Here is a 71,156-nt window from a genome sequence, read left to right on the forward strand (position 1 = left end):
TAAATGGATGCTACTGCCAGCTAAGGGGGACAATAATTTCAGATTTTGTATGTTCTTCTCTCTCAGTTATAGCTAGGTGGGTTCCACACTACGCAAGGGGTTGAACCAATCTGCACTTGATGATGTTACAGAACAGTGCATAACTGTGATCTGCGTGTGATATGTGGGTTCTGGGTTTAGCATGCTATGTCCCGACCATCACGTGCAATTCACAAGAGCCATCGTTTCCTTGCTCCAAACAATTGTACTAACTCGAACCGTATAGCAGGAGCAGTGTATAGATAGGCCTACACTTCCATATGGAGCTAACACAAACACGTACCTAACGTATAGTCTGTTGCTGGCTTCTTTGTCTACGACATGATATTCCCCACTTTCTCTCTCACCCATTATTCTAAAACTAAACCCCGACATGAAAAGGATTTCTTATTACTAATATTATCTAAAAACAAAGAGTGCTCTGAAGTAGTATCAAATTTATTATAAAAATAAACAAGATCAAAGGAATGTCTTAGTACCCAATATCATGGAGGTTCTTTCTTTCAATGATAAGAGTTTTTGCATCATGATGTGGTTGACGGGGTTCTGCCGACAAATTGGACATGTTCTATAGTTGAACTCATGTTACTATTGATAGGAAGGCCACATTGTTGGACTTGGAGTTTTTGTTAAATTTATCCTAATAAGTAATAATAATGAAACGTGTTATCATTAATCAGGAAAAATATTGATAAACGTGTTATGCACATTGGTTAAACTTTTTCCCCTTTATCTCAATTTGGCCCACTTATATGTTAAACTTTTTATTTGGGTGCTTTTACATTAGGAAACGACTTAAGCACACTCAAGACGACTTGGGCATTGAGAGATTGAAAGAATAATAGTAAATTGTGATTTTAATAGGTCCAAGAGAATCCAAATCATTGGCTTTTAAGGAAAAAAAATGAATATTTTTCAACTTATATTGATCTAAAAAGTTCAGGTGATAATGTTAATAGTGATTATCCACCTCCGATTGATACTTTTAACATGTTGTTGAGACATGATCATCAAAGAACAAAGTCATGTTGCAAGAGCTGCAATGCCGGCAATGCTAACTCCAAATATGGTTAAGTCAGGGTTTTCTCTTATTATAAGAATGAAAATACCCATCATTTTAATTTCATCATCAATTCACTAATCAAACATAAGTAATTTTATAGAAGTGTAAAATTGGCTCTTGTTTAAATTATCACAAGAATGAGTCTCTTTTCAGGTAGACTTGAAACTTACTCTTTATCTTACTCCTTATTCTAATTTACTTTTAACAAAACAATGTGAAAGATATAACACTCCCTAATGGCGACATTTTACTAAGAATGATACATTCTACTTCTAAAGAAATGATTAAATCTAAGATCACCATTCTCAGCAAAAAAAAAAAAAAAAAAAAAAAAAAAAAAAAAGAAGGAAGAAGAAAAAGAAAAGAAAAAAAAGAGAAGGCTTAGGTTGGTGAGTGAGGGGGCAGAGAAGGTTAAAAGTTAAAAAACTAAAAGAGAGAACCTGGGCTAGGTGGTCTTGGCACATTGGTGCACCCTTCACCCCATGTCTATATCACTGCTAGTATTTTAGCCGACCCAACTTCCTTGCTGTCACCAACTTCCTATCTTCGAGAAGACAATGGTCATTTTCATCCCTCTCTCTTTCTCTTACACGCGCACATATAAATACTTCACAATCACAATCAGGACCTGCATTCAACTTATATAGCTTTCCTTTATATATTTTGGCTTTGAGTTTGACATTGTTTTCTCTGCTGCTATATCAAATGGAGCTCCAACTTGCCCTCGCACTTCCAGTTCACAATTCAGTAAAAGGGTTCGACCTAAATGATGGTGGTATTGAATCAAAAGAACCGGTGGCCTCGCAACTATGGAGCTATGGTGGTTCTTTGGAAAGCAAGAAATGCCTTAAAAACAAACGTAGTTCTGAGGAGGCTTTTGGAAAGATGGGTGGAGTGCCACAAATATTCCCCCTAATGGTTTGGAGTGGCCAGCCCAATGAGGAAGATGATCGGAAAGGACAAAACAGGAAAACTTCTTCCATTGTTAACAAGTAAGTTGAAGTTTATTGCATTAGATTTATACACGCACACATGAAACTCTAAGCCTACAAAAATTTTGAAATACATTCTTCATAGGTGAAAATTTGAAAGATAAAAGATATATTTAATTTAAATAGTTCAATGGCATAACATGCTCTTCTTTATTAGTCGAATCAAGATTTGAATTCTCCTCCCCCATTGTCGGAACTATTGAATTACCAAAAAAAAAAAAAAAAAAAAATCTAGCCTAGCTACTTAATGGCACCCAACAAATATAACCTATAGCCTAATTAGTTTGCTCCATCTATCAGATGATTTAGATTTAGAAAGGTCCAAATCTACAATATCAATTAATTTACATTTGTTTCAAATAACAGGAATGAAGTGGAAGAAAATCATGTTGTGGGGTGGCCACCCATCAAATCATGGATGAAGAAACAGCTCCATCAGCAGCAGCAGCAGCAGCATCAAGGTGGGCGGGTCAAGAATGATGGGGTGGCTGAGAGAAGTGGTGGACGAAACTCTTTGTATGTCAAGGTCAAGATGGAGGGGCAAGCAATAGCAAGAAAGATTGATCTAAGGCTCTTTCACTCTTATCAGGCACTTACCAACACCTTGATCAGCATGTTTGAAAAAGGTAAGCGAGAGAACTTTAAAAGTCTCAAAGCAAGGTCTAGTGGGCGTTGGGTTAGTTTGGTTCTGATTTGGGATTTGACCATGGTGCAGAGGCAAAATTTGACAAAAATGGCGTAAACTACACACTCACCTATCAAGACAAAGAAGGGGATTGGCTGCTTGCAGGAGACGTTCCTTGGCAGTATGTATTTTTCCACACCTATTGTTTTCATTCGGGGTTAATTAAATTCCTCTTCTTATCGAAACTATCTAATTAAGGAAAAAAAATTGTTCATTTACTTAAAATAGGTACAAATATAGTTATGTTTAAAAAATTCAAGTTTAGTTTTATAGTATGCGTTTGGATTAACTTTTTGCTGATTTGCTAAGGTGGATAAAAGTATAGTTTATATTAAAAAAATATTTTAAAACTATAAATAACCGAATTAACTAATAATTTAAAAAAAAATCATCCAAACACGCAATTGTTAATTAGTTTGCTCGTATTACTTTTAAAGAACCAATGCTACCACTAATTTAGTGTTTTTTTTTTTCATTTCCATTTATTTATTAAAAAAATTGACAAGGTTCAACTGAATTAAAAAAATAAATAAATAAATACCCACCGTATTAACACTAGATGTGAAAATGATGGTTTTGCAGAACCTTCATTGAGTCCGTGCAGCGTTTGGGGATACTAAGGAATGGCGGATGAGCTAGATTATAACAATATTGTTTCTATCATGAGCTTGATTTTCGTTATGTATTGGTTTAGTAAAAGCATATGGAGTTCCTGTGATAAGTAAATGTAAAAACAATTATTAAGTGTTTAGTAGAGTTTAGGCTATCCAAAGAAGAAAAGCCAAGAGAAGAACAATTGTTTAATTACTAGCCATTTGTATTGTTTGTATTTCATGTAATAGAAAGAAAACCAAGTGATATGGATATATATATATATATATATATATATTTTTTTTTTTTTAATTTTATTCTTAAGTTTCAACTATATTTTATAATCCAAAAAAGAATTAGAGTGATTATGAAGTGTGGTGGGTAAAATTTAGTTCAACAAAATAAATTTCTATATTGATAGAAATCGCATATAGGGTCCAATACTTGGAAAATTTATACATCCCTACGGGAGGAGTCCTCTCTCTTAGGAGTGAATAATTTCTCCAAAACTTGGCCTATAGGAGTATTTACAAGAGAATGAATATTGAGATTCCCAATTGTCCCAGGCCAAAATCGAATGAAGTACTCACGATACTAGCCATTTGTATTGTTTGTATTTCATGTAATAGAAAGAAAACCAAGTGATATGGATATATATATATATATATTTTTTTTAAATTTTATTCTTAAGTTTCAACTATATTTTATAATCTAAAAAAGAATTAGAGTGATTATGAAGTGTGGTGGGTAAAATTTAGTTCAACAAAATAAATTTCTATATTGATAGAAATCGCATATAGGGTCCAATACTTGGAAAAATTATACATCCCTACGGGAGGAGTCCTCTCTCTTAGGAGTGAATAATTTCTCCAAAACTTGGCCTATAGGAGTATTTACAAGAGAATGAATATTGAGATTCCCAATTGTCCCAGGCCAAAATCGAATGAAGTACTCACGATACTCTACTCTTATTGAATCAAAGTAATAGACTGAATACATTGGAATGCTCCAAAACCCGATGAGATGGGTTATTCTCCTTATGTTCTTTGTTTTTTCTATTATAAACTGCTATCTCTTTTTCTTTTTCCTTTTTGTTTTTTTCCCCCCTGGTCTGATCCCCAATCCATTTGTGATAGCTAGGGGCATTTATAGGGATCCTTGGAGCCCAACTCCCCATAAACAAGGGATGGAGTGGAGGCTTTGGTCTAATCCTTCTTGCCTTCCTTTGTCAGGCTAAAGGGGTTAGTTAGGGCTAACCCTATTTCCCTTACTATGTAGAGTAGCCATTCAACATTTATTGCATGGAGGTTGTTGGTAGGTGGTAGCAATTAATGTGAAGGTGACCATTAGCTTCTTAGGAATTGTTAGGACATATGTGGAACTTATTAGAACATATGTAATTGTAAATTGGCTAATCTTTTGATAAAATGCACTTTACTTATAATTGGATAGATCTAGGATGAGTTTAATACTTCAAGAAATATGTTATTCAAGCCAAGTATTAAAGCCATGAAGATTGGACTAAGAAACAAGTGAAGAAAAACTATTCGTTAAAGTTCGACAGAAGCTCAACAGATTCATATCTATTGAGGTTTAATGAGGAAAGCTTGACAGATTCTTGATAGAAATATCTATCGAGATCTACGAAATTAGAATTTCTAGATCTGATTTTCAGCCCATGCTGACATGTATGTGTAGGATTTTTTTTTTTTTTTTTTCACAACCCTAGACATATATAAGGCCTATTTTAAAGGCCATCACATAAGAGAATATAGGGAGAACATATGCAAAAAGTGACCAAGTGTCTTATTCTCTCTACAAGAAGTTATTGTATCTTTTGCACCTTAAGGTTTTGTAACTAAGTACTTCTTGATTTTCATTATTGATGAAGTGAAGAACTTTGTAGCCAACAACATCTTCAAGTTGCTGGAATTAGTCACGTACTGGGAGTTGTGCACCATTGGTTAGTCATGTACTGGGATCCGTACAAAAGGGTGGTGTTCATATATTGAAGAGTTCAGAGGTTCTGAAGTGGTAGAAGGTTTCTGCTGTAAGTTCATATATGAGGATTGTAGAGTCTAGGGACAAAAGTTTTGTACTAAATCTGAAACTTTTTTTTATTATAGGGGATTGCTTTTCGGGAAGGTTTTCCCCCAGGTTTTTTACTGTGAAACTAGTTTGTTTCATTGGTTTTCTTGGGTCATCATATCTTGAATTATTTACTATTCTGTTGTGCATGATATTGACATAATATTGATGTTAGTTTGTTTTAACAAGGTTTATTCATAATAAATCTAATTAACAACTTGGGTTTAAAACTTGTTAATTCTATCAACCGAGGTCTAAATTTCCTAACAGGAATGTTGATTGAGGACTAAATATAGTGACAATCACGAATACTTGCAATACCTTTTTATGTAGGAACCAACCTTCCTTCCTTGATTGATCCAATAGTGCCTCATTAACATGAAGATTGGATGATCACTTGATGTGTCATTTTCGCCCAATAATAAGGTCAAATATTATAGGCTCCTTGATTTTTCAGAATGATGATAAGCATATAAGCTTGCCCAAATGGGCCTACACTTTGCAACTAACCCCTAACTCTTTGTCTTCCATAAGGAGGAGTGGGACTTGTTTGAAAAGGAAGGCCTTTCATGCTCCATGGTTTAGGGGTTTGATGTTATTCACTTATTTAAGATCATGATGTTTTGTGATTCATGGGAGTAGCAATTGTTAGTCTCACATCTCGTCTAGATGTCATTTCATGAGATAAGAGGCCGAACTAGTCAAATTTCTTCATGACATGTGCTGCCATGATGGCTCACTTCTAGCTAGTTGATCTCCCAATTGTTAGTTTGAGATAATATTTCCTATAAATTCTCCCTCACTTTCAGTGCCCTACTTCTCGTATTCTACTCCTAAGGCTTGTTATTGCTCCCAACCAAGGTCATATGTCTCCTTGAGATCTTATTGTTATTCATCAAATTCCATAGTTCTTTCTATTTTTTTTTTAGATTGCTTTAAGTTTGGTAGGTTCTTTGAATTAGTAAACACATAGGGGTGTTTGGCTAAGTTTAGTATTTCTAATGATGTCCACCTTCAAGATTTGACCAATGCTGATCTTTTGCAGACATAGGGAGATAAGGATATCATCCCTTTAGTTGCCTTTGAGGAAGGAGGGCTTACGATCCCATTTGGTCCCCTGTTAGTTTCGTACCTTAAATTCTTTAGGTTATGCCGAATTTAGTTATGCCGATTTGTTTTTTGGGTAGTAATCGATATGGCCAAGCTGAATAAGCTATTAGGAGTGAACCTAACGATTCGTTATATTAATTGGATTTAATCTTATCAAAATTCAAGAAAAATCATCTATTATCTAAGATCTCGTAGGTAGGGTTGCAAGTTAGTAAATGCATTTGTTGAACTCCAGGGAAGGGACTGGATAATGATCAACTATTGTGTCCAACATCTAGTACTTCTACTCAAACCCCTACCCAACCTCCAAAGGGATCCCATGTATAAGAATTCCTTGTCATCTTGTGCTTTTCTTATTCTGTTAGGATGATTTAGTCAATTAGAAACTTTTTATTCTCTTCTTTGTGTAAATTATGAATTTAAAAAACTGAACCAAGAGCTAATCAATATGAAGGATCTCAAGTACGTTCCTAACATGACATGCTTTGTAGAATGAGAGGGTCACATTAGGGTTGGCCCCATTATTTTGAGCTATTCTCCTACATGCAATACTTATTTGAAATCTAGTTGGGTATGAGATTCATGCAAGGCCTAAATCAACGTTCTTCGGCCCGAATCTTCTGTAGTTCCCTCACATGTATAAGTCCATTCAAGGTTTGTTCTCATTGAACCTCACCCTAAACAAGTCATAGTCCTTTTATCCTCTAGATTTAAGGGAGAAGTAAGCTGTGAAAGCACATCACTCACCATTGCTTGACATCCACTAATTCCTCCAAATTCTTCTAGTGTGCTCCTGAAGCAATGTTGATCCATAAGAAAAAGTTTAGGGATCAAAGGTGTGATAGGCCCATAGTTGTTTTCCTATACTCAAAATCCTAGCAGGGTCGACCTAGACATTTTGGGGTTTAGGGCAGCAACTAGAATGTGGCATTTTTTATATATTTATGTATTAATTAAATTAATATTTATTTAATATTTTTATATCATAACATATTTTCATTTAAAATCTATTTTTCTTCCCTTTTGAGATGCAAATTGATTAATTTAAAGTTTTTATTCAAGTTCTTCTAACGTCTCTTTTTCAACTGCACATGTATAATGTTTTACTTCGTTTTTTCTTTTAGTATTACATTTTCCTTTTTCTTTTAGTTACACATTTTTGTTTTTGAATTGAAGTTTTTATTTATTTTTCTTTTGTCTTTTTTGCTCTAGTCTTAGTGTAGTATGTGATACTATAGTACAATAGTAACTACTAATATACAACAAAATGCATCTTATTCTACCAAAACAAAATGCATCCTATAACAAAATAATAATAAAATGCAACATTTAAAAAAAAAAGAAAAGCCAAAACTCCACGAGGCCCATAAGTAAGCCCATAACCACAAGTCTTAATAGCAAGTCCACCCACAAGAGATTTATAAGATGGGAAAAAAAAAAAAAAAATCATGCATCATTGCATTGGAGGAAGGAAAACTCAAAAAAAAAGAAAAAAAAGAAAAAAGAAGAAGAAATGATACCTTATGTTCTCTACCATGAGTGTGAGCAATAGATCTTATCAAAGGAGAAGTGGAGCCACTTGACAGAGGCAAAGAGCAGGAGTGAAAGAGATAAATGGTATGGGTAAAATTTTGGATTTTTTATGTGTTTATTTGTGATTGATTTTAGAGTAATATTTTTAGACTGGATTTGTATTTTATCTGGTTGTTAATTTTGGTTTGTCTAGAGGTTAATGATATTCTTTTTAGTACAATTGATTTTGTTTAGACCAAAGAATTTCTTCTTGTGATGTCATTTTTGGGACAATTGATTTTGTTTAGACCAAAGAATTTTCTTCTTGTTCTTGGGTCAAAAGGATGTAGTAGTTTTTTTTGGAGTTTCATCTAGAACCAATTTTTTTTTTTCTACTACCCCTTTTTTTCCAAAATTTTGGGGCCTCACTTTCATTTGGGGTCCTTAGGTAATGACCTAATTAGCCTAGTGGAAGGGCCAACCCTGAGTCCCAGCCTTGCTCAAGCTCAGCTAGCCAACGAGTGAAAGAAGAAAATGTAGTCCAAGAAGAGGCCTAGATAAGAACTTGAGGGCTCTCAAGTGGATCTACTACAGTCTACAAGGTCCACTCATTTGAGAAATCCTCAAATTTGATTTGATAACCTAAACAATGCCTTCTCTTTCTGAGCACCAATCAAAGAGGAAAATGGCTGAGGCCAATTCAAGTATGGTAGCCAAGGGTGCAAAACCTGAGGATATCATGGCTAAGGGCATCTCCTACACATATAACTTTTTGATAAGGGGAGATCCTTTATTGCCAGATGAGTAAGTGGTCTAATATCAGGAAGACTGAGTAGAACATTCATGCCAACTTGTTGGGAATGGTCCTTCTTATTCCCAAGGATATGGAAGCATTGGAGAGGATTGCCTCCAACATGTTGCAAAATGTGAAGTAGAACCTAGCATTGGTAAGTCTCAATACGTAGCCCCCATTCATTCTCTTTTCCCCCCCTCTTCTCCTTCTTAGGATTTTCTTGTGCCTACTTCACAGTAGTGATATTCTTCCCTCTAATGCAAGTCTTCCAAATCACTTATAAATGTAAACCCCATGTTTCTTCAACCAAAGGCAAGATCCTAATGACAAACCAAGCAAAATGAGGAAGCAGGGAGGCAAAACTAGGAATAGAAAGCCAAGCGTAAGAAGGTCAAAAGGAAAAGGAGAGACATTAAGTCGAGGCTATAGGTGGCAAAGCAACAGGTCCAATTGGTGTAGGAGTCACTCAAGTTCAAGTCCAAAAAGTTTAGGGTTTTTGAGGAGAGAGCCATGAAGGTTGGGCATGATCTTAAGGTGGGGATGAGACATGTGGAAAAGGAAAAGGTTAAGGCCCTTCAAAAGGCCTTTAACAAGGGATTTGAGGATGTTAAGACCTCATTACAGGGACAATTGAGAGGTACTTGCAATAAATATTACATTTAAGGATGAGAATTTGCCCTCAATCTTGCCTAAGTCCCTCTTACGCAAAGGGTCCAATGACTGGGTGTGGTGGACGTCCCATCATTGTTTTGTTGTTACTTAACAAATAGATTAGTATGTACAGAGTCGAAAGGAGATTGTTGGAAGGAATATTTTGAAAGTGGAATCAAATTTGGTGGAAAAAAATAAAATGAAAAATCTCAAACTAAAGAGACAAATGAAATCAACCCCAAACTTGGTTCAAGAATGTAAAGTAATTTTTATTTATTGTTTATATTAAAAAAAATATAGGTCATACAAGGTTAACTCGAACTGTTAAAGATTGGATAAGTACCATTGGTTTTATAACTTATTTAGGTTGACTTGTTTATGACCTGAATTCAACCAAGTCAAATCATCGAACTCAAACTTGAATAACCCGACTGATTTGCCAAGTCTAGACGTATGGCCGATGTGAGAGACATGTCCCTCAAAAAAAGAGATTCGGGTATTTTTTGGGACACCTCTCTTTTTGGGTAAATGGTATGGAGTCGCCACTTATTTTTCTTTATACAAAAAAAAAAAAATACTAATTACAAAATACATGATTGAATAGTTCCATTCATTGATTGAATAAAAATTACATATCTGGAAAATTGAAAAGTTACATAGCTTTGGGTCTTAGTTACAATCTACCAAATATTTACATGGTTTGTTGTCCTAGTTACATTCTACTCAAAACAAATGAAGACAAGGCTAGATCTACTAAACCAAAAACCTAAATCCGGAGATTAGGTTATGAAATGGGAATGTGTTAGGCACCCATTCCACCCAGACAAAGTCTGGTCTTCTAGACTCTTGTGACCAACGTACTATGCTATGCATGTCATGCATAATATGTTGAACATGTGAATGAAAAATTAAATCACACAAATTTATGTATGGATGAAATCTCTTTTTTTTGTTAAAAAAAAATTAGATATGTTTTTATTGTTTAAAAAAAAGATTTTGATTTGTCAAAATATCAGATCTGCTTTGTAGTATGTAAAAAAAATGGTTTTTGATGATAAGAATTTAGATTTGTTTTGTTATAGATTAAAAAAAAAAAAAAAAGTGATTTTTGATGACAAAAATTCAGATATGTTTTGTTATATATTTTAAAAAAGATTTTCTAAGAAGAAAACTTCACTCATAATCTAAATTTATGCAATCATAAATTAAAATAAACACACACAGTAATACACAATCTCTTTCTTTATTTCAACAATTTGCATGTATTAAGAAAATCAGATTTGAGAAAAATTTAGATCTGCATCTCATAAAGATGCAGATCTATTTTTGTTTGAAAAAAATTCAGATCTACATCTAAGGAAAATGTAGATTTATTTTTATATTGAGAAAAAATTCAAATCTACATCTTATAAAGATGTAGATCTGTTTTGTTTTAAGAAAAATTCAAATCTACATTTTATGAAGATGTAGATCTGTTTTGTTTTAAGAAATATTCAGATCTACATCTTATACAGATGCAAATCTTGTTTTGTTTTAAGAAAAATAATTGTTCACGTGCAAATTTATTGACATTCAAGAAAAAGATTATAACAATCATATAGAAAATATCATGCTTTAAACAAAAGGACAATTAACAATTCATAGATATTTGAAAAAGAAAGAGATATAATATGCATCATCACATCACAAGAGAAGGGTGAAGGAAACAACCTCTTGCATGAGCACACTTTGTTCTTTCAAAGAAATTTGTTCAATTCTCTTTGAAACCTAAAAACTCTAATTTTGTAGCAACACTCAAAGAAAGGACTAGAAAATATGTGTGGTTTGAGAGTAAAAAATGTATGCCTCTCAGAACGTAAAAAAAAAAGGTGCTGAATTATGAGGTTTAGTCTCTATTTATAGAGCTTAGATGACTCTAAAAAATAGGTACGGACGATTAGGGTTTGAATCCGGCCACATCCTTTTGCGAAAAGACTGAAAAGGGTGTGCATTATCGTCACTTGAAGGCCGTTGGGCCAAAGCCCAACCAAGGGAAATTCGGCACTCCAAAAGTGCTGAATTGGCTCTTGGAGGCCGAACAAGCTTTCGTGTTTGGGTGCTATTTAGTTTCTCCTTTTAGGTTTTTTTGGCCGATCCTTGTACCTAGACGTGTTTTCAACCTCTGTTTTTGATTTTTTGTCTCTTTTCTGGATAATTCAGGCTTTTTTAAGAGTAATTATCTTGAAGATAATTACATTAAAATAAATCTTGATAAAGTTCAGATTATCTACAGTTTTATTGTTATCCAATCATCCCTTTTATTCCCATGCATACATCCCTATTTTAAACACTAATTATCAACTAATCACAAAATTATTTAATTAATTTTAATTGTTTAACCAATCAGAATTAATTTAAATTGATCATGTGTGGTCAATTCTATCTAGACACAATGCATGCTGACTGTGCAAACTTGATCATGCGATATCTTTCAATTCGATGGTCCGATTCGAAAATCGGAAACACCATTGCGACCTTTAGAATCTCAAGATCATTTTTATGATATGCAATGAATGAATTAATGCATGTAATGCAAAGGAAAAATGATGTAGGTGATGCAAGAATAAAATGATGCATGTGATGCAAGAATGACTATTTTTTGGGTACATGGATGGTCACTCCAGTCATTTTCCTTGATTAAATCGTAGGTACAAAATCAAGTGTCTATAGTAGAATGATAGGGCCAACACGATATTACTTAAGGCCTAAGGTGATAAATTTGAGTGGGGCCTTTTATTTTTAAATATTAATCAATAATGTTATTTAATGCTAACTAATCCAAAGTTATTTTTTATTTTTTTTGAGAAAGAATCCAAAGTTAATTTGATGAATCAATACTAAGTAAACAAATGTTAATTCAATATAGAGAATTAAATATAAATAGTTTAAACATAATATTAAAATATATTATTTTTGTTTACAAAAGGAGGTTTACATTATCTAGAATATAAAACAATGCATAATTAAGTAAAGTTGTGATCTAGTTTTCAATCTTATATTTGGGTGTTAAGAGAGAGATAGAGATTGTTTGAGTGCGGCTATATGAGAGATTAGGTGGCTAATGTTGACAATTTACATTGTAAGATATTTGTTTACAAAAATTAAAATCTTAAACTCTCAGGAAAAATTAATCATCATTAATGATTTAGCACATTTACAACTTTTTTTTCCCAAACTGTCTAAGGTTTCACTTGTGTTAAGTTTGTATTAATCTAATATTTTTTTAAGGTTTCACTTGTGTTAAGTTTGTATTAATCTAGTATTTTTGGACGTCTTATTAGAGAGGAGAAAACAAAAATGATAAGCTTACAAATTGATGTGCAATGAATGTGATTGGTGAAGTTCAACAACCTCATTAATTAATGTTTAGTTACCTCTTTTTCTTAATGATTAGTGATACCTTAGTTAAATGTATTTTGGCTTTTGTTAACAAGTGTCATCACACTTTCGTTAAAATCTATTTTGTCTTGCTATGTTGAAAAATAATAAAAGCAAATAAACATGAATTCGGTTAATGGATAACCTTAGGACATTTGTTAGTTAACCATTTTAAGAAAATTTTGATACCAATTTAATAAAAAATATAAAAGGGCATCAAATATTTTTTCTTTTTTCCTATAAAAACTTTTCAAAAATGGTGCACTAATAAATGCAACTAAAACATCCGATAACTTTTCTGATAAACATATACTTCTTCAATTGTTCCGTCTTTCCACACTCGTTAACCGGACACTTATTTATGGTTGATTCTATTATTTACGACAAAATTGTTGTTCGAGACTACCTAATAATTTTCACATTTAGCATCTTTCCCTCGTACAAGAATGACGTGTATTATGATAAGCAAATTGACTTATCAGAGGAGTAGAGACCACGCATCTTCGGTAGCTGAAGAACAGTCATTGTTTATAGCGAAGAGCGAAGACCACGGTACGGCTTCTTCGCGTCCTGCTTCGCATATTCTCTTTTCATTGTTTTCGGAAACAGCAAAACCTAGTCAAGTAAATTCCCACATCCTTTGTCTTTTCTCTGTTATCTGTCTTTCATTCCATTAATGTTGTTTTCAAAAATGTGGGTTTTTATTTATTTATATTTTTTTTACATGTGTTTCCAGAATTAGATCGATCTTGAGCTAATTGATCGATCTAATTCTGGAAAACCCTAATTTGACTTTCCTCTTTTTGTCTTTGTAGTACACAGAAATGGACATAGACAAGGATTCTTATACAAAACTCATAATCTTGATACTTCAGTTCCTTGACGAAGAGAATTACAAAGAGAGCCTTCACTTGTACGGTGATGTCCTTTTCTTATGCATTTTTCTGGGCTTTGGCAATTGGAAGTACTTCTCTTGCTTTTGGAATTTAAAAAAAAAAAAAAAAAAAAATTTGCATTGATTTCAGTTTTCTGAAAGAAATATGAAAGTAATTTTGAAATATTAAGGTTAAACTAGGAGCACCCATTTGGTCTTGGACCCAATACCAAATAGTACATTATCTGTTTGAAATGTATTGTCATTTTACTTTTTTTTTTTTTTTGGGTCTTCGAGCACTGACTATTCTTCTGAGTGCATGCAGTCCCCTTGACTCACACGCTATGTAATTACTGAGAGGAATCCCTTGGGGTTCGCCCCAAGATGCTAGCTAGGTGTTGTCATTTTAATTTTGGATATAATTTGAAAGTACTTATCCTGCTTTTGTAATGAAAGGATTGGGTTTTGTTTCTAGTTGTTGAAATCCAGAAATGTGCTTCCAAATGCTAATCAAAACAGTTCCCTAATGTTATTTGTTTTGTGTAGCATATTGGGTTACATATACTGCTTTTGAAATACCAAAAAAAGAAGAAGAAAACATTGTTGTTTTTCTTGAAAGCAAGGGAAGTACTTAATCTTATATGCTAATCATTCAAGGTCCAATTTTTACTATTCCTTTTGAGCTAGAGAAAGATAAATTAAATTCTTAGTTACTTTAATGATTAGCATTTTGAAGGTTCTTTTTTTTCTTTAGAAAGTAAAATTGCATAAAATGTACGTCCTAAAAATTAGTACTGCGAAATATCAGTACGAAAATGCCTAAATTCTTTGCATTTGTTATTCTGATTTGGAAAGTTTTTTTTTTTTTTTTTTGGAAGCAAAATTACAGTGGATTAGCTTTTAAAACCAGGAAAAGTATTTCATTGATACAAATTTAATTGTTTAATATTTTTTAAAATGTTAATCAATGTATTTAAACAATTTATGAGGTAGATTGGAGCAAGAGTCAAAGATCTTCTTCAATGTGAATTATTTCGGGGAGACTATTGTCAATGGTGAATGGGAAAAAGCTGAGGAGTATCTTTCTTCATTTACAAAGCTAAATGATAATAGGTACTCAATGAAGTTGTTCTTTGAAATACGAAAGCAGAAATATTATGAAGCATCGGTCAGGTATAAGCTTCTTTACTGACAGAACTGAATGTTCAGTTTTCATCACCAAAATCTTTATTAGTATATTTTAAACTTTTCTTGCCATCTATTTGTTTGCTGAGGATTGGAGGACAATAAATGTAAAATAGAAATATATAAAAGTATGTCTTTTTTTGCTTCTGGGAAATCAAAAATCAACTTAGCTTTAGACAAGTTGGAGCATTAGACAGGTAAATTGAGGATGAAGATTATAGAACAACAACAACAAACAAACCCTTAGTCCCAAAATTTTGGGTTGGCAATCTAAGGATCATAATTGAAGATTTTTTTACAATTTGGGACTTATGTTGATAAATTTTATTAGGTCCGTTTTTGAAATTGAGGTAAAGAAAGGATAAAGAAGACAAAATTACATATTTACTTAAAATTTGCAGTGAGGCCTTAAATATTTATGCAGCTTAGATAAGTTGGCTTTGTTATTTCAGAAAATTATACGGACAATAATAGATTTCAAAGTTTTTCCTCTTCTTTTCCAATCTACTTTTGAAAATTGAAAAAGCCAATTTGTTTTATTTTCTTATTGTATTTGGGCTTGGTTATATGCAGGAATGACCAAGCTGAGGATGTGAATGTTCTTTGGCCAGATTTGAAATTCTTCTTGGATTTTCAAGATGAAAACTATGAAGAATTAGCTGACCTTATTGATTTAAAAAATTTCAGGCATGAAAAAATACTATTGCACATTTTGGTGCTCAACAAAATTTTCATGTATTGAAATTTCTCAGATTTAAATGGCAAATTTACCTGCAGGGACAATGAGCATCTATCCCGGAATGTGAACAAGGAATCTGCAAGAGCCATATCATGGGGTGATCTGAAATCATTAGTAGAGCAAAATCCTACTTTGCAAGATAAACTTATATTCCCCCGATTGAATCAATCAGGACTTTTGTCAATAATAACACTCATTTGTCCCAATCCAGGAAAGAAAACAAGTATAAAAGTAATAAACTCTCTGTTCTTTTTTTTCCCCCTTTCATTTATGTTTCATTTTGATTTGATTGCTGTGAAGATTAGTTCCATCACTTTTTTTAGAAAATTTAATTTCTTATATGAACTTTGTCTTTGTAATTGATCTACCAATATTTTTCTAACTTGTTTTTTGGTGGGTAGATTCTTAAGCTGAATACATCATTTTAGAGAGCTTCTAATTTTGATATGCACATAATTTATATGCAGGAAGAACTTATTTACTTGATACTTCAGTTTCTTGATGAAGAAAATTTGAAGGGGACATGTCACAAGTATGCTGTGTTCCCCCCCACCCCCTTTTTTTTTATCTGTTTTGAGTAATGAGCAAGCTATTGCTTAATTATTTTAAGATTAACTTAATTTTCATTTCATGAAGACTGGAGCAAGAAAGTAAGATCTTCTTCAATATGAATTATTTTGGGGAGTTTGTGATTAGTGGTGAATGGGATAAGGCAGTTAAGTACCTCTCCGCATTCACAATGCCAGATGATAACCAGCACTCAGCAAAAATTTTCTTCACGTTGGAGAAGCAGAAGTACCTAGCAAACTTAGGCAGGTGGGTTTTAGATTTCTATATATGGGTTTTTGCTTTTATTTGGCTGTAAATTTTTTAAGTTTATTCTTTAACAAATGGGATAAGGCCATCTACCAATCACCTCTCCCAAAGCCTGCAAAATTGGGAGTTTTATGCCCTCAATATGACATTTTTTTTACTTCAACTGGAAAACAAAACAATAAGGAAGAGAAACAAGATATTATCAAACGTGTTTTATTAATTATATTCATTTTAAAAAGAGGGGGGGGGGGGGGGGGGGGGAAGCAAGAATAATTGTGTAGCCAGTCTTGAATAATTATGAGAATAAAAACAAGTTGAGTTCCATTCTTGAGAATCGCAATAATAAAAGGTATGAGAAAATCAATTTTCTAACCTCATCTTTCTTTTTGATACTTATTTTGGTAACTAGAAAAAGTCTTTATTATCTTTTCCTTGAATGGGGGTGCGTGTTTGCAGGAATGATCAAGTCCAAGCCATCAAAATACTTCCGAATGATCTGTAGGTTTTCTCTGGTTTCTACAATAGGCTTTTGCTTTTGAGAACTCTAGGCATGAATGAAATTTTGCTAATCAATCATTTGTATTTCTTGGAATTTGTCGGAAATTTTTCCTGCAGACAGGATAATTTTCTATACGAGTACATGGATGCTGCATCTTTGAGGGCTAATTTGTGTGATGTTCTCAAAGAATCAGTTAAGAGCAATCCTATTTTGCAAGATAAACTCAAGTTTCCCGCTATGGATAAATCAAGACTTTTAACAATATTAAAAAAGATGTAAGCCAAAGATATGATCTTATCTGCTAGTATTTTACTGCCACATGGCTGCTGAGATTTTTTGTTCTTTGGGAATCGATATATGTATGCTGCAGTATGGACTGGTGGATTCCACATTGTGCCAACTCAACGACTGATCTTTATAAAAGGAACATTTCCCTGGTTAACATCCCAAAAGTACCTTACCTTTGTCGTGAGCCAATGATTGTTGTTAATTCACACTGTCAAGAAGCAAGTGCACTGCCTGGACCAAACGGTCTTGTGGTAAGGATATCTATTTATGATGTGATATTTACATGAACCTTGTGTTGTTGATAATTCATCTTTGTTGTTTATATCTTAAATTTATTTTAGTTTCATGATAGCAGCTGCTGCAATGATGTAAGTCTTCAAGCTGGTATGAAATCATCAGAGAAATATGGGGTAAGTGTGAAGAAACTTCTACCAATCAGGAAGCATGGCAATTATCAGTACCAAGTGGTCATGGGATTAGTTAATATTTATACATTAGTTTTTTTTTTTTTTTTCCTTTCTTGCTTAAAAGAAAATAAATAAATTCAATAACTCACACAATTAGTAACTAATGGTCTTCTTTTTCCAATTTTTTTTAGTCTAGAGATAATGCCTACTTGGCAGATGCAAATTCTGGAGTTTATGGGAAATCAACAGGGAAGCTAGCAGAGATTAATGACCCGTCTGAATGCCAGACACTGGTGCTTCCTGATACTTCCTTGACTGGAGGGGTATGGGATTATTTTGGCTCAAGCCTTCTAAAGTTTACTCAATTTTTCTTCTTCTTCTTCTTCTTTTTTTTTTGGGGGGGTGGGGGGGGGTTGGGAAAGTTTTCTCGATTTTTGAGAAAAAGGCTCTACTACTAGAATGCAGTGGAAAATAATGGAGCCCTAAATTATTAACTAATAGGATACTTATCTGTAATCTGCATCTCTTTTTTCTTTTCTTTTTTGGAGGTTTATAGAAAGAATATAATATGTTGCATATGTCTTTCAAAACATATTGTTTGTGGAAACAGAAAATCGTTCCCTAGTGTTTCATCCTCCTAAAAGTGAACTATATCCAAAGCAGTATACCATGACCATATCCTTCCAGCTCCTTTTTGTTAGCTTTTCTTCATTTGCTGATCCATCACTTCCAATGCAATCTAAATCAAGACTTTTAGCAATATCATCAATGTTTCTCTTTCTATGTATGAGTAAATTTTTATTTTTTATTTTTTATAAGTAATGAAACTTTATTGATATTAGAATATAGTCACCCAAGTATACAAGATGTATACAAATGGGGACAATACAATCAGGCACACATTTTTCTGTGTGAACATGCAGATTGGTAAAGTTGTACTTGTCAATATTCCTACTCATCCATCTCCGCTCCGCATATCAACTCTTTTTATTATAGGTAAGAATAATTTTATTGAAATGAGACTACTTCATGGAAAAGACACGAAGTAGCCTAAACGGAAAAAATATCTACATATGAATTGGCCCTATGTAAGATTGATCAAAATTACAATCTATAAGACCTGAAGCAAAGGACCACTCATAAAGAGAACTAATGAAGGATGCTAGCAATTGTGTTGATGTACACTCCTCATGTTGTACTCATCTTATTACCATTATGTATCTTGGTTCCCAAACCTTTTGCTTTAAATCCATTGCTGGATTGATCTTATTTATAGGAAGTTTTCCCTTTTTGTCTAGCAGGAATAACATGTTATATTGTTAATTCATGGACTATATCCCTATGTTAGCTATTAGGCGGATGAGTGAGCAATCTAAATAAATTTATCCTAATTTAGTTTTCTCAGTGATGGGATTTCTTTTCTATTCTCTCTCCTTTGCTCAACCCCCACCTTCCCCTCCCCCCCCCCCCCCATATGCAGGTGGCCCCATATTCCATTTCAAATGCAGCATTGCCATGGTAGTAAACTAAATATGGCTTAATCAAATTTATGTTGAGCATTTCATAATATATTTTTTTTTTTCCTTTTAATGAAGCTTGCAATTAGAGAATGGACTTGAACAGCTTTGATATACTAAGTCCATTTATTTTCTCCAATTTGAATGAAATATGTTGGAAAAGCATCATGATAAGTTGTTCTTGACGCAGTATTTGATATTTGTATTCAGTTTCCCATGCTTTTTGTATGGTCACTTTTTTCTTTGGACCTCAACCGATTCTATTAACCATATTAGGTTACTAGGTTGATGTATTCATGTTCCGGGGATTTCATATTGGCATTAACACAAAATGCTACGCATAAACTCTGGAGGTGGTATTGTGATGATCAGCACTCCTCAAGCAAGGTACTCCCATGCTATGTCATGAGTCTTTTATTTCCAGTACTTCTGGCCAATTTTCATGTGCCTTTCTCCTTCAGGCAACTGCCAATGTTGAACCGCAATTATATCAACCTTCAAGCGGACTAATAATGACCAATGAGATTGGAACACAACCAGAAAACGCTCTTTCATGCTTTTCCTTAAAAGATCCTTATCTTTTTTCAGCATCAGGAGGGAAGATCTCCATATTCAATTTGGAGACATTTGAGGTAAATGACAAAAATATATGCAATTTATGTTCCTGTGTCATTTGTGTGAAATTATTTACATTTTCTGGTGGCATCATTTCTACTTTCTTTTTCCTTTTTATTGATTGCAGAGACTTTCAACATTTGGATCCCCACCTCCTTCAACTACATATTTTACTTTCCTTATGCAGAATATCTTCGCCATTGGCTTAGATGACTCAATCTTAATTCGCTGCTTTGACTCCAAAAAGGTTATTATTTGCCAGATATTTTCTCTCTTTAATTATCTTTGTTGAAATCTAGGCTATAGTGATGCTTCATGTGTTCAGACTATAGCCCACCTCAAAGGCCATCAGAAGAGAATAACATGCCTTGCCTTTTCTCAAAATCTAAATGTGCTTGTATCATCAGGAGCTGACGCACAGGTAAGTTGTTAATATGTGTACGCTTGTCTTTGTCTTTGACAACCAAAGTTGTTATTTCTGGGTGTTTGGTTTCAATGTTTTTGCATCATTTTGTGGCCTTCCCATCCACTGCAAAGTGATATTTTGTCCTGACAGTGAAAACTTTGTGTTACTGATTTTATTTCTTGTGGGCTCTCATTGTTCTTCTCTTTTATGCTTTAAAAATGGTCTGTCTTGTGCAGATTATATCTTGCATGGAATTCACTACTTTGACCTTTAATTTGGACTGTATTTAATTGCTTTTTTTTTTTTTTTGGGCTACGTGTAATCAAACAAATGGTTTGGTTCAGTGGTTTGCACTGAGCCCCTAACAGCACAACGAAAGTGTGAGTCCATTATTAGTACACAAGTAAGGTTCAAGCTTGGTGCTAGCCATGTTACTATTTTGGGTTAACTTGGCTCCAAAATGAGCTCAGCTGGGTCATGGGAACTGTCCATGGTTCAATGACTCACTGGTTCAGTTGGTAGGTCAAGCAATCCACGGTGGGCTTTGACCAAAATGGTCAAGCGAGTTGAAGGGGATTGGAATAAAGATTGGTAAAATATTTAACATGTTTGACCAGCCATTTTGAACTGGGTTTTACTCCCTTTGTTCAAATTGTTAGTCATCTACTCCATCTTTGCAAAGTAATTATATATAATTGTGATAGATTTTCTAACTCACCAGTTCACTTTATTCAAAAAGTCAATCTCTCTGTTTCATTAAGAGTTCAAATAAAGGAGGATAGTTTTGGAACTTGCATCTTTTTTATTTGAATGACAATGCATTAAATGATATTCCCCTTAAAAAGTTGGATTTTCTTAACAGGGCCAACAATAAGGGATGGAGGGAGTAAAACATATCTTGAAATAATTTCATCTGCTTATAACCTTAAATTTATCATTAGATTGCAGAGTCTGCTATAAGCTATAGTGGCCTTATTTGAAACTTGAATGTCAGAAAGTGCTTTAGTCTCTCTCTGCAACTAGAAAAGATGTTGAAGTCTCACTCATAATCCATTACTGTGTTGGCTTCTCAAGTTTGTTTGGTCATTAAATTATCTTAACCATAAGTGATATGGTCAACTCTATTGTTTTCCAGCTGTGTGTTTGGAGCACAAATGGATGGGAAAAGCTGGCAAGTAAGTTTTTGCTGAGTAAAGGGGAAATGCTAGAGTGCCCTGTGGTAAATCACATTGAGTTTCACCAAGATCAAATTCACCTACTAGCTGTCCATGAAAGGAACATACACATATACGAAGCACCAACACTAAATCACTCTATGCAGGTGCCTTGGTTGCCCTTCTTTCTTTCTTTTTTGGTATTACTATTTTAAAGAGCTAGATGAAACTTAATTTTATTACAGTGGGTCCCACAAGAATCAGATCTTCCAATCACATATGCGACGTACTCATGCGATGGTCAGTCAATATTTGTTAGCTTCAAAAATGGGTGCATAAAAGTTCTTGTCGCAGCAACACTTTATCTAAGATGCCGGATTAATGTTACTGCATATATACCACCAGGTCTCAGGTAAATTCTCTGATAATAATATATTGATTAATTAATTTGCTTGTTACGTCTAATCTACTGATCAAATAAAATTGTTTAGCAGTTCGGAGGTCTATCCTATTGTTATTGCAGCTCACCCATTTCAACCCAATAATATTGCTCTAGGGCTTACTGATGGTAGAGTCCATGTTCTTGAGCCCCTAGAATCCGAAGGAGAATGGGGAATATCACCTCAACCGAAAGATGGTGAGGGGCTTAGTACTGCCTCTTGTTCAGCAGTTTTGTAGTAACTATCAAACAACAAAATTTTTGGTTGTTTTTGATTGTTTGCATATCTAACACTTAGCCTATCCTCACTAAATAGGAATCCCCTAGGCTTTAGAAACTGACATATGTGATTCATAGAATGCCAAAATGGCATTTTCATTGTTTCATTGCAAAGAGATGGCAAACCCATTCGACCATGCCAACCATATTCCTTTGGGGTATAAGCATCTTTTGATTTTTATTCGTTGTAGTTGTAATTCCTCAAAGATGTATATAAAACATGCAAATAGGAGAGGGAGATGGGTGAGGATTTGCAGCTCATGTATATCATTATTGAGTTGGATACTCTATTTTATTCCAAATTGTTATTGGTCAACTGGTGATTAGTGCATTATCTTTTGCTCCTAATTTAACAATGTACATTATCTCTTCTCTGTATATAATTGGAATAGGACTCTTGGTGTCCACATTTCACTATTTCCAAAATTATCCCTACTATTAATTCAAATTGATTTTCTCAAAAACACAAACTAATGATAAATAAAAAAAGTATTTTGACAAATGGTTAAAAGACAAATTCGAATTAAATAAAAAGATAAGAGATAAAATATTTAAACTGAAAAAATACTTAAAAGTTATCCTTTGAATAATATGCAGTGTAGATCATTCAAATGTTCTCCAGTTGATTTCTTTGTTTGCTCTTTGAATGGGGATTTTCCCTTGTATACACTCTGTATTGGGATTTTCACGAAATTCAAGTACTAATTTAATTTGGTAACACCATGATGCTACTAGGGCCTGTGTGTTGGAGCTTCTTTTTCTCATTTAATTTATTAAGTTAATTTATAATGTTTTATACCTCTACCCTTTTTTTGTAAGGTGCCGTTGGATTCAAATTATTTTTTAAGCCCTGTAAATCAACAAAAATAAGCTCTTCCAACTAAGAAAAATGAAACTTCTAAGAATTGCACATAAATATGTATGTTTTGACATTAACCTTTTTTTTAGAAACATTAACGTTTAAAAAAAAAAAAGAATTGCTTTTCAAAAGGTATTTTTTATAAAATTATCTCATTTTCTTGTATTTGGTAGCAACTTAGAAAATGAGTTTGAAAACGTAATTCTTTACCCTTTTGTTTCATGTGGTGTGAGATGGAGTTTTTTTTCCAAAATTTTTTAATGAAAAAAATCTCTAACCAATAAGTCATGAGCTTTCCATTGACCAAAGATAGTTTTCTTTTTACCAATTTTTTTAATGCTACCAAATACAATCAAATGCTGAAAATTACCTTCACATAAGGTTTTTCATCGAAACATATGGAGTGTAAATTAAAAATGATTCCTAATAAAATATTCCTATACATTTATACAAACCTTAAAAGGGGTAAGTGTCATTCATCCATAAACCTATGGGAGTGTCATTTCATCAAAAGTCTTAGACTCTTACGATGTGTTTGGATACTGTTTATTTTGCTGAACTTGTAAACTTATTGCTAAAAGTACTGTAAATAAAGGTAAAAATTTGTTGAAATAATACAGTGTGACTCACGAATAGTAGCAAAAATAAACTAAATAATAAAATAATTTTAATTTTTTATCTCAATCCAAACTCACACTTAGTAGAAATATTTAGTTAAGTAACAATTTAAAAGGGTATAAACTTATGTTATATTTATAGAAACGGTAAGAGGTGGAGTGTCTTTTTTGAAATGTTTTGGAGAGGAGTGTCATTTAGTGAAAGCTCAAGAGAGGTTGGTGTAATTTGCTATTTGCTATATATATATATATATATATATATATATACACACATTTCTGCATGATCTTTTTTATTCTAATGTTTAGAGGACCCAATCACCCAACCCAACCTTAAAAGACTTTTTCACAAGGCGGCCCATTTTTCTCACGGACCTCGTCCCCTTGTTGACCCATAAACCAGTCAACTTCTTGATAAAATGAATCCGACTTTTCTTATTTGGGACTGGATCTTGTACGACCCAGGTAATTCTAGTTCCATAAACCAAGTTAGCACAATCCACTTTCATGATAGGGACAAATCCATTTTTGAAAAAGTTTTATTGGAAATTGAAAAGGTTGTCAAAACTTTTTCAATTTCCGATAAAATTTTTTCCAAAATTGGTTTATTAATGTGTGCCCTTAGGGTACACATTAGCAAAATCCTTGATTAATGAATTCCATAACTTATAAGGTCACTCGGCTAATGACAAGAAAGTATCACACTACCTCAAATTTATTTTTGAGTTATAGCGTAGAACAAGCTAATGCGAAATGATCTCAATCACCATTGTTCTCTAGGTATGGGGGTTAAAGTTATATTCCCTTAAAGTGAAAAATCAAATAATAAACCCCTTTGATTGATAGGTAATAACTAAATTGCTATTTGCAATTGCCAGCATCTGTCAAATTCAAAAATTTCTATTCTGTAACAAGTCTACTGTATCATACTGATCTTTGCAACCTAAAAGACGGCTTGCTAAGAAAGGGAAACCTCAATTTGGGCCTAACCAACTTGGGGTTTGGCCTAGAAGGCTCCAATGGTTAAGACAATAAACTAGTGGGAGGATGAAATATAAAAATGGTATAGTAGCAGTGCCAAAGGTTGCATACCTTGCTCCACAAAATGGAGAATCATTATAGGTGTGTGAGGCATTAGTTTTGGTGGAAAAATCCTTCCCTTAATATTTGCCAGCTGGTTATCCCCTCAATTTGGTTGAGGTGACATGTTAGGATAGTAACTTCCCGTTTAGAGGCAAGATGGGATATTGCTTAGTGACAATAAATGTGATTTTTCTGTTGTGGGGTATAATAAATACTGATTTGAAGGGAATTAGGGGAAACTGCTTTTGAGGATGACCGCTATGATTGATTGAGATGATAACATAACTTAGTTTTTGGTCTAAGGCTTAAACCTACCCCCACAAGGGTATTTATAGGACATGTGGAAGGTGAGAGGTGATAGGTTTGTTAATAAATTATTCTTTCAAGTTAGTTCAAAAAATGTGTGCCAAGTCTACATGTAAAAGAAATAGGTTCAATTGCATTTAATGTGATCGATGATTGGTGGAGCGTTATAAATTTTGATGTGAGAGAAAGGTGATGATGTTCGATAAACACTACTATCGAGGTAATTAATCCCCATGGTCTCATGAATACATCATTACTAAGGTAGCCGACCAATGTAGTCATGGGATTTGTACATAGAGGAGGCCATCAGTGCTTTCTTTACAAACCAGACCAGTACGGTCCTCAGGCCATGATCCCTTGTTGGGTCGATCACGTTGATCCTTAGGGAAGTTTGTTTAGTGGCCCGAGTGGCATGACGGGCTTAGAAGCTATTCCTGTACTTGGGCCTGTAGGGCCCACCCCTTCCACTATTGAATATTTCTCCAGATATTTCGGAATTATATGATTTGGCTTGTAGCTAGGTTGAAACTGATACCTCTCCAACTTGTTTGTCATTATTATAGTCTAATTCGTTATTGTCTTTTTGCAACTTTTCAGTTCCACGAGTAATAGCTGTTATTGTAGAATAACAGTATAATTGGTCAACTCATTTGTTTTTCAGCTGTGTTTGGAATGAAAATGGATGGAGTATAACTGCCAGGCCCTCTAGGATCAGATTCAGTCACTTGCTATTAGCAAAGGGCAGATTTACATTTGAAGCACTCAGATTACCTTTATGCAGATGCTGTTTAAGGAACACATTTTGGTTTGTTTTAGTACTTGTTATTCTGTGAAATCAAATGAAATTTGACAGTATGACAGTGTGTTCCACTAGAATCAGATTCTCTAGTCCACATGTGCCACATATTCTTGCAATATCAAGATAGATTCACGAACTTACCAATCATGTTCTTTCGTGAAGGTATGAGCAATAATGATAATAATTTAATGTGCAAATGAAAGAAGGTCCATAGCATCAGATGATTAAGTGTTCTAAGTGTAACTCAACAATATTCAATTTTTGTATTCAACTTCCTTAAATGACTAAGCATAATCTTTGGGTTTAAGTTGTATGTAAGATATCCCTTCCAATTTGAACACTGTATTTGGAGTGTTTGTATGCTACTTGTTGCACCTGCAATCATCAGTCCTATCTTTGACTTCTCTCACTGCATTTGCAATGAATTTTATTGGAGATGGAAGCACTTCTTGCAGTGTCCAGTTACCGAAGGAAGTGATGCCTTAAAAAAAATGTCTTCCAATCAATCTCCCTAAACAGGTTAATGGTTGTCAATAATTCAATTGTTCTTTGCAGAATGAATGGTGCTATCAATTAAATATTTTCATTTTGGTGCATTCTATACTTGGAATTGGAAATCAATTATTGCTGGTTTGTCATCTTTTGGTGAGAGCAAGGCAATCATATTCTTAGATGCTGTTCACATTAGAATTAATGGAGAAAGTAATATATTAAAGAAGAAAAAAAATACAAACGTTCTCTTTATCTATAATTTTGTATCTATTGCTTGGCTATTTCTGTTACATCCTTTTCTTTGAGTACCCAATCCTTTTCTTTTTTACTATTTGGCTAGGCAAAAGGACCGGAGTTTTGATTGCGACTGAGCTAGCTAGCTAGTTCTTATCCAGGACAACTTAATGTCAATCACTAGCCCATTTGTAAACTGTTAGAAATTAATGATACAAAATTACAAATAATTGTTGCATGATTATATTACTATTTCCTCATGCATTCTATCAAAGCAGGTGGTCTTAAAAATTCCACATCATGGGTCTACTTATTAAGAGAGAGCTTAAACATTTGGATCAATTACTTAATTTATCAATTAACCTTGGTTTGGTCAAACTACAGCTTACCGGGTCCAAAGGGTTATTGGTTCAACTACAAGTTTCTCACTTTTTAAGTTCAGACTTCAAGGAATGGCAAGCTCAGCTGGATTTAAATACGGAGATTGGTTTAATGAGTTGCAGCAACATTTGAAATGGGTGTGTTAATCAGCTGATATCTCAAGTGGGTCCACCTGGAGGATGAGAAGTCGTTGTGTTGGGGTCAATGTCAAGTTAAGTTGGCGATATAAAATGTCAAAACACTGGTAGTTTACTCTTGGCGCGCATTGAAACAGTCAAAGATAGAAGATATTTTATGCAGTTTTTATACCAATGTTTGGTCCCACTTCCTTACAGTCAACGAAAATTCAGAAGAAAAATTTATTATGTTACGAAAATTGAATTTCAAGGTTCAGTTTTTCTTCTTGTTTTTATATGTGAGAGAGAGAGAGAGAGAGAGAGAGAGAGAGAGAGAGAGAGAGAATTGGTCCTTTGTTGGAGTCTTTATCAATTTTTAAATTTGCAGCCAGCCTTGCTTTGTCCTCTCTCACTCTTTTGCGTTTATATTTGTGTGTGTTTGTGTCTGATCATGTGCATGTGTGTGTCGTTTGCTGGTGCTTCTCAGTAATGGAGTTATGCAGAATCTATTTCCTTCTTTTTTGGGCTTTTCAGCTTGTGTATGCACAAAAAACAACTGATCCTAATGAAGGTTCTCTTAGCTGTTTAAAAATCCAGAAACTTGTCGAAGTTGAATATCATTTATACTTATTTAAGGTTTTTTTTTTAATTCTAACTACACCTTTTGTTGGTCAGTGGACGCTCTCAATAAGATTATAATTCACTGGAACTTAAGTGGAAAATTGAATCTCACCACAGACCCTTGTAGCCAGAATGCCTCATGGGCTCCTGAAAATGCGAATCCCCGCGTCGCTTGTGACTGCACTGGCAGCACCTGCCACATCACTAACCTGTTAGTTCTCCATTATCATTTTTAAACTGTTACATATATTGTTGTTGTGCTAAGGAAATTTCCAATTTTCAATTTGATGCAGGAAGATATATGCTTTAGACATTTTTGGTGAAATACCCCAAGAACTATTTCTGCTAAAGGAGCTAATGGACTTGTGAGGGATTAAATTCTTAAGCTTTAAGTACCTTTTGTTGCTTTGATGTGATTAAGATTGTAATCTTGCATAATGATGCAGGAATCTGGGTCAAAATGTACTGAGTGGGCCCTTACCAGCTGAAATTGGACAACTATCAAAGATGCAATACCTGTAGCTGCTAAACTTCTTATTTGTATCAATTTACAACTGTTCTTATTATTTTAGGTGTATTAATATTTTTTTTATGCTGACTGATTGAACAGTAGCCTAGGCATAAACAATCTGACAGGTCCAGTGCCTCCAGAGCTTGGCAATTTAAACAAGTTGATTTCCCTGTAAGTACATATTTGCAGTTTTCATATGCCTTTTTAGTTTTTCTTTTTTCCCTTTATTTATGAGTTCTTTTTGTTAACCCTTTTCTGAATCCATTTATTAGAACGTACATTAATTGTAAAAGTTTCTCATATGTTACAGAAGTTTTAGCTCAAACAATTTCAATGGAACATTACCCATGCAGCTTGGAATGTTGACCTCCTTAAAGCAGCTGTAAGTTTTATACATACTTGTCAAACTCGAAGTAACTTTTTCTTGTTAGCTATGCAGTCTCATTCTTTACCTATATTGTTTCAGGTACATTGATAGCAGTGGAGTAAGTGGACCAATACCACAAGAACTTGCAAACTTAAAAGCCCTTCAAACTCTGTACTTATATATCTCTTTTTTATAGATCGGTATACAGTGCTTTTGAAATTTGGAAGAGTTTGATTATGTTAGTTGTAAATTCATTTATGGATTGATCTATTCTTGTTCAGATGGGCATCTGATAATGGCTTTACTGGAATTCTTCCAGAATTCTTTGGGAATCTTACAGAACTGATAGACCTGTGTGCATCGATTTCCCTAGCATTACTATAATTTCAAAATTAATTTGAGGTTTCTTCTTTACATTAAGGTATTTAACATATAAAATGTTGACTGATGCACTTTATCTTTTACAGTCGACTTCAAGGTACATCACTTGAAGGCCCAATCCCAGGAAGTTTTGGTGCTCTAACAAAGCTAGTGAACCTGTAAGGCCTCAAGAACATGAGCTTCTATATTTTTCTGTGTCTTTTGCATTGCTAACCGTTGCCATTAAATTGTTTCCTCCCCTTTACAAGCATTTCCTGACTTACATGTCACATCACTTGTAGTTTTGAGGTGGGAGGCGGGGATTGGTGGGAGTAAATAAGTGATGAGGCTGACAGCCTAATCACAAAATTTTTGAGTATGTAGTATGGACAAGCCATCAACAAACAAAGATTAAATAGAAGAGGCGAAGGATAAAGAAACACCTTGATTTTCATCTGCTAAAAATAGCTGATTTTGAATATAGTGTTTACTAGAGAGCTTAATCTTTCATTCCACTTTGTACTGTTTTTTAGATAGGAATGCCACATATCACTTATCAGATCATGTTACATATAATTAATTATCACTTGCCGTCAGATTTTCTTGTGGTGTTATTCATGTTTATGCTTTTTCTGACTCATTTGAGATTTTTTTTTTGGTACAAAATTGGAATTTCTGATATGCTTGTGTTCTTAAATAGGAGAATTGGTGATCTAAGTAAGGAGGACTCTACTCTTGATTTCTTGGAGACCCAAACAAGTTTGTCCATACTGTAAGATGCTCTATGTTTTAGATATTTCTAACAGGAACTTTGTTCTTTTCTTTTTTCATAAATATCTTATTAAATTTCTCAACTTTTTCATAGATCTCTAAGAAACTGCCGAGTGTCTGGTGAAATTCCAGAGCGGATTGGCACATTTGCTAAGTTGCAATACCTGTAAGTAACCTTGACATATGTTTGTTCATATGATTAGAATCATTCACTTGTGTATTGTTGAATTACCGATTGTCCCAAAAGTTTAAGTTATTAGAAAATTGTGAATTTAATCACTTAACCATAAGTCTAACACTCCCTCTCACTTGTGGGCCTAAACTTCCCTTTAATAAGTGGGGGCCCAACAAGTGGGAATTTAATATTTTAAATGGGAGGTAGAGTAAAGCTAGGGATCGAACTCAGGATTTCCTGCTCTGATACTATGTTGAATTACCGATTATCCCAAAAGCTTAAGCTGTTAGGAAATGGTGAATTTAATCACTTAACCATAAGTCTAACATGTATGTTTCTTTGTTCTTTTTTATGAAATAATAATGGTTTCCCCTTTTCTATATAAATTTTATGTGAATTTTTTCTCTGAAGGACTCTTGCTGATTTTTACCTCCTATAATGGAAATGAAATCACAATGACAGGGACTTAAGCTTCAACAAGTTGACAGGCCAAATACCAAACTCATTCCAAAATTTTTCTTTATTGCAAAATTTGTAAGTAAACTAAATTTGGCTCTTTGCATTCAACATTATAATTAAGGCATTATCAATCCAACAGGAATTGCATGATTGAATGTGTTACAGTTTCAATTTTTTCTCTCATATATATCTGACAATGTGAAAATATATTGAAATTCTCTCCGTTAGAAAATCTTGATCACTATTGTAGTTGGTTCAATTATCTTTCTGTTTCCTATCTTATATCCATATCTGCAGTACTTCAGAAAGCATCACTCATTTGACAACATCAAGAAGTATATTAGTACATGATGATGTCATTCATTTCCCACTCTAAATGGGCCAATAATCATTTTCTAACCTTTACTAGAATGACAAAACAGAATGATTTAAATCAGGCAGAATGGATTCACTCAACAATCTTATATGTGACCCATTCAAACTGTCTTTCAAATCATTAAGGAAAATAAGTAAGCCATATATTGGTGACACAAGATGGAAACATATCACAGGCTTTGTTTATTTGAAATAAAAATGCATTCACTTTCACAAAAGATTCTTTGTTTGATCATATGATCAGAAAGGAACTTGTTATTTTTTTTTGTTGGGGGGGGGGGGGGGGGGGGTATACTTTAATCTATCAATGCCATTCTATATTGTTTATTAAGAATTTCCTTTAAAAATAATCTCTTTATGTGTCTCAGATATCTTGGAAACAACAACTTGAGTGGAGATCTGCCTTCAAATATCATAAGTCCCGACCTCATGGCATTGTAAGTGCAACCTTCAACTTAGATATTGCTCTGACTGCCAATATCGCAGATGTGGTGTCTTTTAATTCTGGTTTTGATGCCTTATTAAGTCACTGTTAAGTGCTAACTGAGTTTCTTTTTGAATATTTTAAAATTTCTTTCATGAAGTCTTGAGTTGCTATTTCTCAAAATAGTCAATCACTGATATTATTGACTGGTCTAGAAAGAGTACAATCTACAATATCAATGCAGTGCTCTTGCTAAGCCAGAGTCTTGTTGTAAGAAAATATGTCTTTCTCTAGCCTTCAAAGATCTTTCAAATCTGTAGAAAGTGAAATTATATAACCGTAAGAAGAAGCATGTTATGCTTCTATACCTGCTGTAAAATTTTTAATTCTAGTCACCAGATTGTAACACTAAGATGTACAATATTCTGGTTTTCTGGGCAGAGATGTCTCTTTCAATCCCATCTCCGGAAATTTACCTCCAAATTTCGCAAAAGTAGGATTTTCAATGTAAGTTTATCTTTCCTTTTTATTTCTTAAGACTATATGATGATACACTATGGACCAGTGATAGAATGCTGTTTGAAAGTTTTGTGTCTTGTCATTGAATTATCTTGTGGCATTATTTTGCAAGAAATAACTACCTTTTTGTATTCAGGAATGTTCTCAGGACATCCATCAATGCAAATAGTTTACTGGACAGGTGAGGTTTTGTTTTGTTTGTTTGTTTGTTTTTTGTGTTTTGGGCGGGGGGGTGGTTATAAGTTAGTATTATACACCAACTGGAGCTTCCACTCTTATGCCATTATTGTTTTTCCTCATCAAGTTAACAAATCAATATCATTTCCAGAAACACAATGTTCGTATCTTTTGTATAAAGAGCTGCATCTTCTAACCAAAATGAAAGATTAGAACAAGTGAATAAAGTGCATAGTTCTGACTTCTGACCATTCCATACCCAAAAATAGGAGCTTAAAAGAAACCATTATTAGAACCTCAGTAAAGTGGATTGTAATTTCAATGGTTTGAGATTCTCTATCTGTTTTCATGTGTATTAGCCATAATTGGACTCATTATACTACCTTTTTTCTTGTTGCTTCATGCTTCAAGCCTTCAAATAGCAATCAAAATTCTTCAGTTCTGAACAAAAACAGAATATTTACTGATCCAGGGGTTGTGTATATGAATATCTTCCTAGTAAACTTATGATTCCAAGGTAAACTTTTCTGATCATTTTAATGGTCATTGATGTAGGAAGGCAATTGGGATGCTGCAATGCCTCCAAAACGAGTGCACTAACCAAGTTCAAGCCTGTGAGTACAATTTGTGTTTTTTCCTCATTTACACTGATTTGACCATCGTGTAAACCACTTGGATACATTACAACTTTGACAAAAGAATGAAATGTTACAAGAAGACTTTAATTAGAAAATTTAGATCAGCATTCGAGATTTAGAACATTAAGACATTCTGCTGTCCAGAGTATTAAGTAGCACATGTTTTTAAGTGGTTAAAAAAATACAAAATTTCATGAGCATTAATTCAAATTGGGCATGGCTGGTCCGAGGGGCTTTGCTTTGATTTAAAGAGTATTCCATGGTTAAATTTAGTCTTCAATATATACTATGCCTTATAGTGCTGAATTGTGTACTCTTAAGTACTTCCCTAATTTTGTCACAAACAACCATTGAAGAATGAGAAATAGCTCACTTTCTAGGAATAATAAAAAGCTTCTAGTGTCTTCCAACTTCTGTATCTTTATTGGAAACTGGAATGAAATGAAATGAACAAGTACACTTTCCTTCAAATTTCTATGTAGTAATCAGACATGGAAGTTCTGAACTTAAAAATGAAACTTTAGGAGCTAACCTAGTAAAAAGGAATGCAAACGGGAAAAAAATGCTAATAGTTTTCCAGAAGTTAAGAAATTTTTTTACTTTCTAGCTCAAGTTGTTCATATAATTTTGGAAAACATAATTCTGTTGCAGCTTCATTTTCTATTAAATGTGGAGGCATGGAACAAACATCTTCATCTGGCATCAAATTTGATAATGATTCTGAAAGTCTGAGAGCTGCTTCACTGTACACAAACTCTAATGATCAGTGGGCAGTAAGCAACACTGGAAACTTCATTTCCAATCCAAATGGACCTCAATATATAGTAACGACTGAAACCCAAATAACCAATACTTTAGATTCCGAATTATATAAAACAGCAAGGATTTCATCAAGCTCACTGAGGTACTATGGCCTCGGTTTGGAGAATGGAAAGTACAATGTTGAGCTTCACTTTGCAGAGATAACAATGGATGATTCTCAATCCTGGAAAGGTCTCGGGAGGCGATTATTTGATATTTACATTCAGGTACAGTGGAAAAATTTAATTGCAAAGGCAAACACTTCCTTTACTATGAATATCACAAAGTTGGAGCCAACAAAATTGTGGTAAAAAGATTATTTGAATACTTAATCCTGTAATGTACATTTAACTTGGTTCTACTCCTCTGGAACAGAAAAATCTGGTATTATACCTTTTTTTAACTATAGGAAAAACATTAAAGTCATAGACACCATTTATAGGTAAAGAATATGCAAACTGATTTGACATATGGAAACTCAATACTTTAAGGAAAATTTGATAACTTTACAACTAATATTCAGATCACCTGTAAGACTTCTGCATTACACGATATCAATAGAATAACCACATTTACATTTTTCTGTTTTAAATATTTATCTGATATGTGTTTCTGCATAAACTGCCAATGACCCATTGACCCTTGTGTTTTTCATTTTAATTGATACAGAGCTATTATTACAGGAAAAGAACTTAGCCAATTAACTCTAGCTAAAATGGCACTTCCCCCCTCCATTCTAATGGGATGGAGGGTGAGCTTATAACTTACCAATAAAAAAAAAATTAGGAAAATAACTTCAAGGCACATATTTTCCTGTGCTTTTAGCCTTGTTTTATAGCTTTTGTCAATATGTTCTAATGCTGCAATTGGCTAAAGGGTGAGAGAGTTGTCCAAGACTTCAACATTCAGAAAGAAGCTGGAGGATCCAAAAGAGCCTTGATCAAAACATTCGAGGCCAATGTAACAAAAACAATCATTGAGATCCACTTCTTCTGGGCTGGAAAAGGCACTTGCTGCATCCCATTTCAGAGCACATATGGACCGTTAGTGTCAGCAATCCATGTTTATCAAGGTTATTTATATCTTTTCCTGTTATTTATTACTTACAATTGCATTTTTCCTAAGTCAATTATTTTAAGGTGTTGCTTATTTGTTCCTAAACTCAATTTCTTCCTTAGCCTCTAATGCTGGCTTTTCTGCCAAACGGGACAAGAAGCGCGTAGGAAAACTTTTTGGAATAGCAGTTGGAAGTGCAGCTGGTTTTTTGATAATGTCATCCATATTCTACTTATGGTGGATTAAGGATAAATCCGGACACATGCAAGTACACACAAACTCACCAAGCAAGGGATATTTCCATTAACATGGTCCCAATTGATGCTGTTTAAAAAAGCTACATGTTGGCTTTGTGTGCTTTTTTCGTTGTCAAGAATCATTTTCCCTGTCTTTAAAAAAATAGGTTCCTCTTTAGTGATCCTAAAGCTTTCTAGCAAAGTATGATGGTTGTGATCAAGGAAGGCCATCTACTTGATATGAAACCTGATGTAAATTGGATGGGAAAACTAGATTGTCAACTATTGAAATGGGTTATGAAGTCAACATCTTAGTTTCATAGGATTGTTCTTCAGTATATATTCCTTCTTTTTCTGTCAGTGGATGGCATGACAAAATAAGACAATTGAAACTGCATGGGAATGAAACTTTTCACAAAAGAATCAGTTTAAATTGTTCTTAATTTTTAATATTGAATATCTTGCTTTCAACCAAACCAGTTTCAGGACATGACTCGAAAAAAAAAAAAAAAAAAAAATCTGGTCCTTACACCTTGGTCTTGACAAATTTGTCAATTGCTCATAGAGTTTATAAAAATAATAATTATAAAAACACAACACCAAAGGTTGAGATGGCCGAGTTGGTCTAAGGCGCCAGATTAAGGTTCTGGTCCGAAAGAGCGTGGGTTCAAATCCCACTCTCAACAAAACTTTTTGTTTTTATGGTTTTTCAGTTTCGACTTTCGAGTCTTCTCTGTTGCTGACACAAAAATTATAGAAAAACGGTCGATCTCGATCACGATGGGACTCGAACCCACAATCTCCCGCTCCGGAGGCGAGCGCCTTATCCATTAGGCCACGCGATCTCATGATGTCCAATGCACTTCTATTATTATTCTCATTTGCTATCTCGGTTTTCTATTTTTTCCTGCCTACCTATTTTGACATCCTTTGCAATAACTTTATGCCGTTGGAAATGTGCCGGCCGAAATATACTGCAATACATTCCCCTGGATTTATATAGGGCTTAACTTGTGTCCAGTGGCCATTAGGCTATTGGATTGCAGATATGTGTCTGTATTCTGATGTATCTAGTGGCAATTGTCACTGGATACAAGGCCTTTCTATTTTTATATATATATATATATATGTGGTATATTTGGCATGATTAATTTTGTCAATTTATTTTTGCTACTATTTATAGGCTCCTCTGTATTTTTTGATATTATTTATGGGTCTTACTATACTATTTTAGTTAACTTTTACCTTTATCTACGGTACTTTCAACCAAAAATTTTTAATTTCAATAAAATAAGCGAATCTTAAACAGACCCATAGTTTTGGCCTTTTATGAAGCCTTCAAAAGCAAATTAATTCAATGCTTAATTTCACATAAATCCTTCAATTATATTTCACTGCTTCAATATATCTCCTAAACCCAACAGACCTACCAAGGCTATACATATAATTATCCATATGAAAGTTTTTTTGTAAAGATAGTGTAAGGACACGATTTTCAGCCCAGGCCCAAAATGTATGGAATACTGGCCCAGTGAATCCAGTACAATAAATTTGTAGAGAGTGAGTAGAAGAACTAGGCTTTAGTGAATGGGATAACAGTTATAATGAGTTTCCAAGACAATCAAACAGAAATGAACCAAGTTTGTACAAGAGAGTTTATCCTCGGCACAATCCGAGGAGATCTGTTCCAGTATATATTAGATGATAATGGTTACAGGAGTTGTTGAGATTGCTACAGTGCTTTCTCTTCTCCCTTTCTCTTCGATCTCTGGGGTCTCTACCCTTATTTATACTACATATCTTCCTTCATCTCTACCCTACACGTGGATAGTTGATGGTTTATGCTAATACTTGTCCCATCAGCCCCCTCTAGAAGTCTTCTGGGGTGGTTGTAAGGCTGCAATAATATTGTGCAGAGATCACTTCCTCATCAATGCGGCCAGAGAGTTAGCTGGGGTGCATTCAATTCCGTGATAGCAGTTTTTCCCAAGATATTTTGGGATTCTTCTCTGTCTTTTGTTCTTGCAATGATTATCTATATTTCCAAAACTTCATGGATCGCACCTCTAAATGCAAGGCATCCTTTACGGACCTCAGCCTTGGCTAACCGAGGACAAATTCATCCTCGGCACAAACTCCTAGGCCATTATGTTCAATATTATCTTCCTTATCCACTAGTATGGGTTTCCTTGGCTATACTTACCCATTCTTGGACGGCCCCTTATCCTCGGCTTGGACCTTAAGCCCAAAACCCAATTGTATGATCTGGGCCCATGACCCCACAGATAGATATAATAAGTATATAACTATTCAATACAAAAACTATTACTTGTATCTTTCCACAATATAAAAGAGTAGACCACTTGAAATATATAATAGACTCATTCTCAAAAAAGAAAAAGAAAAAAAAGGAAATATATAATAGATGCATACTCTCAGTTTTATATTTATTGTTCTTGTCCCTTACTTCCTGTATATTGTATAACTTATGCCAAATTGTGATGAAATTTCACTCATTTTCATACGCATAGGTAAAATTACTTAAAATATAAAACCATTTAAATAAGCCTATATAAATAGTTAAATACTATTAGGGATGGCAAAAAGTACCCAACCCGTGGGTACTTAGCCAAATCCAACCCTAATGGGGCGGGTTTTACCCGACCTGTGAGATAACAGGGGCCTATCTCACACTTTCAAACCCTAATATCCTATCTCATTCTCTCAATCTCAGTTACTTGAGCTACCATCGTCTCTCAATCTCAGTCACTCTCACTGACCCACACAGCCACATGGCCTCACTGCCGGTAGTAAGTGGTCATGGTTTTATATTCCACTTACAATAGAAACTGATGTGGCTTACATTAAGCTCAAAGAAATAACACATTATCTTCTTAATTAAATACATTTTTTTAAACTTCACTCTTGGGCAGCAGATTGAGGTTTGAGGATCTTGGATTTCTATGATGCATTTCTTTTCATACACGTTCTAATGCAGCACAATATGGGCATTTGCATGATGGTTGGCCAAAGTTCCATGGTTCATATTATTATTATTATTATTATTATTTTTTTTTTTTTTTGAGAGTGCATATTATTTTCCTGTATTATAATAATGTAGAGTTTTAGATTGACACCCAATGTTTAAACAATTAATAAAAAATATGATTTAATGTAAAAATATGTTTTTTTATTCATTACTAAGATGAAGACTTTGCTTTTTTTGGTTGCTGAAACCTTCTTCGTTATAGGAAATTATAGCTGAATTGTTTGGTATATTATCTGCATAAACATGATTACGTAACTTTAGCTACTAATAACACAATATATGTTGAATTTATTGCCAAATAAGTAGCAACATAAATGTTCCTGTACCGGTTGTATATCTAACATTGTTGAGATCTCTCTTCTAAATTCAAATTGTTGTAACTTTTCAGATTAAAATAAATAAAGCAAGTTATTTATTTATTTATTTGATGAATAAGTTAATTTTAGATATTATGGGACAATTCAATTTTATATGTATTCATAATGAAAGGAAAAAAGTACCTGTTGTATCTTCTCTGCTTTCTTATTTGCTTAAATTGACATTGTTGTTGGACTTGAATATATTGAAGAATGTGTGTAGCAATTTGTTGCTTTTGGATTTATTTTGCATCCTTGCCTCTTTATCTTTCTATACATTGTTTATAAAATTCAACCAAAATAAAGAGAATTAGTGCAATACTTCTTGCAGACAAACAGAAGACTGAAGACCCCATTAAATTAAAAATATAAATTCTAATAATATATTAATATTATCTGCAACGTTAAACAAAGAGAAATAAATTAAAGCTTACCTTCCTTGTAGCCCAAAAACTCAGATTCTGTCGGGTATTACCTCGCCTCATTTCAGTTAAAGTCTAAACCTATTTTAACGGCTTTTGGTGGTGTAGAGCATGAATCATGTATTTCAATAATTCATCCAACAATTTGAGTGAGAGTGTGAGTAAGAATATACTACAATTAGGAAGCGTTTGATTTGCTGTGTACCTTTGATGTGACATTAAATTTATTTATTTATTTTATTTTTTCTAACATTACCATAATTTAAAATTACAAAATATATCACATTGTCTTAATCTCATCATCTTCTTAAATAATGTAATGTTGTATTCTTGTTTTGAGATTATATTCATGTAAAATTACATAGTGCCGGTTTGGATCCAGCTGAAAGTCAAGTCTGCGTTTTGCATTTTACTTTTTTTTTTTCTTTTTTTTTTTTCTTGCACCGTTTCTGCTTTAGGAGGACAAGAGTACTGTTCACATACTGTTGAGCACTGTTCATACACTGTTTGGCACTGTTTATGGGTTAAAAAATATTAAAAATGGATCCCACGATACTATTCACACATTTAAAAATAATTTTGCTACAGTGTTTTCAGTTTTCAGTTTTAGCAACAATAAGTTCAATCCAAACGGATCCATAATGTAACATTACGTGTAATGTAACATCAAACAAACTAAATGCCCCCTTAGAGATAGAGATGTTTCCATTCAAATATTGAAAACAATCCGGATGACTCTAAGCTTTAAGGGACAATTGATTTCTCAAAAAAAAAAAACTTTAAGGGACAATCATATATAAACGTAAGCAAATATTGTGATGTGCAAAGATGATTCCTGAGTCTTTCCCAATTCTAGACGTGATGCAGTTTCAACTTTCAACTCTATTAGTGAAATAACAAAATAATAAATGAAATTACATTTAAGTGAAAAACGGAATGTGTAATTGGAGGTTTTAGGGGTTATGCTGAGAATTTGAAATGGCAACCAACCTTAATGAATGACACGTAAACGTAATTACACACTTTGATTGGAGCTCATTTCAGGGGGAATCACCCATTTGGAGAGTTGTTTTTTTTAATAAGTGATATTGTGGGGGCAGAGAATTCGCGGGCCAGGCCCACTCTGCATTAGGGCCCAGGGCCCAAGCCGAGGAGAGCCATTGCCGAGGACGACCTCATGCTCGGCACCTCACGAAATGCCTGAAGAAAGGGGCAAACTGAATGTAGGGGCAGGGCAAGGGAAAAAGCTGCTAATATCATAATACAAAACCCTGTATCTGACAAGTCCATACTCTAAACCATACCCTTTAACTTTCCCAACGACCCCAAACCACTCTAGGTATGGGTTGACAGGACATGTCTGCACCCCAAAAAAGTGAAACTTACACGTGGACTCTAAAGGGGGAAACAAACACTAGTATAAAAGGAAAAACCCCCAGAAGAAAAAGAGGACTCCCTCCCCCGGTAAAAGGGAGAAAGGGAAGGATATAGGGCTCCTTGGACAGCGTCCGAGGACTTAAGTCCTACAACCCGTACTAATGGAGGGCTTAGCTAGTCAAGCCAAGCTCGCCCATATAAGAACTTCCCTAGACGCCACGATTAAACCGTCCACCTGTGCCCAAGGTCATGCCTTTCAAGCCCACTCTCTACAAATCATATTGTTGGGGCCCTTTGCATACGAGCCCAACGTCATTCTTGGGCTGTTAAATAAATCGTGTCCCTACAATTGGCGCCGTCTGTGGGAAAGGCTTGCGCGTTGGCTCAAGCGGGGGCGGAGTTGAGCTTTTGTCAAGCAAGGGTCTGCGAGGGTGCCTTCATTTCTAGCGACATGTTGTTGTTGTTCCAACATAAGTTCCCACTAGGAGCTATGCCTGGCAGTGCCAAGGGCACGGGCAATTCTAGGGGCTTCCAACATCAAGCCTTGTATGGTCCTCGGACTCAAGTCTCTGGGGAAACCAACTACTTAGAAGAAAAAAAAACTACAAGTTTTGGACAGAACCAAGGCTTTGTATGGTCCTCGAACTCAAGCCTCTGGGGAAACCAACTACTTAGAAGAAAATTACAAGTTTTGGACAGAATCAATGCCTTGTATGGTCCTCGGACTCAAGCCTCTGGGGAAACCAACTACTTAGAACAAAATTACAAGTTTTGGACAGAACCAAGGCCTTGTATGGTCCTCGGACTCAAGCCTCTGGGGAAACCAACTACTTAGAAGAAAAAAAACTACAAGTTTTGGACAGAACCAAGGCCTTGTATGGTCCTCGGACTCAAGCCTCTGGGGAAACCAACTACTTAGAAGAAAACTACAAGTTTTGGACAGAACCAAGGCCTTGTATGGTCCTCGGACTCAAGCCTCTGGGGAAACCAACTACTTAGAAGAAAACTACAAGTTTTGGACAGAACCAAGGCCTTGTATAGTCCTCGAACTCAAGCCTCTGGGGAAACCAACTACTTAGAAGAAAAAAAACTACAAGTTTTGGACAGAACCAAGGCCTTGTATGGTCCTCGGACTCAAGCCTCTGGGGAAACCAACAACTTAGAAGAAAATTACAAGTTTTGGACAGAACCAAGGCCTTGTATGGTCCTCGGACTCAAGCCTCTGGGGAAACCAACTACTTAGAAGAAAAAAAACTACAAGTTTTGGACAGAACCAAGGCCTTGTACGGTCCTCGGACTCAAGCCTCTGGGGAAACCAACTACTTAGAAGAAAACTACAAGTTTTGGACAGAACCAAGGCCTTGTATGGTCCTCGGACTCAAGCCTCTGGGGAAACCAACTACTTAGAACAAAATTACAAGTTTTGGACAGAACCAAGGCCTTGTATGGTCCTCGGACTCAAGCCTCTGGGGAAACCAACTACTTAGAACAAAATTACAAGTTTTGGACAGAACCAAGGCCTTGTATGGTCCTCGGACTCAAGCCTCTGGAAAAACCAACTACTTAGAAGAAAACTACAAGTTTTGGACAGAACCAAGGCCTTGTATGGTCCTCGGACTCAAGCCTCTGGGGAAACCAACTACTTAGAAGAAAACTACAAGTTTTGGACAGAACCAAGGCCTTGTATGGTCCTCGAACTCAAGCCTCTGGGGAAACCAACTACTTAGAAGAAAAAAAACTACAAGTTTTGGACAGAACCAAGGCCTTGTATGGTCCTCGGACTCAAGCCTCTGGGGAAACCAACTACTTAGAAGAAAATTACAAGTTTTGGACAGAACCAAGGCCTTGTATGGTCCTCGGACTCAAGCCTCTGGGGAAACCAACTACTTAGAAAAAAATTACAAGTTTTGAACAGAACCAAGGTCTTGTATGGTTATGGTTCTCGGACTCAAGCCTCTGGGGAAACCAACTACTTAGAAGAAAAGAAACTACAAGTTTTGGACAGAACCAAGGCCTTGTATGGTCCTCGGACACAAGCCTCTGGGGAAACCAACTACTTAGAAGAAAACTACAAGTTTTGGACAGAACCAAGGCCTTGTATGGTCCTCGGACTCAAGCCTCTGGGGAAACCAACTACTTAGAACAAAATTACAAGTTTTGGACAAAATCAAGGCCTTGTATGGTCCTCGGACTCAAGCCTCTGGGGAAACCAACTACTTAGAACAAAATTACAAGTTTTGGACAGAACCAAGGCCTTGTATGGTCCTCGGACTCAAGCCTCTGGGGAAACCAACTACTTAGAAGAAAACTACAAGTTTTGGACAGAACCAAGGCCTTGTATGGTCCTCGGACCCAAGCCTCTGGGGAAACCAACTACTTAGAAGAAAACTACAAGTTTTGGACAGAACCAAGGCCTTGTATGGTCCTCGGACTCAAGCCTCTGGGGAAACCAACTACTTAGAACAAAATTACAAGTTTTGGACAGAACCAAGGCCTTGTATGGTCCTCAGACTCAAGACTCTGGGGAAACCAACTACTTAGAACAAAATTACAAGTTTTGGACAGAACCAAGGCCTTGTATGGTCCTCGGACTCAAGCCTCTGGGGAAACCAACTACTTAGAAGAAAATTACAAGTTTTGGACAGAACCAAGGCCTTGTATGGTCCTCGGACTCAAGCCTCTGGGGAAACCAACTACTTAGAAGAAAACTACAAGTTTTGGACAGAACCAAGGCCTTGTATGGTCCTCGGACTCAAGCCTCTGGGGAAACCAACTACTTAGAAGAAAATTACAAGTTTTGGACAGAATCAATGCCTTGTATGGTCCTCGGACTCAAGCCTCTGGGGAAACCAACTACTTAGAACAAAATTACAAGTTTTGGACAGAACCAAGGCCTTGTATGGTCCTCGGACTCAAGCCTCTGGGGAAACCAACTACTTAGAAGAAAAAAAACTACAAGTTTTGGACAGAACCAAGGCCTTGTATGGTCCTCGGACTCAAGCCTCTGGGGAAACCAACTACTTAGAAGAAAACTACAAGTTTTGGACAGAACCAAGGCCTTGTATGGTCCTCGGACTCAAGCCTCTGGGGAAACCAACTACTTAGAAGAAAACTACAAGTTTTGGACAGAACCAAGGCCTTGTATAGTCCTCGAACTCAAGCCTCTGGGGAAACCAACTACTTAGAAGAAAAAAAACTACAAGTTTTGGACAGAACCAAGGCCTTGTATGGTCCTCGGACTCAAGCCTCTGGGGAAACCAACTACTTAGAAGATAATTACAAGTTTTGGACAGAACCAAGGCCTTGTATGGTCCTCGGACTCAAGCCTCTGGGGAAACCAACTACTTAGAAGAAAAAAAACTACAAGTTTTGGACAGAACCAAGGCCTTGTATGGTCCTCGGACTCAAGCCTCTGGGGAAACCAACTACTTAGAAGAAAACTACAAGTTTTTGACAGAACCAAGGCCTTGTATGGTCCTCGGACTCAAGCCTCTGGGGAAACCAACTACTTAGAACAAAATTACAAGTTTTGGACAGAACCAAGGCCTTGTATGGTCCTCGGACTCAAGCCTCTGGGGAAACCAACTACTTAGAACAAAATTACAAGTTTTGGACAGAACCAAGGCCTTGTATGGTCCTCGGACTCAAGCCTCTGGAGAAACCAACTACTTAGAAGAAAACTACAAGTTTTGGACAGAACCAAGGCCTTGTATGGTCCTCGGACTCAAGCCTCTGGGGAAACCAACTACTTAGAAGAAAATTACAAGTTTTGGACAGAACCAAGGCCTTGTATGGTCCTCGAACTCAAGCCTCTGGGGAAACCAACTACTTAGAAGAAAAAAAACTACAAGTTTTGGACAGAACCAAGGCCTTGTATGGTCCTCGGACTCAAGCCTCTGGGGAAACCAACTACTTAGAAGAAAATTACAAGTTTTGGACAGAACCAAGGCCTTGTATGGTCCTCGGACTCAAGCCTCTGGGGAAACCAACTACTTAGAAAAAAATTACAAGTTTTGAACAGAACCAAGGTCTTGTATGGTTCTCGGACTCAAGCCTCTGGGGAAACCAACTACTTAGAAGAAAAGAAACTACAAGTTTTGGACAGAACCAAGGCCTTGTATGGTCCTCGGACACAAGCCTCTGGGGAAACCAACTACTTAAAAGAAAACTACAAGTTTTGGACAGAACCAAGGCCTTGTATGGTCCTCGGACTCAAGCCTCTGGGGAAACCAACTACTTAGAACAAAATTACAAGTTTTGGACAAAATCAAGGCCTTGTATGGTCCTCGGACTCAAGCCTCTGGGGAAACCAACTACTTAGAACAAAATTACAAGTTTTGGACAGAACCAAGGCCTTGTATGGTCCTCGGACTCAAGCCTCTGGGGAAACCAACTACTTAGAAGAAAACTACAAGTTTGGACAGAACCAAGGCCTTGTATGGTCCTCGGACCCAAGCCTCTGGGGAAACCAACTACTTAGAAGAAAACTACAAGTTTTGGACAGAACCAAGGCCTTGTATGGTCCTCGGACTCAAGCCTCTGGGGAAATCAACTACTTAGAACAAAATTACAAGTTTTGGACAGAACCAAGGCCTTGTATGGTCCTCAGACTCAAGACTCTAGGGAAACCAACTACTTAGAACAAAATTACAAGTTTTGGACAGAACCAAGGCCTTGTATGGTCCTCGGACTCAAGCCTCTGGGGAAACCAACTACTTAGAAGAAAACTACAAGTTTTGGACAGAACCAAGGCCTTGTATGGTCCTCGGACTCAAGCCTCTGGGGAAACCAACTACTTAGAAGAAAACTACAAGTTTTGGACAGAACCAAGGCCTTGTATGATCCTCGAACTCAAGCCTCTGGGGAAACCAACTACTTAGAAGAAAACTACAAGTTTTGGACAGAACCAAGGCCTTGTATGGTCCTCGGACTCAAGCCTCTGGGGAAACCAACTACTTAGAAGAAAACTACAAGTTTTGGACAGAACCAAGTTCTTGTATGGTCCTCGGACTCAAGCCTCTAGGAAAACCAACTACTTATAAGAGACAATACGGGGTTTGGACACAACCTGGACGTTAGATGGCCTTTAGAATCTACCCCGAGAAAGAATTCCCCATTTGATAGTGGGGCTAATCCCAGGACTGCTTGGATTCCCCAGCCTACTCTCGGATTCTCAGTACCAAGGGAATTGGTGCAACTGCAATATAGGGTCATATGTTGTCAAAACACAGTTAAAGTCCCTCGCTGCTCGGCTACCCTCTCGGATGAAATATTTAGTATTTATCGTTTTCGGACGGTCGCTGCGCATGCATTACGGGGCATTAAGCCATTATCTCAATTGGTAAGGTTATGTTTCAAGGTTTCCTGTTTTAAGCATCACTAAAGGAAGATACATACATAGCGCACCCGTTCACAAAGTAGTTGCTGCCGAAAGGAAAAGTATTTACAAAGAAATAAATTCATCTTTTATTAAGACAAAGAAATAGTACAGCGTACAATGAAAAACTGGAATAAGTTTATACTAAAGCTAACTACATAGGCGAAAAGAAAGATACAAGAGAATAAAGAGAAAGCCGAGGAAGAAATGCAGAGGAGAGGTTGGCTGCTGTTCCAAGACGTTGTTCAAGGAAACCATTCCTCAACACTTTTACATGCCTATAACTCAGGCAGCCAAAGAGCCCAACTCGGGGCTTGCACCGTTGAAGAAAAGGCATAGAGAGCCCGACTTCGGGCTAGCGCAGCTGAAAAAATGGTGCAGGGAACCCAACTTGAGGCCAACACCGTTGAAGAAAAGGTGCAGGCAGCCGGAAGTTAATGGGCCTCCACGTAACCACGCCTGCGATATAGCAGACGGCGCTGATGGCGGAAAACTTTACTTCTGACGCACCAAGAATCTGGTGCGACCAGTACCTGCTTCGGATTTTGACTAAAAGAAGGAGAAATACCATTTCCCCCTTTGTCAAAACGGAAGATTTTCTTGAATCTGTGCCTCCCTTGCCTAGACCACGCTACCTTGAGTCTCGGAAGGACCCGGCGCCTCTGTGGCGGATGGAGTTCCTTTACCCTTGTCCGTGTCTCAAACATATTGCACAAAGGGCGTATAGCACTGAAGGTGAAAACTGTGATTATAGCTGAAGGGTTATGATTTTGAAGAGAATCGAAGGGTTTGTGTGTAAGGAAAATAACCTCTTATCCTACTTATATAAGAGGTAAAGTGGGGGCATTCAATTCACGCAGCTTTCCAAGGAATGCTACGGACAAGGTAGAGTTGGCTCAATTTCCAATGCCATTCGCAACCGTAGGATCTGAAGATCCTCGTGAAGACGCACCTTGAGTATTGAAGCGTCAAAGGACTCCACGTGAATGGGTAAAGGAATGCCTCTAATATGGCACGTCTCCCATGTAAATGGAAAAACACAAATCTTAGTAGAGTACAGAATCTGAACAAGCTATGATGTAAGCCCAACATTACCAAAACCCTCCTCCCCGACTAAAAGTCGGGCAGCAGGATTTTGAGAGGCTATTGTGGGGGCAGAGAATTCGCGGGCCAGGCCCACTCTGCATTAGGGCCCAAGGCCCAAACCGAGAAGAGCCATTGCCGAGGACGACCTCATGCTCGGCACCTCACGAAATGCCTGAAGAAAGGGGCAAACTGAATGTAGGGGCAGGGCAAGGGAAAAAGCTGCTAACTTCATAATACAAAACCTTGTATCTGACAAGTCCATACTCTAAACCATACCCTTTAACTTTCCCAACGACCCCAAACCACTCTAGGTATAGGTTGACAGGACAGGTCTGCACCCCAGAAAAGTGAAACTTACACGTGGACTCTAAAGGGGGAAACAAACACTAGTATAAAAGGAAAAACCCCCAGAAGAAAAAGAGGACTCCCTCCCCCGGTAAAAGGGAGAAAGGGAAGGATATAGGGCTCCTTGGACAGCGTCCGAGGACTTAAGTCCTACAACCCGTACTAATGGAGGGCTTAGCTAGTCAAGCCAAGCCCGCCCATATAAGAACTTCCATAGACGCCACGATTAAACCGTCCACCTGTGCCCAAGGTCATGCCTTTCAAGCTCACTCTCTACAAATCATATTGTTGGGGCCCTATGCATACGAGCCCAATGTCATTCTTGAGCTGTTAAATAAATCGTGTCCTTACAGATATAATTATGGTATATTTTTCTCCCAAAAAAAAAATAATTATGGTATATTGGTATTAGATAAGCGGTCCATAATTATGGTATTAGACTTTTCTTAAAAAAAAAAAAAAAAAAAAACCCAACATAAGTTATCTTAAGAGTATTTTTTTTCATAAAATAAGAGGGTATTTATTTTTTTCCTTTTCAATTATTAGTCATTAAGTCTCTGCAATTATTTCCCCCTCCAAAAAAAAAAAGTCTCTACAATTATTGTGCCATTAAATAACATATCATCTGACATAATTGACTGACATGTATCATTTAAACAAATTGAAACTTGCTACATAGCGTTATTATTCCATATCAGTACCTTGTAATTAATGACTATTTTGTTACATGTCTAGGTTATGTGCTTTAGTAAAAGTACATGTGTCATCATTGTGTGAATATTTACCAATTTTGGGATTCAACTTTTATAATATAATGATAATAATATTATAGATAGATAGCTTTTAGTTATGTTATTTGTTAAATGGTTATCATCTCCCTCAATATATTAATACCGCTGAATTTGTGTATTTTTGCTATATGTCAATTAGGAATTATAAGTTTATTTTGACAATGAACTTGCTTTATTTTCAGCTTTTTTTTTTCTCTTTTTTAACTTAAATGATTAATAAATACAATATTTATTATACTTGTTTATGCCATATTGTTTTCTAATAGCTTTATAAAAGTGTAAAGATATATTTGAAAAGTGTTTAAATTTCTTTAGATATCTTTCAATCAATTTATTTATTTATTTAGATAAATTTAATCTATTTTAGTATTTTAATTCATTATGATGTCATCACCATCTCACATCCAGTTGAAATTTTAGCCTACCTCAAAACTTTGAACCTTTCACTTTTTTCAATGGTTCAATGGTTCAACATTTAAACCATTAGTCGTATCCATTTATTTCATCTACCCTTTTTTTCTTTATTTCTTAACCCCACTTACAATAAAAAATGAAGATGAATGTGAAGAGCAATGATTAGGGGAGTCTAGTGGGGCACTTTCAAAAAATCCATTTACAGCATTTAGCATCCACATCCGGATCCTAAATCTCATCTTATTTTATCATCCCAAAAAGCTACTTTATCAATTATACCATACCATTTTACAATACATCCACCATCCCAAAATTCTATTATTTTACCATCTTATTAAAATATTATTTTTTTAATCTTTTTTTATTATTACTTTTCCAACTATCACCTTTTTTGTTTTCAAAATCAACTATTCTCCAGAACTGTGCACTATTAAAATAAAATTTTTTTGGATGGTATACTGCTACAGTGCGATCTCACATATGAGATCGCACTGTAGCAGTATGCCAAAAAATTTTGGCCGGTCCCAGGTTTAGCAATCCAATTGCTGGGGTAATTTGGGCCCAAATGCCAAATATACTTTACAATTTGGCATTTGAGAAGCCCACTGTTGATGCTCTTAAAACTTGTTGTAATTGGGTGAAATTTGGGTGACATAATGGAACCACATCAAGAACTTATACTTCGAGAACGGCATGTGATGAACCTCCACACAAAGTCAATCACCTGATAAAGAAGAAGACCTCAAATCAACCACGACCACCCAAGGAGGGTGGCTAAGGAAGCTCCGATAGTTAAATTAAAAAACCAATTAAAAAGATGAGGAATGAAAGAAATATAGTTTTTTTTTTTCCTCCTCTTTTTTGCTAAGGGGTTATTTGTAGAGCTTAAGAAATTTTTTTTGGGCATGAAACCTTATAGTAGACTTACTAACTAGTCTGACGCTTAGAAGTAAACCTCTCAGTTAGGTGTTCTTTCAGGTCGACTGAAAAGATGCATGTCAACGCAACAACTCGAAAAAGCTAAAATACAGACGGAAGGGACAAGACATCAAGATCAGTTATTGAAATAAGCAATTTACATCGACCCTTAAGATTTATAGTCAAGGACGGTAATTGAGATCCACCAAGGTCTTTAGACAATTTTGCATTTTGCTTTTAGATTGTAGGGTTGTCCCCCAACACTTATAATTATAATTCCATAAGATTGAAAGAAGATCATCCAACCAAGCTGCATTGGCATAAGTGCATAACTTAGTTAGCCCACCATGTTTGCATGACACAAGGTCTATTTGACAAAGTGGCCACTCGAAAGACAACGAGCTTGCATCTCAAAACAGTAATGAGCTTGACCGAAAGGGGAAGTTCTAGCTTGGGCCCAAGAGTGCTATTTGGATTCCACGACCACCATTTATGGGAATAAGTTAGGAAGGGCCTAGGGCTAGAAGGCTAGAACTATATTTCTAAAAAGAAACTAGCCCCTCCATTAACGATAATATTAACAAAACCTTTAAATGAAAATGGGAGTTATAATCAAGGAAAATGTCCAAAACCTAATTCCGGTTTGAGATGCATAATTCTTCTTGAATTTATTTTAAGGTGCATTCATCACTGATGGGAATGACGAGATCACATTACCCTGACGAGATCAACACTAGTGACGAGGTAAACCTTGACGACAAACGAGTCATCACCGACGAGGTAAAGAAAATCATTCAATAGCGCCAGTAGGTAACCTGGACAGTTACGAAACCAGCAAAGCAAACCGTTGGAGCCTAATAAAAGCCCCATAATTGGGCTGAAGGCGTTACAAGAAAGAGGCATTAACACCCCAACGGCTATTAGTCAAGCTCACATATATAAAGTCCTCACATTGACTGCAGAAGGTACATAGATACAAAAGCTCACTAAAAATACCTATTATCTTCTAATTCTGTGAATTGTTATATTGTTCTAACTTTGGCATCGGAGGCGCTGTGGCAGGCACCACACCGGTAACCACTTTACCTGTAGATAACCAGCTGCTGACAGGGAGTTCCGTTTGCCTACTGTGACTGACGAGTTTGCACCTCATCAGTTTGGCACCGTCTGTGGGAACGATATTTTCAGATTCATATTTGAGAGCGTAGTTCCCATCAACCCTCTACATTTAGATGGAATTCAACCCAGACTCAGCAGCCTTGGCCCAGCAAGTCCAGGCCCTTGCAGCCACCATTGAAGAACTCACCAAACAGAACCAGGAAATGAAGTTACGGTTTTAGCAAGTCCAACAGGCTCAACAGGAAGAGAATCGGTCCAAAGATAACTTGGAGGAAGAAGGGGATAGTCAACGGAGAGGAACCCCTCATAGACCAACTACTCCGGACGAGCAGAACTCGGACCTCCTTCGAGAAATGAGGAAGGAAATGGACGAGCTGAGGAGCGCCATTAAAGAAAAGACGGACCGAAGCGTGGACAAAATGGTAAGAGCTACGGATTCACCCTTCACCGCCGCGGTACTAGAATGCCCTGTGCCTTTAAAATTTCGCTTACCTCAGCTTGAGCCGTTCGACGGGCTAAAAGACCCCCAGGATCACCTTAATACCTTCAAGACGACTCTGGGACTTCAACAACCACCTGATGAGATACTGTGCCGTTCCTTCCCAACGACTCTCAAAGGAGCTGCAAGAGAATGGTTTACTAAGTTGCCAAACTCGTCCGTAGACAACTTCGATCAGCTGAGTAGCGCCTTCTTGCGCCACTTCATAGGAGGGCAACGCCCAAGGAGGCCAGTAGACTACTTACTCACCATAAAACAGGGGGAGAAGGAAACCCTGAGATCATATGTCAAACGATTCACCCGGGAAACTCTGGAGGTAGACGAAGCTGATGACAAGGTGCAGCTGACGACCTTTAAAGCAGGGCTGAGGTCCAGAGACCTCGTGGCCTCTCTCGCGAAGAACCCCCCGAAGACGATGGCGGAGATGCTCCTGAAGGCACAAAAATACATGAATGCGGAGGATACTCTAGCTGCCATAAAAGATACCGAGAAGCTAGGAGATAAGGCCAAGAGGGAAGACAACCGTAGGGGGTAAAAGAGAGATCGACCAGACCGTCGGAACAATGACGGGAACAGGAGGAAGGATGATAAGAGCCTACGGACGGTAAGATTTACTCCCCTGGTTATGTCTGTTGATAAAATTTTCACGCAGATCAAGGACGAGCATTATCTCAAATGGCCCAGGCCATTACACTCATCCCCTAATGTCCGGGACAAAAACAAGTATTGTCGGTTCCACAGAGACCATGGCCACCACACAGAGGATTGTAGAGATCTAAAGGAGCAAATAGAGGAGTTAATACGGAAAGGGAAGTTACAAAAGTATGTAAAGAAAGGAGAATATGGTAAGTTCAGGGACGACAATAAAACTCAGCATGAAGCCTTCTCTCGAGATGACGACCATACATCCCAGCCTCTACGCAAGGTGATCGGGGAGATAAACACAATCACAAAAGGACCATTCTCAAGAGGATCGTTCAGATCACTCAAAAAGGCATACCAGAGACAGGTGAACAGCGTCCACGCTGTACCTCCGTCAAAGCACGACGAACATACCAGGATATGTCTTTCAGCGAAGGAGACGCCGCGGGAGTGAAGCAGCCCCACAATGATCCCCTGGTCATAATGCTGAATATAGAAGGGTTTAATACCAAAAGAATCCTCGTTGATAACGGAAGCTCCGCGGACATCATTTACTTCCCAGCCTTCCAGCAGATGAGATTAGATCCAGAAAGACTTCGCCCTTTCGACTCTCCACTCGTTAGTTTCAGCGGAGACAGGGTCTACCCCAGAGGCATAGTAACGTTGACGGTGACTGCAGGGACCTATCCAGTACAATTGACAAAACAAGTAGACTTCCTAGTGGTAGATTATCCCTCATCCTACAATGTCATCATTGGGAGGCCCACCCTCAACAAGTGGAGGGCGGCGATGTCAACCTACTGTTTGAAGGTGAAATTCCCGACCAATAATGGCATTGGTGAAGTGAAGGGCGATCAAGTCCTGGCAAGAGAATGTTATCAAGCTGTCCTAGCTGGAAAAGAAAACCACACGTGGATGATTGAAGAAAAAGAGGAAGACGGGATAGAGGCCCTGGAAACAGTGGAATTGGTAGAAGGAAGTGTGAACAAGACGACCAAGATAGGGACGACGCTGAGCCCCGAGATGAGGACAAGACTCATAAGGTTCTTAAAGGAGAATCTAGATGTCTTTGCATGGAGTCACGAGGACATGCCGGGCATATCTCCAGAAGTCATCCAACACAGGCTGAATGTGGACCTAGAACGGAAGCCCGTCCAGCAACGACGGAGAACCTTCGCTCCAGAACGAGATCAAGCAGTTGCAGAGGAAGTTAACAAACTCTTGATAGCTGGATTCATCCGGGAAGTGTATTACCCTGAATGGCTCGCCAATGTCGTCCTGGTCAAGAAAGCGAACGGGAAATGGAGGATGTGCGTAGACTTCACCGACCTGAACAAGGCATGCCCAAAAGACAGCTTCCCTCTACTAAGAATAGACCAGCTCGTGGACTCCACTGCTGAGCATAAGTTACTGACGTTCATGGACGCCTTCTCAGGGTATAACCAGATAAAAATGGCTGAAGAAGACCAGGAGAAGACCGCCTTTATCACAAGTCAAGGACTCTACTGCTACAAGGTAATGCCTTTTGGGTTAAAAAATGCTGGAGCTACGTATCAGAGGCTCGTGAACAAAATGTTCAGCCAGCAGATTGGCAAAAACATGGAAGTATACGTGGACGATATGCTCGTCAAGAGCAAGGAAGAGCTTGCACATCTGGACGACTTGAAGGAAACTTTTGCAACCCTCAAAAAACACCAGATGAGGTTGAATCCAAGTAAGTGCGTTTTTGGGGTAGCCTCGAGGAAGTTCCTGGGATTCATGGTGTCCCAGAGAGGAATAGAAGCAAACCCAGAAAAAGTGCAAGCCATCATCGACATGGCCTCACCCAAGATCGTCAAGGACGTTCAAAAACTCACAGGAAGGATAGCGGCTTTAAACAGGTTCGTCTCTAGGGCTACAGACAAATGCCTCCCCTTTTTCAAAACCTTGAAGCAGGCTTTTGCCTGGACCAACGAGTGCGAGGTAGCGTTCTAAGAGCTAAAGCACTACCTGAGCAGCCCACCTCTCCTAAGCCCGTCCAAAGAAGGAGAAAACTTATACTTATACCTGGTAGTGTCAGCCTCGGCAGTAAGTGCAACTTTAATTGGAGAAGAAGGCAAGAAGCTACTCCCAGTTTACTACGTCAGCCAAGCTTTCCAAGGGGCTGAGTCCAGATACCCAAGGATCGAAAAGATTGTGTTTGCACTAATAGTGGCCTCGCGCAAGCTCAGGCAATATTTCCGGTCAAATCCTATTCTCGTAATGACGGACCAACCAATCAAGAAGTCGATGAACAAGCCAGAAGCAACAGGGAGAATGGTCCAGTGGGCAATTGAATTTAGTCAATTTGACATCGAGTACCATCCAAGAACAGCGATCAAGGCACAAGCTCTGGTGGACTTCATCGCAGAATTCACACTCCCTGACGAAGACAGGATTACCGATGAAGCAGATAAATTAATAATACAGACTAATAGTTCGTCAACCCAAAAGAAGGGGGGAGTAGGGGCCATCATAACCACCCCCGACGGAGAAGTGCTGAAATATGGGGTCCAACTAAAGTTCCCGACCACCAACAACGAAGCTGAATACGAAGGAATACTAACGGGACTGAGGCTTGGGAAAGCTCTTGGTGCCAAAAATTTGTTGATCCAAAGTGATTCGAAGCTAGTGATTGGACAGATCAAGGGAGAATACGAGGCAAAAGAAGAAAGGATGCAGAAGTACCTCAAGTTGGCAAGACAACTAGCTCAGGAATTCGATACAGTGGAGTTCATACAAATCCCAAGAAGTCAGAATATGGGGGCTGACGAAGTGTCAAAGCTAGCGTCATCAAAAGAAGAATGGACTAGCACGGACCTGGCGATGGAAGTCCAAAAACACCCTAGTATCGAGGAAGTTGCAACATTCACCATCCAGAGCACTGATACCTGGATGACGCCCATAATGTCCTTCCTCCAGGACGGGCACCTACCTCAAAACACTGAAGAAGCCAGAAAGATCAAGAAGAGGGCAGCCAGGTTCACGATCCTGAATGACGTCTTGTACAAGAGAGGCTTCTCTATGCCTTACTTGAAGTGCGTTGACGAGGAAGAGGCCAAATACATCTTGGAGGAAGTACACGGAGGAATTTGTGGTGACCATGCTGGCTCCAGATCCCTAGTAAACAAAGTGGTAAGGGTAGGATATTTTTGGCCAACCATGCAGGTGGACGCTGCTGAGATCGTCAGGAGGTGCAACAAATGCCAACGATACGGGAATGTGCAGCGGCTTCCAGCAGAGAAAATGACAACCATAGCTTCCTTATGGCCATTTGCACAATGGGGAATCGATATCGTCGGTCCTCTGTCCCAAGGTAAAGGTCAGGTAAAATTCCTTTTTGTTGCTATTAACTATTTTACAAAATGGGTTGAAGCAGAAGCCCTAGCAACGATCACTGAGGCTCGGATCTAGAACTTTGTGTGGAAGAACATAATCTGCAGGTTCGGGATTCCCTCGACGATCATATCAGACAATGGAAGGCAGTTCGACAATCAAGGCTTCAGGGAATTCTGCTCAAACCTTGGGATCAAGAATCAGTTCTCATCCCCAGGGTATCCTCAGGCAAATGGGCAGACGGAAGTGACGAACCGGACGCTACTCAAGATTATCAAGACCAGACTGAACGATGTGAAAGGTGCCTAGCCAGAAGAACTACCAAATGTCCTGTGGGCTTACAGAACCACCGCTAGAACCCCAATAGGAGAAACCCCCTTTAGGCTTACCTATGGTACAGAAGCAGTAATCCCAGTCGAAGTAGGGGTCACAAGCATCAGGCGTGGAACTTTCAACGAAGAGATCAATGACGACGAACTGCGACTCAACCTAGATTGTCTGGACGAAGTAAGAGTCAACGCATCCAGCAAGATGACGAAGTATCAAAAAAGGATGGCCGAATACTATGACAAAAGGGTCAAACTGAGACGCCTGGACATAGGTGACCTCGTCTTACGTAGGACCACCGTGGCAACTAAAGACCCTACCCAGGGAAAGCTGGGTCCTACGTGGGAAGGTCCCTACCGAGTCATTCACTACTCAAGACAAGGAAGTTATCACCTGAAAACCATGGACGGACAAAGGCTTCCTCGACCATGGAATATTGAGCATTTAAAAAAGTACCACCAGTAAATGTAATAGACAAAGGCAATTACTCCTGAATTCAATAAAAAATTCTTATTTCTTGATGTCTTTATGCAGACAGGTCCAGTCAATTGTAAGTCAAACTAACAAGAGTACACCTTGACGAGCGTATGTTACCGACGACAACACCAACAAATATGAGAAAAAGGCTAAGTGATAAGATTCCTCCAAGCCGGATGTAAATCACTGACGAATCCCTAAGTGACGAGATTCCTTAATGGGATGTGAGTCACCAAAAAAAAAGAGGGCTAAGTGATAAGATTCCGCCAAGACGGATGTAAATCACTGACGAAGCCCTAAGTGACGAGATTCCTTAATGGGATATGAGTCACCAAAAAAAAAAAAAGGGCTAAGTGATAAGATTCCGCCAAGACGGATGTAAATCACTGACAAAGCCGTAAGTGACGAGATTCCTTAATGGATGTAAGTCACCATAAAAAAAAAAAAAAAGAAAAAAAGAAAAAAAAAAAGGAAAGTGGCCAAGTGATAAGATTCCGCCAAGACGGATGTAAATCACTGACGAAACCCTAAGTGATAAGATTCCGCCGAGACGGATGTAAATCACTGGCAAAGTCCCACTGAACGAACTAAGGACACTGACGAACCCGCAAGGAAAAGAACAAAAAGAAGAAGAAGAAGGATAGAAACCCACAACAAGGATAAAAAATGACGAGCAAATCACAAGGAATTTGCACTAAGTACCAGCTAAATACAAGGTACGCTAAGAAGTTTATGCTAAATCACGCACATGTGCACAAACATAGACAGTAGTGTAACCACAAAAGCAGGTAAACATTAAATCATAGAGAAGCCCAAAAACATAGGGCAATTATCCTTGTTCTCTTAACAGGGCCAAAAGATATTGTTCTGAAAATTGAAATAAAAACAAAAAATATATGTACATCTCCAAAAAGGGCCCAAAACACAACGGGCAGATATGAAAGATAAAATCTCCTAAGTGTCAGGTTCGGCAGTAACATGATCGTCAACAGCAGGAGCGTTTTCAGCAACAGGAGCATCGTCAGCAGCAGGGGCATCGCCGTCAGGAACAGAAGACTGGGCAGCCTCGTCAGCAGCCATCACTTGATCTACCACCTCTAAATCCAGATTTAGCAGATCAACCCCTGTAGGGTACTTGACGAGGTACCGGCGGAGGAGTTCAAATCCCTTGAAAAACCAACTAAAAAGTACAGTGGAATACTCCTCCGTCTGCTGAAAGGCCTCGACGGACTTGGCAGCGATTGTCTTCAACTTCTCTTTGGCCGCCTGAAGCTGGTCATCCTTCTCCAGATTCAGCTGACGCTCAACCCTTAGGTCAGAATTTAGAGCCTTGACTTTCTCCTTCAAGGTGGCAGACTCGTCCATCGACTGTATAAGGTCCTTTTTCAAAGTTGAGTTCTCTTTCTCCAGAGCCTCCATCTTAGAAGTCAAAAAAGCCACCTTAGCCTCTTGAGTAAGACACTCAGAAGCCAGATGAAGGCTCTCCCCCAACACCTGATGAAGCATGATAAGAACGTCAGTAAAAAAAAAAAAAAAAAAAAAAGGAAAAAGAGGCCAAGGAAAAATGTATGAACAGCCTTACCTGCACAATCTTGTGGACATGCTGACTCGCGACCATGTTGATAGGTACCCCAGAAAAGACCTTAAGGTCCTCAACTTTCACAATGTTGTGTGCCCGCTCCACAGCCACACCCTCATCATCAAAGACGGACGAGCCTACTCTCTCCTTCTCTTTGTCCTTGGCTGACAGCCTCGGCCTCTTTGATGACGGAGTAGGGATCTCCTCGACGGAGGTAGCAGGCGAAGCTACTCGAGCTCCCTCTACTCCTGAGACGATTGGGGTAGCATCCACGGAAGGAACGGCGGAAGGACCCTTCCCCGTCACACAAACCACTTTCTTGCCGATACTAGCCAAGGGTTCGTCTTTTTTGGCCCTCATCTTGGCGTACATATCCTTATTGAATTTGGTCGTCATCTCTAAAAAAAAAAAAAAAAAAAAAAAAAAAAAGACTAAGAAATCCAAAGTACGCGATTGAAGGTCAGTATGGACGAAGTAAACACTTACTCTTCTTCTCCTCAATGCTGATGCTGCGCAAAACGTAGGGAGACGGATCCGGGCCCAAGCAGTAGAAAGCAAGTGTCCGGGGGTCAAGGAGATCATCACAACTCTCAATCGACTTGGAATATTCGATTGCCTTTTGAAGACATTCCTGGTATTTGCTCTTCAACTTGGGACGCTGTTTAACTGCAAAAGGAAGCGAATGAGTGGTTAATGACGACCAAACATGCAAGACAAAAAATAAACAGACGAGAAGGAACATAGACGCACCTAAGTTTGGGGTTCCCCACCAATGAAGTAACCTTGGGATATCACCCCAAGCCTCGCTGGAAGGGGTCTCAAAGTCATCCCCGGACACGAAAATGAAACGGGACTTCCAGTACCTGAATGACGAGGCTAGACCCTTAATGATTCTAGTCCTCCTCGTCCAAGGGACTAATTCGTAGTACCTATACTCTTTTGATTCTTTCAAACGATAAATATGGACGAGCTCACTCACTTTGATCATATCCTCGTTGGCAGCCAGCCAAATCTCCATACAATTAATGACTATCCTCCAAGAGTTCGGCATGAGCTGCCCGGGGGCAATGCCAAAATGATCCAATAGCTCCATCACCAAAGGATGGACGGGTAGCCTAAGTCCAGAGGTGAAAGCAACCTCGTAGAAGCACACTTCACCTGGGAAGAAATGGCAGGCCCGATCCTCAGGACCAGGCCGACGAACCCGGACCCGCGCAGGGAACTGGAACCTGTCCTTGAACCTGGCTACTGTATCAGCGTCCAGCCCACACTCTTCGTTGAGAGCGTAAAAAGCCCTAACCTGACGAGGGGTAGAAACGGCTGTATCACCCTCGACCGGGCCGCCGCTAGACGACAACCCAGTGTCTAACTCACTGGATCTCACCTCAGACATCCTCTTCGTCCCTCTCTCAAACCAAGCCAATGACCGACCTAAAATCGGAGATAACTCCCTTAAAACCACACTCAAACCACTACCTTCAAATAAATAGTCCCCAATCAAAGGAAAAAAGTCCCCAGAAACACCCAAAGTCGCCCCTAAGCGAGCAAAAAAGAAAGAAACTGAGGGGCAAGCTACCCAAACCTCAGAGGAATTAACCATGAAAAGGGATACCCAAACCTAAATGCCCAACATACCAAACATGAAAATAAAAAGACAAAAGGAGAAAAATCAGAGATTTATAAAGAGACTTTGAAGAAGAAATCTGAGAAATCGAAAAAGTAGCGTACCTTGAAGAACGAAACAGTCGAGGCCGGAGAAAGTCATCGCCGGAGTAAGGTCAGAGTCGCCGGAGCAGGATTGGGATGGTTGCAGAAACAAGCAAAGAAAAAAGGACAAACACTCGAAGCAGAAAAAGAAAGAAAAACCAAAGTGAAAAAAAAATGAAAGGTCTTTAAAACCAATAACCCAAGGAAACTGAAAACTAGCGGGAAATCCAATGGGTCATGCCATCAATACTCCCAATCAACCTATGCCACGTGGCCACTTCCCATACTGTGCCGCCATCACACATTAAATTCGGAACGAAACCCCAAGCGTCACAAACAATCCAGGAAAAGAAAATCTTCACCTTCTGTGGCCTTCATGACACGTCACTGACGACCACAGAACCTGGGGGGCAACTGATGGGAATGACGAGATCACATTACCCTGACGAGATCAACACTAGTGACGAGGTAAACCTTGACAACAAATGAGTCATCATCGACGAGGTAAAGAAAATCATTCAATAGCGCCAGCAGGTAACCTGGACAGTTGCGAAACCATCAAAACAGACCGTTGGAGCCTAATAAAAGCCCCATAATTGGGCTGAAGGCGTTACAAGAAAGAGGCATTAACACCCCAACGGCTATCAGTCAAGCTCACATATATAAAGTCCTCACATTGACAGCAGAAGGTACATAGATACAAAAGCTCACTAAAAATACCTATTATCTTCTAGTTCTGTGAATTGTCATATTGTTCTAACTTTGGCATCGGAGGCCCTGTGGCAGGCACCACACCGGTGACCACCTTACCTGTAGATAACCAGTTGTTGACAGGGAGTTCCGTCTGCCTACTGTGATTGACGAGTTTGCACCTCATCAATCACTAACCTGGAAATTATCACATCATAGTTGAGAGAAAGAAAAAAGAAAAAAAGAAGCACCAGTAAAAATAAAGGTAGTTTAGGTATTTTTACCAATGCTCTTGAGAGATTCACCATTTTATCATTGGTTCATTATTACCATCTTAATATGAAACAAAGTTGAAGATATATGTATTACAATATCGTCACTCCTTTTCTCGTGGTAGCAAAATAATTAACTACACTATTGAACTAATCCCATGAGATGAAAAAAGGGGGGAAAATCCATTTGGGACAAAAAAAACATGTTTGCAGTTTCCTAACTCACTGTTGTCTAGTGTGTAGCATATCATATGTTGTATGTATTTGATTTTGATGAATACCAAAAATTCTAGTAAAACAGCTCTCCTTCTACTACCCTTTCGTGAATATCAAAAGAAGAATGAGACAAGCAATAAATTCAAAATTAAGCAGTAATGTACTAAGCATCTTTGAAAAAGAATTATATATGTACTTGTGTGTGCCCGAGGACCGAGGATGAAGTTACAAGGTTGTAGCATTGGTGTAGGAATGCCCCGGGCCATGAGCTTGATGAAGAAAGTTGCCCGAGGAAGGGAACATACAAGTCAAAATACTCAATAGTGTTCTAAGTGGGAGTTGGAGCCTGAAGAGAAAGGAAGTCAGTGGGCATTAGGGAAGCTTTTAGCTTGGTATAGCCTGTTGCACTTGGTGGGTAACAGCTTTATCAGCCACATTGATGAGGAAGTGTCTTAAATAGTATAAGTAACAACTAAGCAAAGTCCTTCCACCAACTTTTTCAGATGTTAAAAATAACAAGTGTTATGAAAGAAAAGGGGTTAGGTGAGAATGGATGGTTAAGATATGATAAAAGAAGAAGTATATAAGAAAAGGAGGGAGCATTGAAAAAAGGGATTGAGACAAAAAAAGAAGAAAAGAGAAAGAAGAGTATTGAGAGAAGAGAGTGAATAGTATTACTTTTGTGTAAACTTAGCCTCCTCGGGCGAGCTTGTGGATAGCTGAATGCTCATCTATTTCTTAATATAACCTTATTCTTCCTTGCATTTATCCTCGGGCAAGGCTTTCTGTTGCTGTTTGTTCTTTCCTCTTACAAATTTTATTGATTTAGGCCAAAGTTGAACTGCACAACCCACTACTCTAAGTGGGCTTGGGCCACTAAATTTTCTGGTCCTTACCGTACTAATTTATTCATGGGAAATGCTAACGAGTGCCCTTAGGGTACTGGTTAATAATTCATTTAAAAAAAACTTTTATGGAAAATGAAAAAAAAAAGTAATTAATATTTTGACAACTTTTTTTTCATTTCCCATAAAAGTGATATCAAAATTTTCCTAAAGTTTTCATGAAAAATGAAAAAAAAATAATAATAATTAGCATTTCCCTTTATTCATACCAACTTAAATATTAGCACTATTTTTTTTTTTTTTTAAATAGTAGCACTTAGAAGAGACAACTTCTTGGAGTGTCCAAACATTAGCAATGAAAGACATTTTAATAATAATAATAATAATTGACACCCATGCATTCATCCAAAAAAAAAAAAATGACACCCATGCTCCAGCTCCATAATCAACTCGATGCCTCCCTCCCTTAAAAAAATTCCAAGTCTGGCACCGACATTACCCAGAGTCCATTTTTACAATACCCGTAATCCACGGACCGTAAGGGGAAAAGGAAAATTGACCCAGCAACTCTGTACTTCCCATTTTCATTTTCCATGACTCGGATTTTCCTTCCCAAAAGCCTGACTAACGCCGGAATTACGATTTTTACCGCAATTGGCAAGTAAACTCATTACTTTTACTTCACGCGACTTGTCAAGTGAGTAAAATTTTAACATTTTTTAAAGAAAATATCCTTATTCACTTCCACGTGTCCATCCATCAAACCAGAAAAATTAAAAAAATAAAGAACAAAAGTCTCAATCACCGTAGGCCGTACGCGTGGTATGCCAATAAAATAAGATAGATCTGGTAGTATTTCACTCTCTCTCAGTGTCTCTACATGGTCTCTATACTGTAGTAGAAGTAGAATTAGTTAATACTGTACACATGCTTCATTTCTTTCGAAAAGCGCACTGACACGGCACAGCTCTTGCATTGCTGTACACTTCCGTAAATACCAAATACCACCAGATCCCAGATCAAATCCAACGGGAGCAAGTCACGCCACGTAAGCGCACTCCAACCCCCGCTCTTTTAATTAAAATCCCCCTCCAACCAACCTTTTTCCGCTCACCCGGTTCTCGTGTCCCCCTCCCTCTCTCTTACCAAAGTCCCAAACAGACAACCACAGAGAAGAGAGAGAAAAAAAAAAAAAGCAAGAATCTAGAAAAACCAAAACAAACAAAAAAAGCGAGAAAACGAAGGAGAAAACATAGCTCAGATATTTTCCTTCCAAATACGACACCGTCCCCAAAAGTCACCGGATCCGACGTCGTTTTCGACAGATCGGAGTCCCCTCGCCTCAGATCTGAAATTTAGATAAAAACCCACGGTATATCTGCTTGTATTTGCGTATGTTTTTCGTTGACCAAGTATTATTTTTGTTTAATGTGAATTAATTCAACTAAACTTTGGTTTATAGTTTGTTACTGAAGAAGAAGAAGAAGAAGAAAGTGTGGTTTTGGTAGAGATGGCGCCGAGTACGATACGGAAGGCGATCGGGGCTGTGAAGGACCAAACCAGCATCGGGCTGGCCAAAGTAGCGAGCAACATGGCTCCGGACCTCGAGGTTGCAATCGTGAAAGCCACGAGCCACGACGACGACCCGGCCGACGAGAAGTACATCCGGTCCATACTCCACCTCACTTCTTATTCGCGCGGATACGTCCACGCCTGCGTGTCCGCCGTGTCCAAGCGTCTCGGCAAGACGCGGGACTGGATCGTGGCTCTCAAGGCGCTCATTCTAGTCCACCGCTTGCTGAACGAGGGCGACCCCGTGTTCCAGGAGGAGATTCTCTACGCCACGAGGCGAGGAGCGAGGCTTCTGAACCTGTCGGATTTCAGAGACGAAGCTCATTCTAGCTCATGGGACCACTCTGCTTTTGTTCGAACCTACGCTATGTATTTGGATCAGCGACTCGAGATGGTGCTTTTCGATCGGAAAACCTCTACTTCTTCTACCTCTACTTCTACTGCTGTTGTTCCATACGACGGCGGCAGAGATAATTTCCGGTCTCCGCCGCCGTCGAGGCCTTACGAGTACGATTACGGCGGCAGCGGCCACGGCCACGGCGATGGTAGTGGGTACGGGAGCTATGGCGGGATGAGGCGGACACGGTCTTTCGGAGATGTGAGCGAGGTGGGTCAGGATAAGAGGGGCTCTGTGGTTGTGACCCCATTGAGGGATATGAAGCCTGAACGGATATTTGGGAAGATGGGTCATTTACAGAGGCTATTGGATCGGTTCTTGTCGTGCCGACCGACGGGTTTGGCGAAGAATAGCCGTATGATTTTGATTGCTTTGTATCCTGTGGTGAAAGAGAGTTTCCAGTTGTATGCTGATGTCTGCGAGGTTTTGGCTGTTTTGCTTGATAAATTTTTCGACATGGAGTACCCGGACTGTGTTAAGACTTTTGATGCTTATGCTAGTGCGGCTAAGCAGATTGATGAGCTTGTTGCGTTTTATAATTGGTGTAAGGACACGGGTGTGGCTAGATCTTCGGAGTATCCGGATGTGCAGAGGATTACTGGTAAGCTTTTGGAGACATTGGAGGAGTTTGTGAGGGATAGGGCCAAGAGACCCAAGAGTCCAGAGAGAAAACCGGAGCTTCCGCCTGTGCCTCAGGAGGAGGAGGAGCCAGTACAGAGTATGAATGAGATAAAGGCATTGCCTCCGCCGGAGAATTACACTCCTCCGCCTCCCCCGGAGCCGGAGCCTGAGCCTCCTAAGCAGGAAGTCATTGAAGACTTGGTGAATTTGAGAGAAGAGGCGGTTAGTGCAGATGATCAGGGGAATAGGTTTGCATTGGCTTTGTTTGCTGGTCCGGCGAATGGTGCAAATGGGTCATGGCAAGCATTCCCATCTAATGGACAGCAGGAAGTGACCTCGGCTTGGCAGACTCCAGCTGCTGAACCTGGAAAGGCTGATTGGGAATTGGCATTGGTCGAGACGGCCAGCAATTTGTCGAAGCAGAAAGCAGCAATGGGTGGTGGGATGGATCCGTTGCTGTTGAATGGAATGTATGATTCAGGAATGGTGAGGCAGCATGCCAGTACTGCCCAATTGAGCGGCGGGAGTGCCAGCAGTGTGGCATTGCCAGGGCCGGGGAAGAGTGCCACGCCTGTATTGGCTCTCCCAGCCCCGGATGGAACAGTCCAGACAGTAAATCAGGATCCATTTGCTGCATCATTAAGCATTCCGCCCCCATCTTATGTGCAAATGGCTGATATGGAGAAGAAACAGCATTTACTTGTGCAGGAACAGCAGGTATGGCAGCAGTATGCCAAGGAGGGGATGCAAGGTCAAGCTAGTTTGGCCAAGATGACCGGAGCCGGATACTATGCTGCAGGCCCGATGCCCATGATGCCTTATGGAATGCCACCAGTCAGTGGAATGGGAGCTCCGGCCGGGTATTACTACGCTCCTTACTGATTTTGCCTTGTCCCACATAACTATAATCGCTTCTCGATGCCTAATTCCTTGTTGGTTTTCTAGTGTTTTACCTCATCTTAATGCTGCTATCTGTGTATGAGAACGGTGGGGGAGAGACTCAGGGGGCTGTGTTGAAATGATGTTTGTGATATTTGGAGAAATTGCTGCCGGGAATGTGTAAACTAATCATGATGTCTCTTTGTGTTTTGTAATATTAGATTTTCTTGACATATTTTCATTCATGTGTTCCTTGTTTTAGAAACATGAAATTAACTCCATTGAATTTGATTTTTGAGTATAGGCAATGTTTGTTAGGCCTTAAATTTCTTGCTATACTAGTCCTCTGTTTAGGCTTATCCCTTTGTTCTTGGCTAAGGGATCCCCCATCAGATTAGGTAACCTGAGAAATTTGTCACTGTAAACCCCTTGTAAGATCTTCATTCATCAGGACAAGGATTCAATTCTGCCTCATTAGTCAACCAAATATTGAAACAACCAATTTGGTTGTAGGTAAGTTACGGATTCTTTTGGTTATTAACTGGGTAAGACTGTCAATGGGATGGTTGTGGAAACTAACTAACAAGATGACTAACCTATCGGTCATTTTTTCAGGTGGTTGTCAAAGGTGTATTGGTAAGTTATGTCACTTTCATGGATATTACAATTATATTTATGAGTGCAGAGATAAGAGGTATTTAGGTGAAATTTCTTTTCTAACTTGGTGTCTTGCTTGAATCTGAAGCAAATTTGGCAGATTTATTCAACTGTACAATACCTCTATTTGAACTATAATTGTCAATTCAGCTAATAACTTAATTTTTCTATATAGAAACGACCTCAAATGGAGTTCAGGACTAGTTGGAACTTGGATGCGGGTATACTTTATCAATAAAAAACACTAATAGTCTGAATACAGACAACTAAGGAATAAAGTTATCGCTAAAAGGACATGGGAACAGTAATTGACTAATTGATATGACATGAGAATTGCACTGCTGCATTTGATCTGTTAATCATGGTTCACTATAGTAGCGGCAAAAATGAGTCCAAATGGAAAGCACCAAAGAAAGTAGAAGAATTAATTGAAAACAACTTATATTGCTAATCATTCTATAAATTTGACTGGTTTTTATCTTCAATTCGTAAATCTGTTGCGATCAAAGTCCAATCAAACATTTTATTCTTGAGCACCCACAAAATCTTATTGAATACTATAAAGCAAATTCTTTCTCCTCCACTTCACAAATTCGCCCACGGGGGTTGTAGGGAATAAAGAATCCACAACCCCTGAAGTGACTATAATACAACTCATCTTTGTAGATGGATGTTGGGACTGCATATGTTTGTAGATATATTTGAGTGTTTCTTTCTTAAACTGTGTTATTATTATAAATTTGATTTCTAATATTCTTAATGAAATTAGAACTATTATCCGACTGTTTAAGTATCTTGTCTTTCTCAAACAATTATGGTTTCAACTGTTTCCTTCGTTGATGATGTGATAATTGGTATCAAATAAAAGATAAAAAGATGGCATCCAAGGCACAATTGAAAACAAAGAGAAATCCTGTGTATCAGAGTGGAGTTTTTTATCTTTTTCTTATTATTATTATAATTTTTTTGAATAAGAAAGGAGTTCTTCTAAGGTTCGGACTCATTGACTTCACGCTATATGACGGCAATAAATAATATCTTCTCGTGTACCATCGTGGCCATCATCATAAACGCCTGATATTCATTGAAGCACTACCATATCAGAGTGGACTTGAAAGTTGATACCGTATTCTCTAAAGCATGAATCCTCTGCAGTAAAGAACTCTATTGTCTGAATCTACGTTAGGTTCTTTGTAAGAGTAGGGAGCCACACGATTACTATCCAAGTCCCTTTTGCCTCTTATTGCACCGAAACCACAGATTCCACACAACCCATTGAAGGCCTTTAATAAATCTGACCCACCTTACTATGTCTTATGCATTATTGGCCTCAAAGTGAAACCTACCTCACTAACATGCTCACCATATCTTTTTCCTACTTTTCCGTTTCTCTTTTCTCTTTGATTTTGTATGAGGAATTCCCTTAATAACTTTTTTACTTTAAAGTGGCATCTTAGTTGCCTTGGAGGGTAGACCTTCTAGAGAGTCCACAATATCAGTTTTTCTTGTGTGCAAAAGCATGCTAGCCAATTAGCCATGCATATATGTAGCCTGGCACCACCGTTAACACAGACTGGCTTCACCATGTCATGAATTGTCACCTATTAAATTTTGACGAGTTTATATTAAAAATTATTTAATCCCAATATATCTGAAGGTGAATGTAACATGTCCTTTTAAAACTATATATGATAATGAATTATTATAAACGAGGAAGCTTCTTGGTATCTACCTCAAGGCCTCTCTGTGTGTCTTCTCATGTTGGATTATTATGATTATTATTATTATAGGTCACTTTCACCATTAAATATCATGACCATGAAAGTAGCCAATGTCGAATTAGGCTTTAAAATTGTTAATTGTGGTAGGAGTGAGAACGTAACGTGGTGGTCCAGTTGTTTTATTGTTGTATAATCTTGCTGTTGTGTTGTTTATAATTTATGAAAACAAAATTGGATACACACATAAATAACAAAGTCTTGAAGTCCTAGTGCAAAGCTGAAATATCATTGTTCACCTAAAATTGTTGTGATATAATTATATAAATCAACATTGAAAGGTCAACTGCAGCTATGTGGGTCCGTGAGGTATGAGGGCAGGTTATCTGTCTCACTACCTCACGAGCTGTTGATAACTCATTTTAATTTCTAGTTCCGAACGAGAGGACAAGTGCTTATTAGTGAAAAGTACCAAACACTATCTCCATTTCATTATCACTCCCCAAAAAAAAGCCCCTAACACGGTCAGTAACACTCTTTTCGGGTAGTACAGTAATTTCCATTCTGGCATTGAGTGGATTTGGAACATGTGGGACCAAAGCTAACCCAAAATTATAAAACCAATTTGAAACCCCATTTCCCTTTAATTGTGTGGTCATAGTAGAAGTGTAAAGATAGCCTTGAATTGGAGTCTAAACAATAATAGGAGTTTTGGAAGGCATAGATCTATCTATCATTGTGTATTCCAATAACAAAAGGAAAAGTAAAGATGCTTACTTTTTTTTTTTTTTTTTTTTAAGAGAAATACTATTTATGACGTCCACCTTAATGATAGCTCTTTATTATCAGACTAAAATACTAATTAGTTTTTGGTATAGGCAGAGATTAAAATCCAGATTTCTTATATAACCATCAGAAATTTTACTAATTGAAACCCACTAAAAATACATACCTCAGTTGCACATAAGAGAGAGAGGTATAATCATGGTTTTAAAAACTGAATCGAACATAAAACCGTTTTTTTAATTTCCGGTTCAACCTCGGTTTTTGATTGATTTTTGGCCAGTTTTTCGGTTGTTGACCGGTTTTGGGGCTTTTAACCGGACCGAATTGGCTCATGATTCCCGATTGAACCGGTCAGTCTAGTCCAGTTTTTAAAACAATGGGTATAATGTCATGGCCTTATGGGAATCCAACGAAATAACTTGGGAGAGGGGGCTGGATAATAATTATTGTAAGATTGTTTAGATAATCATTTATGTATACTTTTTAATCACGTGATTCATTGAAAAAAAAATTAAGTAGGTCAATTGGGAAAAAGTATAATGAAATGATATTTTTTTAATTGTAAAAAATTACCAGTTAAGCTAACTAAAACTCATTAAATATGCATACCTTAGTTGCACATAAGAGAGAGAGAGGTATATTGTCATGGGCTCATGGGAATCCAATGAAATAACTTGAGAGAGGGGGCTGGATAATAATTATTGTAAGACTGATTAAATAATCATTTATGTACACTTTTTAATCACGTGATTCATTGAAAAAAAAAAAAAGGTCAATTGGTAAAAAGTATAATGAAATGATATTTCTTTAATGTACAAATCTAGGGATGACCTCCGAGAAACAATATGGCATTTACATGTGAACTCCACATTTGTGAGATTCGCTCTTACGTGAGAGGATGAATATATGCAGTGGATACATGATAAATTTTCTTGTGAGAAATAGATTAAAAAAAATAAAAAAAATAAAAAGAAAAAAGAAGAAGAAGAAGAGAAGAGAGAGAGAGAGGAGAAGGAAAATGATATGTGGTCACCGAATTTTTCAACAATCTAATCCATCTGTTCAAGTGTTCATATTTATTAATAACTACTTCCAGAGCAACATGTCTAGCCAGGAGGAAAATTACAAAATTTTCATCAACACCTTCACATCAAAATAACGTCATTTTGTCGTGTGTGATTTGTCTTTTTCTTCGTATAAATAAGAGATACTTTGAGAGAGAGAGAGAGAAACAATGTTGTTTGGGTGTAAAAGAAACCATTTTTTTTTTTTTTGCTGTATTTACTATTTATTGCTATGCAGTGGCAAGACTATATATTGACCAAAGGGGTCATGGTCCCCTAAAAATTATACTCAACTCCTAATTTTTTTTTTTTTTTAGAAAGTTTTAACCTATACCGTCCGTTTTTATCATAACTCTTTATTATCAGATCAAGATACCAATCGATTTTTGGTGTAAGCGAGGATTGAACCCTAAATCTTTTATTCAACCATCATAGACTTTATCAGTTGAGCAAATTAGAACCTACACTCAGCCACTAAAATTGAATGTTGGTGAAAAAAATTCGGAAAATAAAATGGTAATCTAGCCCGTTCATGTGTTCGTTGATCCCACCTTAGGTTCTTATAATGGATTTTTTGGTTTCTTTTAGTTGTATTTGTTTTCACTAATCAGTTGTATGAAACATCATTCTTCTCCATCCTTTTGAAGCTTTTGTTAACAAAATTCATCTTTACAACTTCAATTATGGGATTAAGGTTCTTCTCTCTGTAGAACTCAGGTATCTCCTCAATTTCCTTAATGCTCATCGCAAAACTCCCAATATTTGCCTTCCTCCCTGTACAAACTGAAGTAAACAAAGCAAATAACCCACAATTAGAAACTATAAAATTTAATAAAAGGTTTCAATTAAAAAAAAAAAAAATATATATATATATATATATATTTATAAGATAAAGTTTAGGACACGAGAACCCACTACCTAAAACACAAATTAGAGCAAAAAGATTGAAACTTTTGATAGAAAAAGTAGCCGCTCAAAAAACCCTTAGAAATTGGAAAAAAGAGATTGGGAGACAATGTAAATATGAAAATTGTAAATAGTTGAAGTTTTGCATGTTTTGTGGAGGAAGTGGAATGGTTGTAGTCTTGTAGAAGAGTAGAAGTCTTCTAAGTTTTGTAACGGTCATATAAACATATGAAAGGTTGAAGAGAAAAAACAATGACAAAGTTTAGCTTCAAAATTGGCTATAGCCTTAGGCTACAACTTTACTCAATATCTTTCTATAGGAGGTGAATTTTGACAAATTCACTATTGGATTTCATCTTCTTCTTATATCCTTCATACTTGTAAAATTTCTAAAAAATTAAAGATTAATAGTTATGTCATTAATAAATTGTTTAAATTGCAAGTTTTGTAGTTTAAAATTACGCATAAAATATAAACTTATAAATTATATAGTAAATAATATTCGATTGATACAAAATTTGACATATGTATTAAGAGCGTAAAGAATATCCAATTCAACAGTTAGATTTTCAAAATATGTAATAATATATATTTTATTGAGTAATTTTGTAGTTTTAAGCTATAGCCAATTTTGTAACTAAATTTTTTCCAAAAACAATTGTCCTCTCATATGTTAATTAAAGAGGAGAGAGAGACAAAGATATTATATATATATATATATAATGGAGAGATATGGTTTATGGGATGGAAAAAACATTTTTTTTAAGAGAGTTTCATAACCTATGGCGTTCGTTTTTTATGATAATTTTTTACTTCTTTATCATCAGACCAAGACACCAATCAGTTTTTGATATAAGTGGGAATTGAACCCCAGATTTCTTATTCAACCATCAGAAATTTTATTAGTTGAGTTAACTTGAACCCATGGGAAGGAAAAAAACATACATGGTCAGTTTTTTTTTTTTTTTTTGAAAAATTAACTATATATGCTACTAATTAAGAAGAAGAGAGAAAAAGTTTTTTTTTTAAAGAAAAAAAAAAAAAGAATAGAGAAATATAGAGTGATAAGGTTTAAGGAAAGTAAAAAAAACATAAATGATCAATTTTTTAGAATAATTTATTTAGCTATTAATGGCACATGCTAACTAATAAGGAGAAGAAAAAATATTAATGGTTAGTTTTTCTTTTTTTAAAAATATATTAATTACTGTAGTTATGCTATTAAAAAAACATATGTCATCATTTTATAAGGTTTAAGTAAAGTAAAAACATAAATGGCCATTTACAATGATCACTTTTCCTCTCTGAACTTTTTCTCATTCCCTCTTAAGGAGGACCTTCCTTCTTATATATAGCTGCTTGTATTACATCCCAGCCTTCCACTTAGAGGGTTGTTGATTTCTCTTTAGATACTTGTCCCATCATTGCCTTGCTAGTAACAGTAGAGTAGGTTGCAAGTTGTGACGGCACTGTTTAGGAGGTCATTCTAACCTCAATGCGGCTAGTTGAGTTGGTATAATGCATTGAATGTGGAGGTGATAGGTGCTTTATCTGGAAGTTTCCTCCTGCTCTCACTCATACGTCACTACGATTCTCCTTGGCCATCAACCTTATGGCCCTAGTGGGTTGTCCTCCTTAGTTTCCTTGACCTAATTGCCTTGACTATTCCTCGGTTCCTTTGGCCTAATTGCCTTGATTGGGTTAGGCCTAATCTGATGAATAGTTAGGCCCAATTATACCTCGGGTGGATCCCACTTGATGATTCCTTATCTTTAGACCTCCTCCTCTCACACTAGCTAATAAAGAGGGAGAGATAAGGAGAAAAAAATAACATAAATGATTAGGCTTTAAAAAAAAAGAGATATTAATTGATATAATTGTGGTATTAAGAAAGCATATGTGTCATCATTTTATGCTTGGAGAAAGTGATACATAATATCATTGACACATGACATCATTGTGTGCATCCATCAATTTTAGAGATCTAACTTTTATTATAGAATCGAATTATAGATAGATTTCTTTTTAGAGAAAATAATTATAAATCAATAGATATATTATAGATTTCTTTTTTGAGATGAGATATATTGTAGATAGATAGTTATTTTGTATTTTTCTTTTGTTATTAATACTAGATAAATGTTTGTTATGCTTTTCATAT

The 71,156-nt window shown here is 37.2% G+C and overlaps 5 protein-coding genes and 2 non-coding genes across 9 annotated transcripts; 6 read left to right on the plus strand and 1 right to left on the minus strand.

The window, feature by feature from the left end:
* The first annotated feature begins 1,673 nt into the window (after positions 1-1,673).
* On the plus strand, positions 1,674-3,661 carry LOC126712920 (auxin-responsive protein IAA29). The gene is made up of 4 exons (XM_050412459.1): positions 1,674-2,094; positions 2,461-2,720; positions 2,810-2,900; positions 3,362-3,661. The coding sequence occupies exons 1-4, from the start codon at positions 1,808-1,810 to the stop codon at positions 3,411-3,413; spliced, it is 690 nt and encodes a 229-aa protein (XP_050268416.1). The 5' UTR covers positions 1,674-1,807; the 3' UTR covers positions 3,414-3,661.
* Positions 3,662-13,346: 9,685 nt separating this feature from the next.
* LOC126712917 (topless-related protein 4) lies at positions 13,347-22,475 on the plus strand. Of its 3 annotated transcripts, none has more exons than XM_050412457.1 (19): positions 13,347-13,564; positions 13,757-13,854; positions 14,809-14,988; positions 15,574-15,687; positions 15,778-15,970; positions 16,207-16,271; positions 16,376-16,555; positions 17,012-17,053; positions 17,171-17,329; positions 17,425-17,593; positions 17,684-17,752; positions 17,941-18,072; positions 19,543-19,653; positions 19,728-19,898; positions 20,069-20,128; positions 20,207-20,302; positions 21,423-21,608; positions 21,687-21,853; positions 21,933-22,475. In XM_050412457.1, exons 1-19 carry the CDS (start codon positions 13,388-13,390, stop codon positions 22,117-22,119), a joined length of 2,556 nt encoding a protein of 851 aa, XP_050268414.1. In that variant the 5' UTR covers positions 13,347-13,387; the 3' UTR covers positions 22,120-22,475. The 3 variants fall into 3 exon arrangements, with proteins under 3 accessions (XP_050268414.1, XP_050268412.1, XP_050268413.1); XM_050412455.1 differs by having other exon boundaries at positions 13,350-13,564; positions 20,009-20,128; XM_050412456.1 differs by having other exon boundaries at positions 13,354-13,564; positions 20,009-20,128; positions 21,936-22,475.
* Positions 22,476-27,347: 4,872 nt separating this feature from the next.
* Positions 27,348-34,853, plus strand: LOC126712919 (probable LRR receptor-like serine/threonine-protein kinase At1g56130). Its single transcript, XM_050412458.1, has 19 exons — positions 27,348-27,614; positions 27,719-27,875; positions 27,958-28,029; positions 28,111-28,182; positions 28,275-28,346; positions 28,486-28,557; positions 28,642-28,713; positions 28,824-28,895; positions 29,010-29,081; positions 29,603-29,674; positions 29,768-29,839; positions 30,311-30,382; positions 31,051-31,119; positions 31,548-31,613; positions 31,762-31,806; positions 32,358-32,416; positions 33,092-33,468; positions 34,118-34,313; positions 34,420-34,853. The coding sequence occupies exons 1-19, from the start codon at positions 27,533-27,535 to the stop codon at positions 34,602-34,604; spliced, it is 1,956 nt and encodes a 651-aa protein (XP_050268415.1). The 5' UTR covers positions 27,348-27,532; the 3' UTR covers positions 34,605-34,853.
* Positions 34,854-35,138: 285 nt separating this feature from the next.
* Positions 35,139-35,219, plus strand: TRNAL-AAG (transfer RNA leucine (anticodon AAG)). Its single transcript has one exon. It is a non-coding gene; the product is annotated as a tRNA-Leu (tRNA).
* An 86-nt stretch (positions 35,220-35,305) lies between these two features.
* Positions 35,306-35,378, minus strand: TRNAR-CCG (transfer RNA arginine (anticodon CCG)). Its single transcript has one exon. It is a non-coding gene; the product is annotated as a tRNA-Arg (tRNA).
* A 16,339-nt stretch (positions 35,379-51,717) lies between these two features.
* Positions 51,718-55,074, plus strand: LOC126696328 (uncharacterized). Its single transcript, XM_050393089.1, has 5 exons — positions 51,718-52,242; positions 52,375-52,642; positions 52,988-54,273; positions 54,390-54,583; positions 54,627-55,074. Exons 1-5 carry the CDS (start codon positions 51,718-51,720, stop codon positions 55,072-55,074), a joined length of 2,721 nt encoding a protein of 906 aa, XP_050249046.1.
* Positions 55,075-61,497: 6,423 nt separating this feature from the next.
* Positions 61,498-64,165, plus strand: LOC126712921 (putative clathrin assembly protein At2g25430). The gene is made up of 2 exons (XM_050412460.1): positions 61,498-61,767; positions 61,858-64,165. Exon 2 carries the CDS (start codon positions 61,906-61,908, stop codon positions 63,865-63,867), a length of 1,962 nt encoding a protein of 653 aa, XP_050268417.1. The 5' UTR covers positions 61,498-61,767; positions 61,858-61,905; the 3' UTR covers positions 63,868-64,165.
* The last annotated feature ends 6,991 nt before the right edge of the window (positions 64,166-71,156 follow it).

This window comes from Quercus robur, chromosome 2 (assembly GCF_932294415.1).
Source record: "Quercus robur chromosome 2, dhQueRobu3.1, whole genome shotgun sequence".
NCBI classification, from domain to species: domain Eukaryota; kingdom Viridiplantae; phylum Streptophyta; class Magnoliopsida; order Fagales; family Fagaceae; genus Quercus; species Quercus robur.

Coding starts and splice junctions, on each gene's coding strand:
- LOC126712921 (XM_050412460.1), top strand. CDS start 61,906: ATGGCGCCGAGTACGATACGGAAGGCGATCGGGGCTGTGAAGGACCAA.
- LOC126712919 (XM_050412458.1), top strand. CDS start 27,533: ATGGAGTTATGCAGAATCTATTTCCTTCTTTTTTGGGCTTTTCAGCTT. Junction 27,615..27,718: donor AACAACTGATCCTAATGAAG/GTTCTCTTAGCT, acceptor TTTGTTGGTCAG/TGGACGCTCTCAATAAGATT. Junction 29,675..29,767: donor CAAACAAGTTTGTCCATACT/GTAAGATGCTCT, acceptor ACTTTTTCATAG/ATCTCTAAGAAACTGCCGAG.
- LOC126712920 (XM_050412459.1), top strand. CDS start 1,808: ATGGAGCTCCAACTTGCCCTCGCACTTCCAGTTCACAATTCAGTAAAA. Junction 2,095..2,460: donor ACTTCTTCCATTGTTAACAA/GTAAGTTGAAGT, acceptor TTCAAATAACAG/GAATGAAGTGGAAGAAAATC. Junction 2,721..2,809: donor GATCAGCATGTTTGAAAAAG/GTAAGCGAGAGA, acceptor ACCATGGTGCAG/AGGCAAAATTTGACAAAAAT.
- LOC126712917 (XM_050412455.1), top strand. CDS start 13,388: ATGACGTGTATTATGATAAGCAAATTGACTTATCAGAGGAGTAGAGAC. Junction 21,609..21,686: donor CACTAAATCACTCTATGCAG/GTGCCTTGGTTG, acceptor ATTTTATTACAG/TGGGTCCCACAAGAATCAGA. Junction 21,854..21,932: donor TATATACCACCAGGTCTCAG/GTAAATTCTCTG, acceptor AAAATTGTTTAG/CAGTTCGGAGGTCTATCCTA.
- LOC126696328 (XM_050393089.1), top strand. CDS start 51,718: ATGTCAACCTACTGTTTGAAGGTGAAATTCCCGACCAATAATGGCATT. Junction 52,243..52,374: donor ACGGGAAATGGAGGATGTGC/GTAGACTTCACC, acceptor GGGTATAACCAG/ATAAAAATGGCTGAAGAAGA. Junction 52,643..52,987: donor CCAGATGAGGTTGAATCCAA/GTAAGTGCGTTT, acceptor TGGTAGTGTCAG/CCTCGGCAGTAAGTGCAACT.